We start from the raw sequence: 60,948 nt of genomic DNA on the forward strand, positions 1-60,948 counted from the left end.
GAAGCTTAACATCCAAATACTTTGGATCTGGGCCTTTGCTCCTACAGAAATCAGTGGGGTTCAAGCATCTAAATATTTTGCATGTTTGGGGCCAAAGTACCTGGGGATCCTAATTCCTGAAGTTATGTAGAAGCCTAAAGATGTAGTGAATATCCCTAGTTGGATTTTCAAAAGCTGTGAAGTGGGTTTAGCACCTGTAGCCAGATTTTCAGAAGTATTCAAGTACCTGTAATAATAGTAAAGCATCTGTTAGGATTTTCAGATGTGTCTAGGCATCTAACTGCCATGGTAATCAATGACTTAAGTACCTATATGTTTTAGAAATTCCCTCTCTGTACCTCTGAGTTTCTTGCAGAACTTTAATACCATTAAGAACAAAACAGAAAAGGTGGCTCTAAATCATATTTTGAAAGTGGGGATAAGTGACTTAAGTCACTTAGGCTCTTTTGAGTCCCTAGGGACACGTACAATCTTCCCTGAATGCAGAAAGATTGATCCAGACAATTCATTGCTTTAATTATTCAACTTAATTTAATTTCTACACTAAATGGAGAATTTACCCCCCTGCAACATGTTCTGGGTTTGACCCATAAATACTTTCTGTGAGAGAAAAAAACCCCTCTGATTCTCTGAGTTAGGGTTACTGGTTTTTGCTGGGCCATAGATCACTGTGTGACTACTAATCGGGAGAAACTGGTATTTGGCCATGGGACCATTTTAACTGTGAAACCCTGTGAGTATCATTATTTGGTCAAGAATATTACTTTGCCCATGAGGATCAGTAGCGAATCTTTATTAATTTTGAAAACCTGAGTTCAAAAGTGGAGTTTTAAGCTGGCATGCATCCATTTCTGCACTCATTCATAGGGAAATTTTCCTATTTCCATGTTGTACATTGGAAACTAAGAGGTGGGGGAGGGAGATTTTCCAATAAGATTTAATCCTCTCAAGATGCAGATAGGCACAAAGTGATATTTTTTCCAAAGTGCCTAAATGATTTATCTGTCTGGGAAGAAGTACTAGGAAGGAGAGAGTTTTTAAGGTGATCTGAGAGCTGGGATTTTTTGACAGGAAATGTAGCACTGTGTGAATACTGGAGATTATAAATTCATCTTTGGGGCTGGAACAAGGTTGTCAGTGGAACCCAGTAAGTACAGAGGCTCGTTGTGTGGAAAGTAACCTTAATGAGTGAGAGGGCTGGGAACTGGAAGGAAATGTAGAGGGGAAATGGCCAGAAATCCTATTGAATTTCAATGGGACATAAGGGGAAATGGTTAAAATATGTGAGGAGCCAAGGGGGAAAAATGAAATACAGGGGAAAAATGCTTCACCCTTAGAGACTTGAGTGCAGCTGGTTTCACTTAAGAACAGAGAAGCATAAGAAACGCCATTTACTAGGTTCGTTCTACACTTTAATAAGGTCCATCATGCCCGGTTTTCTAGACAGTGGCACAGAGCAGATGCTAAAAGGGGGGGACAGTGAATGGGGTACGACCAGGATTTTTCCCTATTGTTTCTCTCCCACTTGCAGTCACCAGCATTTCAGTTCTGATTCAGACGCTGTATCCTTAACTCCTGTGCTTAATAGCTACTGATACTGAGAGAGAGAGTAAATAATAAATCCCTATTGACTCGTCACCATTTAGTATTCTGTAAACCGTTACCGTTTCCCCTTCAAGCTTCTCTTTTCTAAATGGAATAGGTGTAGCTTTTTAGTCTCCATATGGAAGCCCCTCCATACCACTGATCATCCCTGTAGCCCTTCCCTGGTCTTTCTCTAGTTCTTCTTTATCCTTTTAGAGGTGAGGGGGCCAGAACCAGGTACAGTGTTCAAGGCGTGGATGCCCCACAGATTTCTAAAGGGGCATCGTGATGCTTTCAGTTTTTCTTGCCATTCCCTTCTTAAAAATCCCTAACATTTTGTTTGCCTTTTTGAGGGCTGCTGAGCCTTCAGCTAATGTTTTCAGTGAACTGTCCACACTGACTCCCAGATATTTTTCCTGTGGTGTAACAACTAATGTAGGTCCCATCATGGTGTAGGTATGGTTTCAGCTATTTTTGCTCATGCTAGTCAGAAAGGAGACTGAGTGATGACCAGATCAGAGAGTATAAGCATCTTTCATGGGCAAAAACATTAGGCTGTAAAGGGGTTTAGGTTGTAGCCGTGTTGGTCTAAGGACATAGGCAGACAAGGTTCCTTGGGTGAATTTAATATATTTTATTAGACCAACCCAAATATTTGGAGAATAGTTATTAGCTTGTCAAGGACTCTTAAATAGTTTGGGGAAAGTTGCACCAAAACTCTGTGGCTGAAAGCAAAAGCCTAGGGGAGTCAGATGCTCAGATGCTGTTGAAATTTGATAGGGTTTGGGTGCCTAAATCCCAGCTTCATTCTGTCATATGATTATTATTCCCACGTATGTCATCTAAAACTGGATAATATCTATGGATAATGTTAGTTTTTCCCATGTGTCATTGATGCATTTCATTGCAAACTCAAGTTTCAGCCAGGTTGATCATCTAGTTTGAGAAGATAGGGGCCATGGTGAATGTAAAGACGATGAGCAGACAGAGGGGTAGAGGGAAAGAAAAGCAGGATAGGCAATACCAGTGCTGCTAATCTTTTCAAGTATTTTCTAAGCTCCTTGGAAAACTGAACAGACATAGGTATGTATTAATTGGTAGCAGAGATCCCCGTTCAGTGTGAATTTGCATAACTTCCTTGAAGTTAAAGGGGTGACTCTGGTGTACAGTCATTGAAACTCCCTAGGTGTGAAGTAAAGTCTCTGGGTTGGATACTCTTCACTTCTGCTGGGTTTGGCTAACATCACACCAACAGCGCTAATCCTGACTCTTACCCTTATGGGAGGTGAATGAAGCCCTTTATTTTTCAGGGAGGCTGTCAAAGAGACAGAAGTTATATGTGATGGTCCTGATTGTGTTTTTGTTGGAATGAATAACACTGTGTGAACTCAAACAGCTACACTTTTGTTTTTGGGCATGGGACCAGGCTCCTTGTTGAACCAAGTAAGGTATCTAAGACTGTACTATTTGAATAGTGTGAAGGGGTAGCTGGATTTAATAGATTCATAGATTGTAAGGCTGGAAGGGACCTCAAAAGATCAACGGGTCCAGCCCCCTGCACCAAGCAGGAAAGATAACTGGGGGTCAGGTGATCTCAGCAAGGTGACTGTCTAGTCAAGTGAATCAGAGCAGCAATTTAAAAGTGTAATGATATAGGAGTTATGTTTGTTAATGTAGTGAAGATATTGCTTAGGTGTAAGTTGCTGTCCAATTGAGATGTGCATGCTCTATCTCAATCTATCCATCCATTCATCACCGTAGTGCCAATGCACGTTGTTAGAGGAGATGACTGATTGATAGGTACAATTATCTTAAATAATTATTTTAGATAGGAAGAATTATCTTAAACATCCACCTGAAGAGAGAAAGTCCAGAATCCCATAACTTTGCACATTCACATCACCTGTTTCCTACCGCAGCTGGCATTTCCCTCCACCATTTTGTAGGGCTGTGTGTCATTGTGTGAATACCACGGGTTACAGCAAACTCACATTTGGAACAGGCACCCAACTCCTCGTTTCTCCAGGTATACATAATTAATTACCCGGCATTGTTTTGCTTTAGTCTCTTTTTCAAGATCATTATTACAAACATAATTCTGTTGAAGGGCATAGGGGATTGTCTCATGTGGCGATCCACAGATCTCCAGGGTGCGATATTTAGTAAGTCATTTTGACGAGCTATATTTTCCCCTCCCCTTGCAAAATTCTGATGAAAAAATCTGTATGTATATGTTTTCATTGGCATTTTCATCAGAAATATTTAACTTTTTACTAATAAAACTCTGAAAATGTAAGGATTGAGAATATTTCCAACAATGGAAAGTCAAAATTTTCTGCTGAAAATGTTTAGCCAAAATTATTTGATTTTTTATTTTTATTTTTTGCATTCCATTGAAAAATCAAAGAATGCTCCTGGAGAAAGTTTCAACCAATCAGTTTTGACCAACTCTAATTATAAGATCATTTTTGTTTTATCTGTGCTGTACAGATTCGTGACTGATCATGGACTTGGGGCAGGAATTGTGGGAAAACTAATGTCTGTTCCTAGTTCCTCACCTATAAAATTTAATGATAATCCTTCTCTTTGCCTCGTGCATTTATATTATAAACTCTTCAGGGCAGGGGTTATTTTTTACTCTGTTTTGTACAGTGCACAACATACACCACGCCATAGAGAATGTAATTAAGAATGGCAGGGGACAAGGTTTCTGTTGCATCCTGGATCAATGTATGCATTATGAAGGAGATGCATTCATTTCTGGTAGTGGCCCTTGAGTGAAGGTGATATTCAGTAAGTAGGATGAGGAGGATGGAGTTAAAATATAAGAGTGCAAACACTGCAGTGGAGTGAGTGGTTTGCCAAAAGGACCAGAATTGAAATTGAGCAAAAAGACAATTAAAGATGACTTGCCAGACTCAGTGGTGAGGGACAGAAGAGATTCCCTCTATCCAAATACTATGGGGAAATGTTGGATATGTACCTAGACAGACAGGCAGATATTGTTAATGAATTGACAGATAATATAAAAGTGAAGGTAGATAATAGAAAAATATTACGTGGATGGAAGAACATTTAGTTAAACAGACTTATCTCACAGGGATGCATGAACTTGGTTGGAAGGAATAATTAAGAGATGGACTGAATGATAGTTAGATTTAACTATCCCAGATATCCAATGGCTAGGCATCCACATGAACACCCACACACACAATTTTGTATAGGCCTATGATACCACGCAAATGCTGGGAGTTCCTCCAAACTCGTATTTTGAGCTGGAAGTAAAATCCTGGTTTCCCCAGGTATGTTTCCAATCACCCAATAATTCTCTGAAAGCTCTGTTTGTCTCATGGGTGGATCCTACTTCCCCCTTGCTCTCCCCCTTCCACCCTTTTAAAACTTAGGAGTAGCACTGTGTGCAAGGATATACTTATTCTATTGGTGTGAACAGTTATACCGCTGCTATCTGAGGTGATGGAAATATGTGTCTACCTCAGTTGAAGGTCCAGGCTTTAATGCTTAGACTGGAATTGTTTTACAAGGTTGGGGAGTTGTCTTAGAAAATCAGGATCAACTGAAGTGCTAGTTCTGTTGCTTGACTTGGAAAATCCCAGGTATAATTTGTAACAGGGAAGACTCGTGGGAAAGTGGTGAAGAAAAATGCTGTGGGGGTACCCAGATTGTGTACTTGATGAGGAACATGAGGAGCATCATGTTGCATGTGACAGAGGTCCATGTATAGTCTACTCTTATGACACAGGGACTGGGCTGTAGCATGTATATATGTCCATCACTTTATAGCATATTAGGGCTATACTTTGGGGTGAGGGCACCTCAGTGCTAGTGTGAAAGAAATAGATACACCTATAGACTTGGGCCCAGCCACCATTGGGAGTCTTAGATAAGGATGTCAAGATGAGGGCAGGGCTTCAAAGTTTCTGTAGGGCCATGAATCGCTGTGTGCAGCAAGTAGGTGCTGGAGACAAAGTCCTCTTCGGAAGCGGCACCTTGCTGATGGTGGCACCCAGTAAGTAAGATGAGGAATACGGAATTATTTTAGGCAGGGTGAAAACCTTGGAGGAATGGGGGTGGTTCATTGATGCAACTGAGTAGATTAGGAACGAGGATGACTTGTCTGATTTGGCAAGGGAAATGCGGGGAATTTCTCAGCCTGAAACTTGGCAAGGGAATGGTGGGGAATTTCTCAGCCTGAAATTGCTTCCTTGAAGTTCTTTGATCATGTCGCCTCTCTTAAAGTGCACAAAAAACAGAGTGCAAGAGGTGGGCAAAGACATTTTCAGTGTCTGTAATTAGTGTAGTTCTGTGGAGTCCCCTGGAGCTGGTAGAGGTATACTGGTTCACCCTAGCTGAGAATCTGGTCTGTAGAGTTTAGACTGGAGTTTTTATAGGTGTGAAGGGAGTTGGCTTGAAAACTCAGTCAAGAGCCCCAGGCTCCGCTGGATGTTTTGGAAAATTTTAAGCTTAAGATATAATAACACAAACTCACGAGGAAGTAGCCAAGGGAATTGGTACAAGTACTGGCAGTGAATAACTGATGAGGAAAATGGGCAATGTCTTTCTACCCTATTTTGCCAGATCTCATGGGACATAGACTGTGCCTTAAAACAGGTGTGTCCACCACTTTATAACAAATAAGAACTCTGGTTGGAAGGGCCATATGGTGATATTGCAAAAAAACATGTATGCCTATAGTTACATTTCAGATTTGGCCTCATTCACCACAGGGGGGTTGGGTGAGGATATTTAAATGGGTGCAGGAGGTCAGGGTTTGTGTAGTACCATGAACCACTGTGTAAACTATGGAAGTGCAGGAGAGAAACTGAGCTTTGGAAGTGGCACCTGGTTGAAGGTTATACCCAGTAAGTGAGACAAGGAGTATGCAATTATGATATGCAAAGTGCAGATGCTGGAGGGGAATGGATGGTTTGGGAAGGGTGGGGTGCTAGATGTAAAAAATGAAGACTAGTCTGGCTTAGAATCATAGATTTGTTGAAAATGAAGGTTGGAAGGGACCTGAGGAGGTCCATCTAGTCCAACCCGCTGTTCAAAGCAGGACGATCCCCAACTAGGTCATCCCAGCCAACACATTGTCTACCTGGGTCTTATAAACCTCCAAGGATGAAAGTGCCATAACCTCTATGGGTAACCTTTTCCAGTGCTTTACTACCCTCCTAGTGAGAGTTTTTCCTAATATCCAACCCAAACCTTCCTTGTTGCAACTTGAGACCATTGCTCCTTGCTCTGTCATCTGCCACCACTGAGAAGTCCAGCTCCATCCTCTTTGCAACCCCCTTCAGGTAGCTGAAGCTTGTTATTAAATCCCCCCCTCAGTCATCTCTTCCCCAGACTTAATAAGCCCAGTTCCCTCAGCCTTTCCTTAGAAGACATGTGCCCCAGCCCCTAACCCTTTTCATTGCCCTCCATGGGACTCTCTTCAATTTGTCCACATACTTTCTGTGGTGAGGGGCTTGAAACTGGACATAGCACTCCAGATGTGGTCTCACCAGTGCTGAAAAAAAGGAGAAGAATTACATTTTTTGATCTGCTGGCAACGCTCCTACCAATGCATCCCGGTATGCAGTTTACTTTCTTGTCAAGAAGGGAACACTGTTGGCTCATATTCAGCTTATTGTCCACTGTAATCCCCAGGTCCCTTTCTGCAGAACTGCTGCCCAGCCAGTCAGCCCCCAGCCTGTACTGGTGCATGGGACTGTTCCCTCCTTAGTGCAGGACTTTGCATGTGCGCTTATTGAACCTCATGAGATTTCTTTTGGTCCAATCCTCCAATGTGCCGATGGCTTTCTGAATCCTAGCCCTGTCCTCCAGTGTATCTACTATTCCCCCCAGCTTGATGTCATGTGCAGACCTGCTTAGGGTGCACTCCAGCCCATCTTCCAAGTCATTGATGAAATATTGAAAAAACCAGCCCCAGAACCAACCCCTGGGGCACTCCACTTGATACTGGCTGACAACTAGACATCGAGCCACGTACCCTTTGGTACCCTTGACTAGTACCCTCTGAGCCTGCTGATCCAGTCAGTTTTCCACTTTACAGTTCATTCATCCAACCCATTCCTACCAAGTTTGCTTCTGAGAATGTTATGGGAGAAAGTATCAAAAGCCTTGCTAAAATCAAGGTATATCACATCCACTGGTCTCCCCCCATCCACAGAGCCAGTCATGTCATCAAAGAAAGCAATCAGGTTGGTCAGGCATGACTTGCACTTGGTGAATCCATGCTGACTGTTCCTAATCAGCTTCTTCTCCTCCAAGTGGGAATAGACTCCTAGGCATACAGGACCCATGTGGGAGGCCATAGATGTATCTAGGTATAACTGTTAGATAGCTATCTGGATAGATACTGCGCATGGAAGGATAAGGAACCAGACAGATGCTAGATGGATAAATAGATCCCTGGTGGATGAGAAGAGAGTCAGGTGGGTGGATACTGCAGATAGATGGATAAATGAACATGGATCGAAAGGATGACCAACTAAAAGACTGAATGATGGTTTGACTGAACCACACCAGATGATGAGGCCTCCAACTTATTCCCTCCATTGAATGAGTTCAACAGTGTATGTGCGGTCATAAAACTTGAAAGCCGGTAGGAATTGCTTTGTATGCAAATGTGTATAGATCATTTTGTACAGGTGTGTGTCATGGTGTGGATGATGCAGGTTACACCAAGCTCATATTTGGAGCTGGAACTAAACTCCTAGTTGCCCCAGGTTTGTTCCCCTGATGATTGCATTGTGACTTCTGATTCTTTTAAGGTCATATTTGTTGCTGGGTCAAAACTCCTTGTTCAGCCAAGTAAATCACAACTTATTTGAATGAAAGAGTCTGAAATTACTGAATGATGAGACCTGAGTCTTTGTTATGAACCTGGATTTACAAGTAGCTGGCAAAAGGGCATTAAATTAGCCAAATGCTTTTGGTCATCACTATCGTTGGCTAATTAAGGCTTAGAACAGAGAGCAATCCAGTAGAGACTCAGAAGAAAGCCATCAGGGAACCAGGATTAGGGTGGTGGTAGATAGATGCATGGATTCCTAGCCAAAGAATACACTAGTTGATCCAGTCGTGCCTTAGCACTCTTGTGCTTGTAGCTAGAACACCTTCCGACTATCATATACTTCTTAGATTTATAGGAATTGGAGGGTGAAAAAGCCATATTTCACGTTAAAGGCACCTAATCAGAGGCAAGTGCCCAAGTTTGATCTTATTGCACCTTCCTTGAGTTCCTAAAAAACTATTAATATGTCCACTTTTGTAATACACCACCCTCTTAGAACAAGGCTATGTGGCAAAAGGCAGTGAGGAGGGCCCTGTTTTGCATTAATGATTTTTCAGGGACTTAGGGTGGAATCACATCACACTTAGGTATATCAGTCCCTTTAGACATGGAATCAGATCTGGCTGATAAGACATAGACTTTGTATTGTTACATAGGCGCACCCAAAAATGCTGTAAACTGGCTTGCTGGGCCTCTGGCAGCAGTCTGTCCACACCGGGACAGGACTCTCATGATGGTGAGCCAGCAGTGGCAGTCACTTCCATTTTGTAGAGGCTTGTGTCACAGTGTGACAACTCAGGAGCACGGGCACTTGTATTTGGCACTGGGACTAAGCTCCTTGTTACTCCAGGTGAGTGTGACTGGTGTGCATGCCTTTAATAACAAAACCAGCCGCTCCTTTTGGCTATTGAGCAGCCGAGACTGTGTTTGAATGGGAACTCTTGCACTCAAGTTCTGTACGCAGCTTTGGATATGTCGGCCCAAGTAGCTTGCCTAAGAGCTTGAGAGGCTGTGGCAAAGCTGGAAATGTCATACAGATCTCTGATATCATCCCGTCTACAAAAATGGTTTTCCCACTTCATGGGCTGCTGCACATGTGGGCTGATGAGGTGTAGAAACCCTGGGGATGAGACATCTTCTCCATCTCCAATTCCCATGAGAATGAACTCAAGGTGGGTGCGGGGTGGGAGGTTGAAATAGTTGGGAAATAGCCTCAAAACTCTTTCTGAGAGGGCAAATTGTAACAGAGGCCAGTGCAGTCGAAAGAGGTTTTTTGCAAAAGCTTCCTGTATTGTGTGAGGTCTGGTGGTGGGGGATACAAGGTGACATTTGGCAGAGGGACATCACTTATGGTCAAGCCAGGTAGGTATAAAACAATAATGAAATGAAATGCACAGAGCTTGGGGCATGTGGGCAAGGGAGAGGGCAATGGTTTCTGTAGTGTGGAGATAATTCTGTCGATGGAGACATGAAAAGATGGACGGATGGAGTTTGGCATGAATGAGTATAGGTAATGTGAATAAAGGGTAAATAAAAAGAAAGGTAGGTAACTAATAATGAGTGCCTTTATAACTAAATAGATGCACGGAAGCAACTAGCTGTCTATCTGTATGGAGGGAAGGTGCTAAGATTCTGCCAACATGCTTGAGATAACAAATCAGGATTTTCTAACCTTCATATGTATTAAAGTTGGTTAAATTTTACCAAGGTGCCCAACTGGCGTAAGAGGCTAGGCCATGTTATTAAAACTACTTTAAGAATCTAAGGGCAAAATTGCCTTAAACCCTTGAGTTTAGACTTCTAAAACACTTTCAACAGTTCATTGCTCAGTGCCCACAATACTTTTGAGAACTGGACTCAAGCTCCTGAATCACTTGAACACTTTAGAAAACTATACTTGGATTGCTTTATTGCCATCCTATAATTCCTAGCCATTTTGTTTATTCCCGCCACCCTATGCCGACAGAGAATGATTTCCAAAATATTTCCCCAGGAATTGTTTTTTAGTCCTTTTTATTTAACAACACAAACAGTATGTTTCCTCAGTGCTTCTTTCAAGGAACTGTTATATTCCCTGTCTCCAGGAAATCAGAATGAGTGGAGAGACTCCTCTCCCTCCACCCACCATTTCATAGAGGTTGGTATCACAGTGTGATAGTTTAGGGTATGGGATTTTCACGTTTGGACCTGGAACTAAACTCCTTGTTACTCCAAGTAAGTGTGAACTCTGAGTTTCTTATGCTCTAAAACTATCTTCCCTAGTTTTATGGCTTCTGGGCAAGCCCAATTTATGCTTTGAAAATCACTTACATGACTTGTTAAGAGTGACTGTGAATTTGTAGTAGAGTAGGAGACTGGATGTAGGTTTCCTAAGATGCCTTAGGACCATCCTTGCCCTTTGCCATGTTGGCTATCTGTGGACAGACAAAATAATACCAGGAGCAGGAGAGAAGTCAGTGCTTCTTCCATGTGCAGTTTCCATGCAGCTGGGAAACAAAAGAGGAGACATCACAGATAGTTAAGAAATCTTGTTAGAAGCAGATATTGTATCCAAAATGGGAAACCCTCTTGGAGGGCAGAGTGGTGAGTCGGGTCAGCTCAGCCAGGAAGGTTCTTGCAAAGGCTTCCTGAGCTGTGTAATTATGGGAGTGGAGCTGATAAGATCACATTTGGAAAGGGTACCCGGTTGATAGTCAGGCCAGGTGAGTACAACTCAGCAATTTTGCAAGGAGACCTCTTAAAGACCCCCAAGGTAGAAGCCACATTTTGATAAGGCCATATTTCATGGCATATAAGGTTGCAGGGAGAAGGATGTGTGGGTAAATTTGTTGGTCCTGCTTTATAATGATAGCTGTAATGTTCAGGTTTAATAATAAAGAGATATAACCAACATATTACACTTTTAAATAGTATGGACTATGGTGGATTATAAGCATATCAAGAGGAGGTTTTAAGATAGTCCCCAGCCACGACTACAAGAGAGCTATTGACCAGCTGGGTTTTATGACAATTTACAATTGTTAATTAAACATTTTATTTAACTTTTTCAAACCATTCATAAAAAAAAATGTGTGAATGTCAACTACTAACCATACATAGAATAAATACCTTTCTGTACCATCCCCATCCCTGTGGTATTCAAGGTATCTGGTAAGTCAAAGTAGCTGAGATGCACCTGAACAAAATCACTACTTGCCAAGTGCTCTGCGGATTGTATATATGTAGACTTGGGAGATGACAAATGCCAATTCAAAGTCCTACAATGAAGAGACAGATGGGTGTAAAAGGGGGTGGGGGGCAGTTGGATGGGAGACCTGAAGCCATATAGTCAACATCAAGGTCTTATTCATATTTTTTTCCTCTTTCTGTCTTCATATAAACCTTAAGAAGTCAACAGAGAATAAATCTGGCTGGGCTAGAAAATCTGTGCCCTGTCCCTTCATTGTAACTAGGATTATTCCCAGCTCCCTCCCTCATTAGTGGGAAATCCCATTGCTTGAGCTATTGGACAAGCCTGTTGAACAAATCCTTGGGATATATACTCTCTTTTCCTCGTAGTATCCTACCCAATAGCTCAAACAATGGAAATTCCCACTTCTTGACTTGGAAGGGATAACTTGCTCACCTTTCTTTTCCTATCTAAAATGAGAAGGAGATGATAGTATCACCTCCCATTTTGTGTAAGGCTAGTGTCACAGTGTGGCTACTCAGGGCATAGGGAAGCTCCAGTTTGGAAGTGGGACCGACCTTCTAGTGACCCCTTGTGAGTTTGATTTCCCATCTCCAGTGTTTTAAAATCTTTTTTACCTGCATAATATTTATTTTAATCTGTTTCCCATTTGAGCCTTTTTAAGATTTAAGGTTATACAGGGATAAACTTTGGCCTTGCCATAGCACTTTCTGTTTAGCACTCAGAAAATAAATCTATTTTTTATTAGTCTTTTACATTGCTCCCTATTTTAAGAGGCCAAAACTCAACAAAAATCAAAATCTGTAACAAGGTTGTAAATATGGTACAACACGTGAAAAAGCAGGAGAAGCAATCTTCATTTGCAATTTCAAGGAAATAAAATCTCTGAAGTAGCGTTCAAAATCCCCGCTGAGATAGTTTCATGCACATTTCTATTTTAGAAAATGGCCAACATATTTTTTTTTCTATTGAAAATTGTCAGCCATCTTAACTTAGTAAATATTACTGAGAATTGCTAACATTTAAGTAAATATTACTGAGAAAATAAGGCGCAGACAGGTTTGGAGGGCCCTAAAGGATTCCTTTGGGGTATGAGAAATACAGGTAGAGACTACACATTTGTTTTTGAGCAAGGCATTGAGCTGATGGTTACCTAAGGTGAAAATGGCTCAGATGAAACGAAAGAGCTAAAAAACGTGAGATGTATGATTGCGCTCTGGTTCAAAGACTTGAGTTTCACAGGCTATTCATTGTTTTGAGAACATTTTCAAAAGGTGGAAGCTTTTTTAAAAAAGAAAATCGATTTGAAAATGGAATTTCAAAAACTCCTAGCAGGTTTCAAAAATGCCCAAAAAGCAAAAGAGGAAGGAAGCTTGAAGGAAAATATATAAAAAATGAAAAAAAAGATTTTATCTTGGTTAAAGTTTCAAGAAAAGAATCAGTGGGAGGAAGAGAGCCCCAGGTTTTCAAAATATTTTCAAAATATTAAAATACAGCCAAGTTGATGTGTGGATAGAAAGGAGGATGGAGAGCTGATGTACAAGTCAACAATGATTTTTTTTTTATTTTTAGGAAAATGAGCTTTTTTAAATTGAATGTCAATTTTAAACTGGATTCAGACAAAGCCTTGAGTCAAATACATGTGACCAGTCAACATTGGTTACTGAAATTAAAGACTTGGAATGAATTGAAAAAATACATTAAGAAAAAAGGGGAGAGGTTTTTGGAAAAAGGGCTAATGGTCAAAAAGGGCCAAATATAATAAAATAATTGAATTAACATAAGTCAGTGAGCTCTGCTGGGTGTTGGATGTAGGAAACCTTCTTAAAAACACTTAGCTGAGTGCAGAATCACAGGAACATGCAAGCTCTGGGTGGGAAGTTCCTGTAAAGTGTAAACGCCTCCACCACGGTGTGAATTATGGCAGTGGAAATTATAAACTCACATTTGGAAGTGGGACTAGGTTGAGCATTAACCCAGGTAAGTGTGAACCAGAGAAGGACAGGCTGTGAAGAGTGTGCAATAGAACCAGTGCTCAGTAGGTTCATGGTGATATCTCTATACACGTAGATATTGAAGGCAGAAACATAGCTAAACAGGTCATGTGGATGGGAGACCAGGGGACAGAGATGGAGGAAATGAGATTCAGGACCGTTGCCTTTAGAAGACATGTGTGAAGATACAACAGATGGATAGAACTGGACAAGGAAATAAGAAAACAACGCTGATAAGTACAGCGGATGCGAAAAGCCTAACCCTTGTCAGGCTCCTTATATGCAACATGATAAAGGATGGTGAAAATGAGTATGAGAATGAGATGCCAAGATACCCATGAAAGTTTAGGTAAAACTTAGATTGAGAGAACACTTGGAGAAGTTGGAAAATGCCCAGTTCACATGGAAATCACTGTTCTGCACTGCATAAAGCCAGGTTTTCCCAAATAGATTTGTGACTCATTCCTGGAGCAGGGTATTTGCAATGGTTCAAACTGGGGTGTGTAGATAGTGGGGCTAGAAAGCTGATCTTTGGGACCGGTACAGACCTCTCGGTGCTTCCAAGTGAGTTTCCTAATTAAACGACTCATTAATGCTGAGGTGTTGGAGCCTAGATAGACACTAGTTTTAATGTCAAAATATTCAGTGAAAACAGTTCTTTCCCTGAAAATTGCCATTTAAAACAAAACATTATCCACCTTAAAGAAAAAAAGGTGTTTTGATGGAAAAAAAGAAATAACACCAGTTCAATTCCATCCCCCTAAAGGGAGTATGTTATAGGGTTTGACGTGGATGTCTGGCTAGTGTCATCCCTTTAACTGCATGTACTCCAAGCTGTCTCTTGGATTTTACACTGAAGCAGGTAGCACTAGCCTGGAGCAGAAGAACATCTGGTCTGATGTGAAATGCCACCCTGGGGTTCAGGTCTGGACTTTGCTACTTAGGTCCTTCTAAAAATAAAACAACCCCCCACTACAGTAAAGGACCTAGACATTCCCATCCTGTTAGACAGTGATGGGACATGGTAGCTACCAAATTCTCCTTTTTAGCCTATATGATGCCAGTACCATGAGGTGAGGCCAGGAGTAGGCAAAGGAGAGAGACTTTTATTCTAAATAAAATTAAGAATAAACACCTGAATGAGAAAGATGAAGGGCACAGCAAAGAGATCTAAATTTCTGTGCCAGTGTTTACCTGGGTCCAAAATTTGCCCATTAGAGGTCTGGCAAAGACCCAAGGTGGTTTTTGTAACCCTGTTTCCCTGAGTGTGAATTTTGGAGGAAATGACCAACTTACTTTTGGGAAAGGGACCAGAGTTGTGATAAACCCCAGTAAGTGAAGCAACACCTTTATGTTCTCAGGTGCTAAGGTGCTTGATAGGGGTGTAGGTTGTAGCCGTGTTGGTCTAAGGACACAGGCAGACAAGGTTCCTTGGGTGAATCTGATATCTTGTATTAGACCAACCCAAATAGTTGGAGAACAGTTATTAAGCAAGCTTTCGGGTTCAAAAACCCTTTGTCAGGCTAAGGAAGTTTCAGCAGTGGGTGTGTGCTCTTCCTGGATGGTGGTTGATACTTTTTTGAGAAGATATGGATCCCCTGTGCTTCCCAGGTACCCATTCTAGTCTGGCTGGCAGCTTGTCCATGGTGGTCCAAGGTTGCGGTTGAACAGACATCCACTGCCTCAAAGTCACCATTGGCTTTCTCAGTAGCCTGCTCAAGGACTGAATGTTTCAGGTACTCTGAGAGACTAGGAAGGGGATATTTTTGTATCACTGGGCACAACATAGTGCATTCTGCAATTATTCTGCAGATAAAGGACCTTAAGCAGCAGTGCAGCAGCTTCAGCTACAAACCTGCTCATTTAGCTTGAGAATAACAGGAAACGTGGGCGATAGGTTATATGCTACTTGCTTTGGTAAACATGAGCATTAAGCAGAGTTTCGCAGCGAGGTGTGACCGCTGCGGTGATTACGGGAAATCAGCCTTTGGCGGGGAAACCAAACCATCTATTGCTCTGATTGGGCCTCAGAAGCAAAACACTTCTTTGGTGTCACTTCTAAGGCTGTCTGCAAAAAAACAGACTCTGTTTTTTATCTCCTTGAGGGGCTGTTTGCACAGTCAGAAAGGGAGTGAAAGTGCACAATTTGACTACTGCTAGTTGGGGAGCTTGAATATGTTGTCCACACATGTAGGGAAACCATGATTCACTGTCAGGCAGCTGAAGGTCCTTTAATAGGCATCTGCATTGTCTTTCCCTGAAGTATCTGCTCATTTATCCCTTTGCATTGTCAGAATGGCCATTTTCATCCCTTCCCCTTTCCTCCACATTATCCAATAAAGGAGTTCATGGCTGGCACCTACTATGATTGAAAAGTTTCAGTGTTTTGGCTGAAGCCATTACACCCAAAGGCCAACAGTTGTGGGTATACAACACAACACAACACAACACAACACAACACAACAGGTTTTACATTTCTGGGGGTTTTCTGTTTTGCAGTCCCAAAAAATGCATCAATGCAGTTTCATAGCAAAAGAGGCCAATGTGACCCTTGGGTGTATAGGCAGGGAACTCCCAAGCAGGAGCAAGAAGGGCAGGTTACATCCTGTGTTTTGGACACTGGTGCAGCTCCTGCTGTTCTGGTGCCCACAGTTTAAGGAGAGGTGGATCAAGTGGACTGGATTCAGGGAAGAGTCATAGGAATAAATAAAGTAGTGGGAAATGAGATTTAGAGTCTAGGAGCTCTGTCTGTTCAGATGAACTGCAAATAAAAGATGTTAAAGGGGTGATTTGATCTTAGTCTATGGGTATGCGTGCTCCAGAAGAAGAAGTCTGGAACAGTGAGGGTTATGCTGACTTTCCCATCTTGTTTTTTTCTTTCCTAGACCTCCCGGACTCTATTCCTTCTGTCTACAAGCTTGAGTCCTCCAAGGCGAGTATCTCTGCCTGCCTCATCACAGACTACTACCCTGACAATATCATCATCACGGACCGTGATGGATTGAACAAATCATTTCAAAGCTCCATTGTGGAGGTGAAAGACCCAGGGAGCAACACAAAGGAAGCCAGCTATGGAGCAGTGTATTGGTCCCAATATGACTTTCAAGACGATATTAAATACGGATTGAACTACAAAACCAGATGCCGGGAGAGTGCTGAAGGTAAGTGGAAGCTATGAGCAAGGTTTCCTCTCAAGACTTCAAGCTGGAGGGCCAGTGGGTGGTAACCAGTGAGATGACCAAGCAGTGGGACACAGCAGAAGAGCATGGGGGAGGAACAAATCAGTCTTGTGGCTCAGGCCCTTTTCCTAGGAAGTAGAGAAGCTGGAAAACATTTAGGGGCCACCGTGGAAAAACCACTCAAGTGAGCTCCCAATGTGCTGCTGTGGCCAAAAAAGGACAAAGAGGGATATAAGGCCTAAATGCAATCTCTGCATATACAACAAGTGTGCAGGGAGGATTTTCTGTCTGTCTCAGCAGTGGTGTGTGTGTGTGTGTGAGAGACACACACACACACAAATAGAGGGCTGAAGGTGGAGATCCCAGACATCAAGAGACTGAAACTAAACAGGAGGAGCCTTTAGCCAGCCTGAGAGATGTCTTGTTCATGATGCATTAAATACTTTGATAGGGAGACTCTAATTTGTAATCCAGGACCGATGAGTTCAATGAGAACCAGTGGCGGGGAGTTCAGGCTAGGGGAATTCAAAGTGGATGTTTGTTTTTTTTAAGAGTGAGGATGATTAACTGCTAGAACAAATTCCCAAAGTACTGGGTTCTTTAGTGTCATAAAAACACAAGAACTGCCATTTCCTGGGTCAGATCTCAGGTCCCTCTTGCTCAGTATCCTGTGTTACACAGTGGCAGACAGTGGATGCTGAAAGGAAGCATGAACTGGGTATGACCAGGGCTTTTTTCCCCACTGTTGTCTCACTTGCAACCTCCAGCATTTAAGGTCTAGGAAGGTGTAATTCAGAGGCTGTGCCCCTAACTCCCATGCTCAACAGATAGTAATGCCCCTTTCCTCCAAGGATTTGTCCAATCCCTTTTTGCATCTAGCTTCCACAACCTCTGGTGGCAATGAGTTCCACACGTTAATTCACACTGAGAGAAAAAAAAACAACACTTCCTTTTGTTAGTTTTAAAACTACTACTAGTAGTTTCATTTTGTGCCTGCTAGTTCTTGTACGGTGAGAGAGAACGAACAGCAAATCCCTTTTTACTTTCTCTTCACGATTTAGTATTTTGTAAACCCTTCCCATGTCCCCCCTTAAGCATCTCTTTTCTAAACTGACACCAAGGCTTGGTTTCTGTTCTGGAAGATGCAGTTCAGTTGAACTGGAGTTACTAGGACTCGTGCAAGGGGTGAAATTCTGCTCTGCATTATGCAAAGACAGGCTGATTGCTGCTTCTGGCCTGTGTTTGCCTCGCACCTCACACAGTGGAGGTCAGTCCTTAGTTGGTGCCAAGGCACAGCCATGAGAAACAGACCCTGATGTGCATTGAAAGAGTACAAAATAATAAAGAATGGTTATTTTTGTTTCCAGATGAGGAAGAGACATGTACAACCATGGAGATGTCTCATGACTTTGAGACAGGTAAGAACACAGCATCCTAGTCAGAGATAATAGCTGTTTCCCTTATCGGCACTACCCCATGGGACTCCCTGCTGTGTGACGTGGGTGAAGCCAAGGGCTTAGGCTTGAACATCTGGAACAGGGATGGGGAGAGGAGGGAAGAGAGCAAGGATATTTGATGCTGATTTTCTTGGGGGATTTGAGCACCCAACAACTTTAGATCTTCGGGAAAGAAAACACAAAAACCCAACCATCCTCTCTTAACAGTCATCTAGTCTGAGTTCAGAGTCATCCCCGTGCTTCCAGGTTACATTTCTCTCCTTGCTCAATTCTTGGCATTCGTCATATAAAGTTCTGAGCCTAAATCATTTTATGGAAAGCATATAAGTGCTTGACAGGTTCAGAAGTGCCTAGACATGCCATGCTAGCTACAAGTCAACACAAACACCTCCCCCACACTCTTGATAGTGTGAAAGAGTGAGCTGGTGCTCTCGCTCTGGTTCAATGAATATTTTAATTCATAAATGCAAAATGCAACATCATCAACTGGATAGCATGATACAGCCTCTCGGCCTCGTCTCCTCCCTCCTCCTCCCCACCCCTCTGCCATGTGTAGGAGTAGCTGTGTTCTCTGGGTGACTTTCGCATTCCCTCTCTTGCAGATGAGCATCTGAACTTGCTGTCCTTCACGGTGCTGGGTATGAAAGTTGTTTTCTTCAAGGGCGTCACGTGCAATCTGCTCGTGACCTTCCTCGCCTGGAAGAGTTAAGGTGAGTGGGCATGCCTCGAATGAAGGAGGGAGTAGGAAGAGGCACCTACTCAGTTCTTCAAAGCGTCTATCTGCTGAGCAGACTCCTCTCCAAAGTCCTTCACTCTCCATCCATCCTTCTTGTTGCAGGTGTGAAAGGAATGTGGACATGGGAATGATGGGAATTACTAACAGCCCTCCTGTCCTCCTCTCACCAGACCGTCCCATACAGCAAGTGATGAGCACCACAGCAATGGAAAATGATTGTCAACAATCACCTCTGTACACGCAGCCGGCCGTATAATACTCAGAAGTGCTTTAGCTTAGGATGTGTCATAAGGATCTTGCTTATTGTTCCATAACCCTTATTACTTCCCACACATGAACTAATGCATCTTCACAACCCTCTTGTGTGAGCCATCAGGTTGCTAACTTAAACTTGCTAAGCATGTTACAAAACAAAAAAACCCAAAAAACAACAAAACAAAACAAAGTTTTTTGTTTTTTTTTAATGGAAAGTCATGGGTATCTTCCCTTTATTAAATTATAACTTTTCAAAAAGTGTCTTTCATAGGAAAAAGTGTCTTTCATAGGAAGGGACTATTTTTTTGTTGAGAGCCCTACAAAGCCAAAGTAACCAGTTGGGTTAAAGGCAAACATTTCAGACAAACATGTTTTAGGTGGAAACATTCAACTTCCAATGATCACATAAAAACTGAGCAGCTGAGAAAAATATCCCCCAAAGTATATCCATGTGTGGGAGTTTTTATTAAACAAAAAACATCCCTGGGGATGGCAAACCACTATCAGACCAGAAATTTGGGGGATAGATGGAAACAGATTATGCAACATAAAGTCCCCTTCCTCTGCCTGGCACTTTCAAAGGGGAGTGAAGATAGCTGGGAGCTAACTTGCACTTGAAATTCAATAGATGGGATCTAGACAGGCAACTCCGCTGGGCTCCTTTGCAAAGTGCAAAATGCCAGCCTGCTGATTTCTAATAGCCCTGGACTTTTTAAAGCAGATGGTTGGAGGCTGAAACAAAAACTTGTGCACAACAAAGACGAGAGCAGTGAGCTGTTGGAACATCTTAGCCAGGGATGGGGTGGGTTCTGCACTCCTGGCAGGCTGGGTGTCTTTTCCAGAAGATGGTTGTTAGCTTAACCAGGAGTTAAGGGCTTGAGGTAGTTGTTGTGAGTGGCATTGGAAGCTTTTACATGGTTTGTGGAGGTTAGGACAGGGGCACAGTGTGGCACTTCTGGCTTTGATGACTTACAGAGCTCACACACACATGCTCTCCATAACCCACCTACCTGCCAACCATTTGCTCTCCAGAACTTGAGCCCAGACTCCTAGCTGCTGTAAGTCGGTAGGACTGATCTGAATGCAGTTCTGGAAGATGCAGTGTCCTCAAACACAAATGAGCAGGCTTGTTACGGGGGGTAGGTAATCTGCTGGCCTCTTCTAATTAATTCAGTGCTAGAGCTCAATGCTGTCTCAGGATTTGGCCGCTGCCCCCTGCCCCCACCCATCGCCATCCCTTTTTCCTCTTTTAAATCCTTTTTTATGGCATCTTTTATCTCTGTTCACTCTCTCCTATCCAAATATAATCACTTATCATTTATTAAGTCATGTAAACTACATAGTATCTACTCATGTTTATTCTCTGGGGGGGAAAAAAAGCATAGTTATTTGTATGAATTTTCCTTTCCTCCTAAGTTTCTTTGGATCATCCTGTAGCAATGTTTATGCTTGCAAATGCTGTGTGCTACTATTAAAGGTCTTTGTTGGTAGCGAGGTGTCTTGTTGTTTGCGACTCTAGATCCGTGCAGCTTATCTCTCAGCAGGGTGGTGCGGTAAAGGAAATGGGGATCACAAGGGACTTGGGCTGAGGTCACACTATTTTTTATTTTTTCTGAAAACACTCAGTTTTAGGAACCCAGGGTGGAAGGGTCCTTCTGGGCCGTCAAGTCCAGTCCCTTGCATCCAGAGACACTCTGTTACCCCCGTCGCCCCCCATTCTCACTTTGAACCTGAGTCACAGCTACCATGAGAAATACTCAACACATCAAGAACACCCCACAACAGGCCGATAAGGAAAAACTGGAGAGGGCACTGCTGCATCCACAACACTACCACGGCCATATTTTAAAGTATCTGTTAACTAGGAAGAGGATCGTGTCCCAACCCACAGAGGAAGGCAACCCCCATCTCTCTTCCCCTGTTTGCTCTAGGGGAAAAAAATCCTTCCCAACTCCCCCAATTTGGAGTTCAACATGACCCCGAGCAGGCAGAAAAGCAAGGCCCTGTAGCTTGAACCTCTCTGCGTTTCTAGTAAGAAGCATCAGTGCAGCCCAGCCATGAATCCCCCTCCTGATGACTGGTCAACATCCCAGTGCTTCAGAGGAAGGGTGTTGGGGTTGGGGGAGATGAAAACAACACATTACATGCACACAGAATCATTTGCAATTATTGGAAATAAGAATGGTGCATTGGGCTGCTCCCACTAACGGGATGCTGGGTCTGATCTGGTCTCAGACTGAGGGGACTGCCTGGCTGATGGTGCTGGGGAATAGCACCCTTGGGTGGGGGAGGCCCACTGACTCAAAGCTAGCCCTGGGGTAGGGAAAGAAGGGCTCTGGGCCTCATTTGTCTAAGCAGTACCAGGCCCTTCCCCTCACTACCCTCTTCCTCCATGGGCAATAGGCAGAGCATGTTCGCTTCATTCATGCAATGCCGCGTTAGTAACAACAATTGAGACCTATCTCATTTGGCCCCGAAGGGCTTTTTTTTGGTGCTTGAGGGGTGAGTGAGATCCTTTTTCCTCTCACCTCCCCTGTGGATCAGAGCAGCTGCGGTACAGCTGGGGATGGGGCACAGGTCAGGGATGTGCGGTAGTGCTGAGATCCTTCGGGCATCTCCCACCTAGTCCACATCCCTGCTATTTCTGGAGCCATCGCGGCCTCCTCATGGCATGCTCAAGTGTAGCTTCCTGCGGGCTGACATATCTCAACCTACAAAAAAGTCCTCAAGTTCAAGACCTGGGTGAAATATAAAAGCTGGTGGCTTGGAACGTCTGGCTCCCCCATGAGACAACGCCAGCATAGCTTTCCCCTCCTCATGCTTGCATGTCAACCCCTCCCAGCCCCCAACAAGTAACATCATACCCATTTCACAGATGAGGGGAACTAAGGAGCACTGAGATTAAGAGAGAGGACAAAGGTCACACTGGGGGGGGGGGCTGTGGCAGAGTTGGGAATCGAGTCCCCTATGAAACAAGGCACACTCAAGCTGTCTTTCTAATTACACAGAGCAGGTGAAGCCCCAATGTAGGGAGGTTTCCGGGAGCAGAGGGCTCTTGGATCTGGGGGTGAAAGGCAGAAGTGGAACGGGGCAGTGGGGAGTAACATGGAGCAGGTTTGAACAGGAGTTGCAAGGGGCATCTCCTTTTGACACTGAAGGCAACATACCAAGAGAGCGGCAGCTTCTCCACTGCTTGGCACCATGACAGCTGGGCTGTCAAAGACCCCTGTAAGGCGGCACCTCCAAATCCAAGCTAGCAGCTCTCCTGGGCACCTCTACAAAAATCCTGATCTGCCTCATGAGTGGATCTCCCTTTCTGAATGACAACCTTTTCCCAAACCATGAACATAGTATGCGTGTGTGTGTGTGAGCAAAATCCCCAGGCCTTTGAGATACCAGAGGCCAGACGGGATGACCAAAGCAATGCTTTTAGGTCTTAATGAGTCAATCAATGAACAACTCCCCTCCCCCCAAATTTACATGACTTTTAGGCTTTGAGATTTCCATTCTCCCCGCTCCAATCCCATGCTGCTCAGCTGGGCTGTTTATTTCCCCAACGAGAAAAACAGAAAACCCACCACAATGGGCCAAGGCAGGAAACAACAAGTAGGACAGGAAGCGGGGACACATCTGAGCACCCAGGTGGGGTGGCAGGGAGCTGGGCAGGTCGGGGGGGGGAGAAGTGGGAGGAAGGCATGTGGGGCCACATTGAGCGCTTCATGGTGACGTGGCCGCCCCAAGATCTGGGTCGCCTTTGAGGCTCTCCCGCAGAAACCACTTCCTCTGGAAAGAGAAGATAGATGAGATGTATGCAGGGCAGGGGGCACGTGGCAGGCAGAGAACACAGCACGTGGAGAGGGGGAAAGGTGGGTCAGGCGTTAGACTGCCAGCTGTGTGGGGGCGGTGAGGGGTGAAGGGAGACACTCAAGACCCCCTAACCACAACAGGCAGCTGCGGGTGGAAACGGCACGAGCTATGTATAGCATCCAGCAAGGGGGGCAGAGGGGGAAGCTGAGAGCAAAGGGGTAAGAGGGGAGGGGTGAGTCTTATGGCATCTGGAAAGGGCACATGCCTATGGCGGGTAGAGGCCGCTGCATTGACTGGGCAGCCCCTTGCCCCCCGTTCTAAGCAGGCAGCAAGGATCTGTCCCCGCCACAGCCCAGCCTGGGAGAAGCAGGGACCCTACATGTGTGTGTGGGTTTATCTCCCCAAGCCCCCTTCACACAGAGACTGGGGTCCCTGTAGGGCAGGGGCCCACCCCCACAAGCAGGCAGTAGTATCCCTTTAAATGCTGCACCCCCTTCTCCGGCTACCTCCCCAGCCTCATGCCTCCTTTCAGGCATGGAGGGGAGTTAGCCCCTCTGCATATGGAATTCACCGGGGGGTCACCACATCCCAGCTATATAGGGACCAGACCTCAATTTGCTGGAGCTATGCAAGACCTTGGGGTCACCGTCCTGGCCCCTGGGGGCCTTGGAAGCAGGGTGGTATTGGGGTGCAGGGGAAAGGTCAAATGTAAAGCTATATAATATAGGAACAGCAGTCAGAACTCTGGTGGTAGAGACAATGTCTTTTATTAGACCACGTACTCTTTCCTGCCATGGCAAGGGGTTGGACTTGATGATCTGTTCAGGTCCCTTCTGACCCTACAAACTATGAAACTATGAAACTAGATAGTTACACTTGTTTTCCTATATGTTCTGTATGGGAACAGAACATTTCCTGCCTCTGCGCAATTGGGATAAGCAGTCAGCAGAGGGCAGCAGCAGCTTCTGCAGAGATTAAAGGAGAAAGAAATCTACAGGCTAGAAAAGAAGGAAAAAGCTTCTGCTTGGGACTGCAAAGCTAAAAGGCTAAAAAGGGTTGAAGGCAGAGGGGGAAGGAGGAAAGGCTCCAGCTCTTTGCCAGCATCAAGGGATCACAATCTGCTATCACAGCCAGGAGCAAATGCAGGCCTGCCCCTCTGCTGTGCTGGGGATTGATGGAGGGGCTATCCACCAGGGGACGCCCGTGCTCCACCCACTGCAGTACTGGGGGCCTTCTAAGAGGGGAAAAACCTCTGTCCCATTCCTGTCCCCCACTTCCAGCCAGCCAGGTCCCTCCAGCTGTTGCCAGAGTGCAACCAGGGGTTTAGAGGTACTGAGGCACCAGATTAGCTGAGTTCAGTGCTTTTAAATCAGGTGCAAGAAGGATGAACAGGCCTTGAAAGGCATACATAACATCATCCTCCAATTCCTCATATCCCCCAACGAAGCCAAAAGTGCTCTAGGGTATGAAGCACATGAAAATCAGGGGATGAAAAGGTCCTGAGGGAGTGGCGATGGAGGGTGCCTGGGGTCCGGGGACTGCAGCAAGACATACCGGGGTAGATATCCCTATTACTCCGCTACTTCAGGACTGCATGGGGTTTCAGTGTCAGGAGTAGCATATCAGATAACAAAGGGAAAGTGAGAGCATGCTTGCATGCACACACATGCATGTATGTGAGCACATACATGACTGTGCAGGAGTTCGCAGACTGGATGTGCCAGCCGCTCCGATTTCCATAAGGGTCTATGTGTATGTGTGCATGCGCACGTGTGCTAGGGGGTGGATTTAGGGCTAGACGGCCCATTGGGCTCAGCAGAAATACTAGGCCGGTGACTATCAACCTTGTTAAGACTCCAAGCCCCACTCAGAAAACACCAGCTCTTCATTTCACCCATGTTTTTGATTGTGGGAAAATACTAAAGCAATGCTTCTGTTGCAAAGCCCACAGCAGATCAGAATGCTTTTGACAACACGGATCTCACTATTGGAGATCTCTTGATCGATCTTGGGAATCAGGTGGAGATCTTTCCATGCATAACAGTGCCCCTACTCTTTTCTTATGTCCTGTCCTAGTCTTTGGATTTAAAATGATTCTTCCCATTTGGACACCTGCTCCCTGCCTGCCCTTTTGTAGCCCTTGATGAAGCAAGCAGCTATTTCTGAAACTTATGCCTCTCTGGATTAGTCTGTAAAGGTGCAGCTTTGTCCTGCCTTCTACCAGCGCTAATATTGTGCTGAACCCTGGCTGAGAATTGCTGCCACAAGGTGGATGGTAACAGCCAAGTGTTGAGTGACTGAGCACAGAGTATTCACTAGCTTGATGTAGCTTAGGAAAGAGGCAGCACTCTCTCTGCTACACTAAGGAGCTGCAGCTGAACCCCAGTGTGTGCTCTTGCATCCCCCAGGACACGGGCAGGCTCTAGCACCATTTCCCTCTGTGGCTTTCAGGGCACCATCTTGGCAACCCCTGCACTGAAATGAGGCCCCATTAACTCCGGGATCAGCACTGCCTTTCCCTCCCAGTAGCTCCATCACACTCTTTTTTAACTAGCACCTGCCATCTGAAAGCAAACACACTTTCACAAATGCTCCTGCATACAGTCACCTTTCACAGTAACAGGCCCAGGGAGCGAATAGACCTGAGCAGAATAATACACACGAACACACATCTCCCTTCCTTGCCCTCTCTGCTTCCTCAGCTCTCTACATCATGCTCTCAACATCAGTTAGAACCCATAGACCTCAGGATACACCTTGCTGCAGACAGCAGTGCTTCCTAAGGATAAGGATAAGGATAAGGATAAGGATAAGGATAAGGATAAGGATAAGGTTCCCCCCCCCAATTTTTGCCAAAAGGCTAGCATAAACCTTGCTTCCTTTTTATATCCCCCAAATCCCTTTATCAGGTGACTTCCTAATAAAGGAGTCAGCAACTTCCTGTCTGGAAGCAATGACCAGGTAGATAGCAAGGGAGCATCACCCTGGAGGTGATGGGGGAAGTGCTGGGTGCTATGGGATGATTAGCAGCACCTGCTTTTCTCCAGCCTGAAGACTGCAGAGTTGGGGTAACCAAGCCTCTGACTTCTCAGACTAGTCTGCTAGACTGGGGACAACCTCCACATTTCAAGTGAGGGGACTATGTGTGGAAGCAACTGTTTGAGGCAAGCTTTGAGTGGTAACTTGGGGTCAATATACAACCAAGACCCAGGTGGGTTTTAGCCAACCAGTGCTGTCTTACCACCTCGTCTTTTATCCAATTACCCTGATAAGCATCACTTGGTTAAGTAACCCCACAGCCTTCTTTAGGATAGCAATTATCACCTCAACTTCCAAATTTCAGGAGGAAAAAAAAAAATCCTGTCACCTGGCAAAGCCTCAGTGAGAAGGGGGTGTTTCACAGTGGAATTACAGGGTTTGTGTTTATCTGCATAGGCCCAGGATTGAATAAAAGCTAAGCACCTCCCCACACCATGTCCTTATCTGCATGGAACAGGCACTGTTCACATTAAATCCACAGCACTGTCAGCGTGGGGGGCATTAGAACCACCAAGCTGACTAGTTCTCTCATTTTCAAAGCTCAGAGCAGTCCTGTGATGGCTGTATGCCCCTCACCATCTCTGATGCTGATCAGTATGCAGTTAAACAGAATACATTTGCATTACAAAGTAGATAACAGGGCCCAAAGACAGCCATTTGTGTTCTTACTGGTTCTTTGCATATCAGTTGTTTGTTATAATGCAAGCAATAGGCAAGAAATTTAGGACTGGCCTTGAGTGCTGAATTCATATGACTGCCTATGTAACACACATGCAAGCCTGGTGTGCTGTAGGAGGGGAGCAAGTTTGGGAACACAAGGAATTTGGAGGTCATAAGGCAAAAATTGAGGGGTCCTACTCCCCTGCTGTGCACTGTACCCCAATTCTAGTTACAGCTTCTACCTTGTTTCAAAGTGAAACCGGACCCTGGAGAAAGGGCTGCTGGTCTCCCACTCCTCCCTGTAGAGACATGGAGAACGTCCTGGCTGGCAAGTCCAGCCTTGGGTTTAATTCATTCCCACCTTGCTTTTTATTGCACTTCAGCTGAGGCCAGGGTCTCCCTCTAGGGAGTAGCAGGGCAGTTCACCTCACTGCAGAAACCAATCTGGCCACTGGAAGGTGAGGAGATGGACAGAGCAAACACAAAAAGCTGAGCCCATGTCCTGGGAGGAAGACAGCATGGTAGAGACTGGGTATATGACATTTTGGCTTTGCAGTCGGTGCTGACCCCGCTGCCTCAGCTTAGCTTTAGACACTGGACTATAACAAGCAAGCTCTGCTCCTTGAAACACAGCTGAACTCAATGCCCCAGTGCTGCAGGGATAGGGGCTTGGCAGGTCATTGCCGATCCAGTCACTGCAGCAAGCAGGATCCACAGACTGCAGCAAGCAGGGTATAGGGCCTCCATATGGGGTGCTTTCCTTTAAGTACATCGTGTATACAGAGGGCCTATAAGCTTAGTTCAGTATTTTGCAGGGCATCAGGAGCCCAGGGCGCAACAGTAACAATTCTGCAGCCTGTTCTGGATTGCACCAGGCCCCACACAGCTTTGGAGTGACTTCAAATGAAATCTGGTGATGAGGATGCAGTGGTCTACAGAACAAGAGGGTCACCAATGGTCCTTAGGCCCCAAATGAGGAGTACTATGGTTTTTCTGTCCATCCAGCCTGATCCACATAATTGCAGCTTTACTAGTTTCCAAAAACAGAGGAACTGAATCAAGCCAATCAAGGCTTCCTAACACCAAGCTAAAAAAGGGTGCCTGGCAATTGCCACTGGAGAAGCAGGATTTGTTTGGGAATATCCTTTCATGGACCAACCACATAGCAAAGTAGTAATCCCTGCCCAATTCTCTTTTGCAGTGACCCCTTCATTGATATAACAAGGTGACCAGGAGGAATTACTCTATCTGGTAATGAGCTTAGGCTGTATTAGCTTCTTTTCCAGACATAAGGAAGGGCATTTCATGACCAAAGGCCTGTCTAGCACCTCTCCACTGTGCAGTTGGTCCAATAGAAGGTGTTTCAGAACAGAACTTCTTCTCCCACATTGCATTGCTGTAGCCTGGACAATCCAGACTGCAATGCCATAGGAACAAGTGTACAGGGACCTGCATACTTGAAACCCTGAACCTAGCACAACCCTTCAGCACTGGGCAGCAACAGGGGCATCTTACCATCTAAGTCCATTTATGTCATCAGAATTAAGATAACAAGGATCAGCACTGATGACACAGACACAATTTAATACAAAGAACAGGACATCTAGAGGTTGCAAGAGGACTGAAAGGCACTGGGAACACCATCTAGAAAAGGCTTAAGGGGAAAGGCAGGGAGATACTGGTGGGTGTGTGGAGGGGTGGAAGTTTCACACAACCTGGAAAAAGATGTTCCCTCCCCAACCCCAAAATAAACTCAACAGTTTCCACTGCTTCGAAGCCGAGGGGGCAAGAGTGACAGTTTCCATGTGATAAGGGTCAGGAAGTGGGGAGGTGAGACTAGACATAAGGCTCTGAGTCTCCATGGTAACCCACTTCCTGATCCCCCTGAAAGTAGGGCAGAACAAAAGCTTGCTGGCTGGGTAGAGGAAGTGAGGCCTAGTGAGTTCTCCTGGAGAAACAGCTGGGAGTCCTTATGCTGAGCAGGGAAGAGTTCCCCAAAATGACTAATACACAAGTATTAAAATGAGGTTTATTGGGGAAGGGGGTTATAGTGAATGGGAGGAGGCAGCATCCCCTCCCCTATCACGGAACAGAATCTGAGTCCATAGGGAGCCAGCTCCTTGCTCTCTTTCAGCTGCACATTCAGAGCACAGGAGGAAACAGGATCCTGGAAAAAAGATAGAGGGGAAGTGAGTTAAATGGGTCACCAAAGATAAAGGCTGAACATCCCTGTCCCCCCCACCCTGTGCCAGGTCTTTTGTTTTTTTTTTAAGTCTTCATAGTTTCATAGCGCTTAGGGTCGGAAAGGACCTAAATAGATCATGAGGTCCGACCCCCTGCCCTGGGCAGAAATGAGTGCCGGGGTCATAACCTAGCCAAATATCTGTCCAACCTCCTCTAAAAGACCCCCAAGGCAGGAAAGAGCAACACCTCACTTGGTAGCCCATTCCAGAGCCTGGCAGCTCTAAATGTAAAGTAGGGTCTCCTGATGTCCACCCTGAACCTTCTCTCTAACAATTTGTGGCCATTATTCCTAGTAACCCCCAGTGGTGCCTGGGGGAACAGAGCCTCCCCCAATTCCTGCTGGTCTCCCCTGGTGAGTTTGTAAATGGCCACCAGATCTCCTCTCAGCCTTCTCTTGTGGAGGCTGAATAGATTCAGGCCCTTCAGCCTCTCTTGGTAGGACCTGACCCGCTGCCCCTTGACCATGCAAGTGGCCCTCCTCTGGACCCTCTCAAGGCTAATCGCATCCCTTTTGAAGTGAGGCAACTGCAGACTGATCAACAACGCTGCATTGAGGGGAAGGATCACCTCCCTGGACCTGCTTGTGATGCATCTGTAGATGAACGACAAGGTGCGGTTAGACTTACTGACCGCTTCCTCACATTGGTGGCTCATGTTCATCATCAACAATGACTCCAAGATCCCTTTCTGCCACTGTTTTGACAAGAGGGGTGTTTCCCAGCCTATAGGTGTATTGCTGGTTCCTTCTCCAAAATGCACTTGTTTGCATTGAATGCCTAATGCCTTCCTCAGAGGCATTAGGTACCGGCTGCAGCTCAGGATGGGGATTGTGCTTGGGCTACGCCAATGCTCCTAGAATTTAAGCCTGCAGATGCTTGGCTTGCAGGTTTTACTCCTCCACTCAGGGTGCAGGGTCAGCCCGATCAACATATTGGAGTCAGGAGGGAATTTTACCCCATGATCAGATTGGTATGGACCATGGGCTTTTTTTTGCCCTCCTCTGTAGCTGGGGATGTGGCTCTCTACCTGGGGGGGGTCTCTCAATCATATTTTAACAACACAGGCAACAGCATCACATTGGCCACCATGTTTTCCCTGGGCAGAATAGGGTGCCATGTCTTGTGTTGTGTCAGGGTTGACTGTGCAGTTTTCCAAGAGGCTCGACAACGGACTTGTATAGGAGGGTTTGGATACGGATGATCAGGCTGTGCAGTTTCGAAGAGGCTCGACAACGGACTTGTATAGGAGGGTTTGGATACGGATGATCAGGCTGTGCAGTTTCGAAGAGGCGCGACAACGGACTTGTATAGGAGGGTTTGGATACGGATGATCAGGCTGTGCAGTTTCGAAGAGGCTCGACAACGGACTTGTACAGGAGGGTTTGGATACGGATGATCAGACTGTACAGTTTTCCAAGAGGTTTGACAATGGAGTTGTACAGGAGGGTTTGGATACAGATGATCAGACTGTGCAGTTTCCAAGAGGTCTGACAACGGACTTGTACAGGAGGGTTTGGATACGGATGATCAGACTGTGCAGTTTCCAAGAGGTTTGACAACGGACTTGTACAGGAGGGTTTGGATACAGATGATCAGACTGTGCAGTTTCCAAGAGGTCTGACAATGGACTTGTATAGGACGGTTTGGATACAGATGATCAGACTGTGTAGTTTCCAAGAGGTTTGACAATAGACTTGTACAGGAGGGTTTGGATAGGAATGATCAGACTGTACAGTTTTCCAAGAGGTTTGACAATGGAGTTGTACAGGAGGGTTTGGATACGGATGATCAGACTGTGCAGTTTTCTAAGAGGCTCGACAATGGATTTGGATAGGGACGATCATGCCTCAGGCAGGAGGCATGACTAGATGACCTCGGGAGGTCCTTTCCAGCCTGACGTCTCCGATCCCAAACAGTAAAGAAACCATAACCCCAATCTAACAACCACATAAGACTAAAGGAGGATATAGGAGGACTTTCAATTTGTTCCCCCTTTCTGCATTTTTATTCATAACTGAAACCTACCCATTGCTAACGTAGAAGACTACCGTCCCAGAGCTTCAACCCGCAGCCACTCGGCCTCTGGACAAGCCTACAGGTCTGCACCCACCAACTCCACAAATAACTTGTGTTCCCCTCCCTTCATCTAGCAAAAATGTCCACGTGCTTCCATCAGATTAATTCATTCAAGCCCATTTCTCCTGCCTGGGTGAAGCCAGGGTCCCACCTACTGCTGCCTTGCTCTAACCCGACGGCTTTCACTGGAAATAAAAGGAAGTCTCTGCGGCTACCTTATGCTCTTCGGGTCAGCCCACAAAATTGATGACCACCAGGTGCAGGATGGTGTTGGCAAAGAGGAAGTCGGCGAACGCCCGTTCTGGCGAGATGCCCTGAAACTCCCCTTTGTTCTGCGGGTTGATCTGGATCCTCAGACAAACTGGGTGGGCGACAGAGAGACACAAAGAGACAGTGTCAGACACCCGCGTCTGGGAAGGAAGACCACAGCACGGGTCAGAGGTCACGCAAGCAGGGGTAGGGGTCCCTCACCGCCCAGGATGAAGCTGCCGACGGCGGAGATGAAGCCGCTGAGGAAGGAGTTGAAGGGGAAGGTGCCGACGCCGAGGCAGTAGCCGAACTGCAGCGCGCCCGTGAGCAGCACGTAGAGCAGGTAGGCATCCAGCACCTTGAGGCGGCTGGGCGTGCCGCTCGCGTACTCGGCCAGGAAGCGCCGCACCACCGAGCCCACCGAGCCGCCGCCCGCGCCCGGCCCTGCCGCCGCGCCCGGCCCCGACCCCGCGCCCGACATGGCGCCGCGCCCGCTCCGATGGGATGAGCTGGACGGAAAGCGGCGGATACGAGCCCTTCCGGGGCGCTGCGCCTGCGCGAGGAGACCACTTCCGGGTCAGAACGCTGGGCGCAGGCGCACTATAAGGAGTTGGGGGCGTGTGCTTGTAAACTGGAGGGAAGCCCATTTATGGCACCCAAGCCCCGCCCCTTTCCCCACACTGGCCCCGCCCCCTGCCCGGCATCAGCTGTGCCCGGCTGGCGCCCGGCCGCGGGGGGGGCAGGTCATGGAGGAGGATGCGGAGGAGCAGTGAGTCCTTGCGGGTTTCCTAGCGGGGTGGGTGGCGGGGGTCTCTGCGCCGGAAGGTGGGCAGGGAGGGGTGTTAATGGCGCTGCTTGTGTCCGTAGGAGGAGGAGGGGGTGCTTGTGGCGGTGCGGAAGGGGTTAATGGAGGCAGCACCGGGCAGGGGTTTGCTGCCAGCTGATTGGCTGGCTGGCTGGGGGGGGGTGCAGACAGCAGCAGAGCACCCCCTCTTGTCTGTGGGGAGGGGGAGGGGAAGGGAAGACCCCCCCCCACCCCCAGTTGGGGGCACAGAGGCAGCTGGTGCTGGGGGATGACTCAGCACCTGGCAGCAGTGAGTTGGCATCTTTTCCTGGTTTGCAATCAGCGCTGCCCTTTACCTTGCTTTGTCATGGCAAGCACCCCCCCTCTCCCCTCTCCTCCCCTCTCCAGGTCTGGCCATGCTTCCTCTCCTCCTAGCCCTCCCCTCCAGCAGATCCTGCCAGCTTTGGGGGGCTCGGAGAGGGCAGCTCTTGTTAAACAAAGCCGTTAATGGATTTCTCTCCCACTTCCCTTGTGCAAGTCTTAAATTAGCACAGAGCAGCATGAGACATCAACAAGTGCGGGCTGGTGGGAAAGTTGCTGAGAACTTGTCTATCTTTGAAAAGTTTGCCTGGAAACTTTCCCATGAAGCAAACGCACTTCAACACGATTCCCAATGACATAGACATTCAAGTACCGCAAGGGCAGTGGGGGCGGCGTCAGGGCCTTTATCCCCCTTCCTGGAGGCTTATTGACCCTGCTGTCCCCTTCTCAGCATATTTATTTTGTGCAAAGCTTTAAGTGGCGGGGGACAGGCGGATGGATGCTCCTTTGTGTGTTGAAATGGTTGGAGTAGGTCGAGATTGTGACGTTTCCTGGGCGGTGGGAAAGCTGAATCCCTGCCCAGCAATGCATGGGGCTAGTGGGAGTGGTTCGACCTCAGGGGAGAAACTCCCATGTCTGGAAAGTCCCTGGTCTCTGACCTGACTAACAGCCCCAATCTCCTGGGGTGCAGAGGAGGGGTCTCCCACCTTGGGGTGACTTGGGGCGAGGAGGGAAGATAATAAATCACAAGGAGCTTTAATGGTTTGACGCTGGGAGGGGTGTTAATGAGGTTCAAGAAAGCAGGGTGTGGGGTAGGGACATGCTCTGGATTTTGGGAACCCCAGGATGTGTTTTGATGGCAATGGGACCCCCCCTCTTCCCCCCAAACCTGAGCCCTGGGGAAGGGGAGCTGGCATTGTGTCTCCCCACTTGGTGATGGTGGGGGATCTGTGGGTGACACCCCAAGCCAGGGGGTGTCGCTGATGCATGGAGGGAGGCTATGATCCCCCAATGCCTCTGCTTATGTTTGCCCATCCATCCTTGGCCCTGCAGGCCCCAAGGCTGGCTCAGTGGCTGGCTCCCCGCCTGGCGCCCCACGTCCATGTCCCACCTCAAGAATGTGGAGGCCCGGATCATGCAATGTGAGTGTCCCTCTTCCCCCCCCCCCCCCCCCCCCCCCCCCCCCAGATAGGGATGGGGGCAGAGGAGGGAAAGTGAAGATGCCATCCCCATCTCTCTCTTGGGGGCTCTTTTTAGAGTTCCCCTTAGGGCAACCAGCAGTGGGGCAGCTGTGAGAGTTATGGGTGCATCAGGTTAGGGCTGAAGAGTAGGGAGGGATGGGGGGAGCATGTGGGCCTTGGGGATGGGGAGGGGATGTCCTGTGGGAGGACTGGGAGTAGGGCTTGGGCTAGGCTGGGCAGGGGTCTGTGGGACCAGGGGTTGGTGGTGGGGCCTGAGGTGTGCCCTCTCTGGAGAGGTGTTGGCACTTGAGGGGATAGGATTGCCTGGAGGGGTCTGTCTTCCAACAGGGAGGAGGGTGGGGGACCTGGGATACTCTGGGCTTTGGCTTTAGGGGACCCTTCCTTCATGGGGGCAGTAGACAGCCTGGGGGGGCTGAGGAGAGAGTCCAGTGTTGGGTAGAGGGCCCTGGGGGCAGGTACCTCTATGGTGTTGGGCACTGAGCAGCAGGATTGCCTATAGGGGGTGCCAAGGGTGGGCAGAACTGGAGCGATTTGGGACAAAGGGCTGGGCTGGGGAAAACATATTTGGTGGAGCAGCAGCAATGGGCCTGGAGGAAGAGACCTCACAAAGGGCTAGAGTGGAGAAAGGCCTCTGTAGGGGGCTGGGATGCGGGGGCCTAGGCCTGGCTGATGCTCCCCTCTGCCCTCCTGCTGCACCCCACAGGCCTGCGGAGCCCGTTCATGGGACGCTACGTGACTCTGCCAAACCGAGCGCGAATTTGGACTGTGTCTCTGCGCCCGGAGCGGGATGAGAGCCGGACCCCGCTGGTGCTGCTGCATGGATTCGGGGGTGGCGTGGGGCTCTGGGTGCTGAACCTGGACGCCCTGGGTGCCCGGCGGTCCCTGCACGCCTTCGACCTGCTGGGCTTTGGGCGCAGCTCCCGGCCACCCTTCCCCCATGATGCCCAGGAGGCTGAGGATGCCTTTGTGGGCTCCATTGAGGCCTGGCGCCAAGAGATGGGCCTCAGCAGCATGATCCTGCTGGGGCACAGCCTGGGCGGCTTCCTGGCTGCCTCTTACAGCCTGCAGTACCCTGAGAGGTGAGACACACCCCTGAATCCCCCTGGCTATGGGCCACCACACCCAGACCAGGAGCCCCCTTGTCCAGCATCATGTGCTCCCATGCCTGCCATGGTCTGTGCTTGCTGGAGAGAGGAATCCAGGCCCTCTGCCTCCCCATTGCCATTACAGGGGGATGTATAGGGAATGGGGGCACCTGGCCCCCTACCCCAGAGTCCTGGCACTTCAAGGGGCGTCCAGCCCCCTGGTCCTGTGTTTGGGGTCACAACTCTGTGGGGTATGTCAGGAGTGGCATGGGCACTGTTACCGCCCTGGGTTGGGGTCGCTGCCTGGGGAAGAGTGTGGTGAGGCGGTTGGGGTCACTCCACATCTCCTCCTCTTTGCTGGGGTAATGAGGGAGGGGACAATAGAAGCTGGTGGGGGAACGTCATGATGATGGAGAGGGGACGCCTCTGATCCTCTGTGTGCTTCCTCCTTGGCTTAGGGTGAAGCACCTCATCCTGGTGGACCCGTGGGGCTTCCCAGTGCGGCCCGCTGACCCCAGCCAGACCCGCGCTCCCCCTACCTGGGTGAAGGCCGTTGCTGCTGTCCTGGGGCGTTCCAACCCCCTGGCTGTGCTGAGGGTCGCCGGCCCCTGGGGTGAGATGCTGGGGCCAGGGGCACTGGGGACGGGGTGGGAGCTGTATCTTGGGGTCAGGCTTGCCCCCAATCCTCTTGCTCTGCCTGTCTGTCCATCCAGGCCCCAGCCTCGTCCAGCGCTTCCGGCCTGACTTCAAGCAGAAGTTTGCAGAGTTCTTTGAAGATGACACCATCTCTGAGTACATCTACCACTGCAATGCCCAGACACCCAGGTGAGAGGCTGAGGGTCAGGGGTGGGACTTGAACCCTTGTGGTGGCTGTTGTGCTACCAGCTTCCAGGAGGGGCATGGGATGGGAGCCAAAAGTCCAGGCCAGTGCACCAAGGACCTGTCCCAGAGCCTGGCAGGGGTGGAAACCCAGGTGTCTGAGAGGGACAAGAGACCCCGGATATAGTAGGGGCTGGGGTAGGGACAAAGTGATGAAATAGGGGACCTAGGTGTCTTGAGGAGCAGGTAGATTCACTTGCTAACAGGACTAGGAACCCAGGTGTGAGTGGGAGAAGGGACTTCTGCCCCAGTAAGATGGACTGGGGGTAAGGCCCCGGGCACCTGGGCGGCAGGTGTGATGCTGCTTCAGGGAGGGGCAGGAGCAAGGCACAGACAGGCCTGGAGACCCTGGTTTCTGGGTGTTCCTCCCTGTGACCCCATGGCTTCCCCCCATGTGGCAGCGGCGAGGCAGGCTTCAAGGCCATGACGCAGGCACTGGGCTGGGCCCGTCGCCCCATGCTGGAACGGATCCACCTGCTGCCAACGGCCCTGCCCATCACACTCATCTATGGCGCCGAGTCCTGGATCGACACCAGCACTGGACGTCGGGTCATGGAGCTGCGGCCTGGCAGCTACGTGCGGCACCTGGTACGGCATGGGGGGCCGGGGCTGGGGGATTTGGGAGTTGGGATAGGAATGAGGAGCATGGGAGGGCCAGGAGGGGCTGTGTGATGGGGTACATCTACCACCCCTCTACCCAGTGAGGGGTGTGGAGCTGCCCAGTGGGTGGGAAGGCTGTAGTGACTGCTGTCTCCTGACGCTCCTCTTTTCCTCCCTTCCCCTTGGCAGGCCATTGCTGGCGCCTCCCACCACGTGTACGCCGACCAGCCAGCCGCCTTCAACGCAGCCGTGCGGGAGATCTGTGATGCTGTTGACTGACAGGGGGCAGGCCCCAGATTGGAGGGGGGGACATGGAGCTGAGCCTGGCCTCACACAGGCCCCCCCCATGCATTGTGAAGTGGACATGGGTTCAGCATCCTCTGCTGTACGGGGCTTCATGCCCATTTCTTAGCCTTATTCCTTCTCTGTTGTTTATCTCCTTGCATACTAATTTGACCCCACCGGGGTGGGGGGTAGGATGGGCAATGGTTCCTCCCTCTGCTTGTAGAGGGGCAAGGCCTCAGTGTGGGGCATTGCGGGACATGGCTTTGGAATTTATCCTCATAAGAGGAGGGGTATAAGCCCCAGTCCCAGGCTGGCAGGTGGCCTAGGACCGTCAGGATAGGGGGGTTTGTTCTATCCAGGGGGATCCACCTCAGAGGCCAGGGGGGTTCATGGGTGCGATATGGGGGCAGCTTTGCACTTTATGGAGGTCCAGCACTGATTTGGCGTCCCGTTTTTTGTGGGGAGCACTGCTATAGGGTTGCTTGGCCTGGTGATGGGGGCTCAGCACATGGGCTACAGCAGCTTCACCCTTTAGTGGGCACTGGCCCCATCCTGGCACAGGTGGGCAGGCTCATGGGGGTCAGATAATGAAGCATGGTGGGGTTCCATTCAACGGGGGGTGAGGAGGGGGGTGCCAGCCATGATCCAGCCCTGTACTGGGACTGATCAGTTGGGGGTGTCAGTGAATGGTATACAAAGCACAGATCCCCCCCCCGATGGCAGCAATCCGGCCCCCTGGCAGAATGACATGCTGCTTTGGAAGTGGGCGGTAGGTTCCCTACCTCCCTACCCTGACTCCCCTGCATGCCTCATGCCTTGCTCACAGGATTAGCACCTTTTCCCTCATGTGCCTTATGACTGGGGCCTCAGAAGCACAGATCTGAACTCACATCCTTGCAGTTGGGGGTGGGGGGCTGCTTATTCCCCCCCTCACCACCCTCAATGGTGTTCCCTAACACCCCCTCTGCCCCCCTCCCCAATATCTTTTCCCCATGCTGGGCTGGGCAGTGCTCCCAGCTCCTCCATGCCCTGCTCTCTGCCTGCTCCTAGTTCCTGTGGGGCTCAGGGGTCCCTTGGCTGGGCCAAGAAGGTGCCACGGCAGGGACAGGGGTGACACTGCAGAGAAGCACAAAGGCTATTCCTCTCCTCCCAGGGATGGGTGCAGTCACGAGGGCAGCACATGCGTGTTTGCAGCTGTGCCTTTGGTGCCATATGAAAACTCCATTCATGGGGATCAGGACTTGCCTGCTCCCATTCAGACCCCCCTACCCTGCTCCTGCTCTACCCTGCCCTGCGGTGCTTTGTATAGGGACTGATGTGGTTTTACTAACTTTTATATGTTAATAAAGAAACCTGGAAAAGCCCAGATGTGTTTTGGGGGGGCAGGGGGTGTTTATGCACTGGAGGGGTGGGAGGTGGCGCGAGGAGCTCCATGCTGGAAGAAGCTGAGACTCTCTATGGGGCGCCTTGCCCCTGTGGGAGTGGGAGGGCACTGACACCCCAGTGTGTTACAAAAAGGGGCCAGTGTTGTAGAGCCACATTGGGGGAGGAGGGGTAGAGCAGAGGGGCTGGATATTTAATCCTTGTAGTCACGTCTGCCCTCCAGTGCCCCAGTGGAGAACAAGGGGGCACTATGCTGGAGATGCCATTGGGATGGGGATGGGGTTGCTGGTTGCAATGCCTCACTATGGTGGGGGTGTGTGCCCTTCTGCAAGAAGTGGGGTGGGGGGCCCTGCTGGTGGGCACTGGGCAGCTGGGACAGGGTGAAGATAGACTGTTCTTGCTGCGGTGATTGCGAGGGGGACACAGTGCTAGTGTGCCAGAGGAGGCACCATGGAAAGTAGCCCTGAATAGATGGCTCCCGTGTTTCACCCCAGAGGTAGCTGCACTGGCATAGGGTGATGTTTTTGGAAGGGAGAGGGCAGCAAAGGTGAGGATTCAGTAGGGTCTTGTCTCCTCTCCCTGGCTAACCAGGAGCCCCTTTGTGCAGTTAGGCTTCCCATCACAATAGAACCGTGTGTGTGTCAGTGTGTGCATGCAGGGGCACCTTCCACAATCAGTCTTGTCATGTCCAGACCAGACCAGACCCTGAGATAGAAGCACACCCAGTTTACCTGTCTGGGAGGACTGGCTGCCATGGGTAACCTGAGCTTAGTTGGGAAGGCCCAGAAGCATGCAAAGATGATGGTAGAGATCCCCTGGACCCTGGAGGTGGGAGGCAAGGGTGCAGCTCCTTCCTGGTACTTTCCGCAGGAACTGATGTGTCATGAATGACCTCCCCAGGGGGGCACTGCACCCCAAAGATGCCCTCTGCCCATGCCAGGCTCTGCTCGCTGAATGGCTTGGGGTAGTGAGGCTGCTCCATAAGGGAAGAGGGCTGCAGTCCTGGGGATGCCTTGGTGTGGCCCTGATGGGTGGGGGAGACTGGGGGACCAGGCCACATGCCTGGCTTGGCAGTGATTCGTTCGCAATGTTTGTGGATGAGGGTCAAATCAAAGCAGAAGCTTTTCACGAAATGGAGGAGGAGGGGTTGTTCTGTCCCTCCCTGCCCCAAATATCCTGCATTTCATCTTGGGACTTCCTAATCCCTTTCAGAGCTATTTTTTAAATGTAGGGCTTGGTTTTTGAATAACACCGGCAGCAAAATGTTATTTATTTATTTTTTACCTGCAGAAAAGTTAAATTTAATACCTGCATTTCCAAAATGAGGTGCTTTGGTCTTCCGGAGAGAAGGGATGGTTTTGGGGGCATTGGTATGAAAGTTTGTAAGGTTCTCAAGACTCTGCCAGTGACTTTTGGTCACAAAGTGGGATGATGAGGTGGGGAAAGGAGGAGACTCCTCATATCCAAGCTGGTTCTTGAGATGTATCCTGGTCCCTCTGCAACCGGGTTGTTTTTTGGTCAAATTAGAATGACGGAATCATAGAAAGTTTGGGTTGGAAGGGACCTCAGGAGGTCACATCTAGTGCAAGTCCCTGCTCAAAGCAGGATCAGCCCCAACTAGATTATCCCAGCCAAAGCTTTGTCCAGCTGGATCTTAAAAACCTCCAGTAGTTTTGGACATTCATTGAGGGGAATGTGGATCTCATCTGGCCTTTAACACTGGCTGAGTCCTATTGGGTTAGGATCTCCTCATGCCGGGGCATTGGAGGTGGTTAAAGTAGCATCTGGGGCTGTTGGAGACTTGTTTCTGGGAACAGGGGCTGGTTGTCCCTTTTCAGCAGCCAAGCCAGAAATCTGGACTAGGTCTCACTAATCTAACCAGAGGCATCAGGCACTTTCCTCCCTCCCCTGGGATGTGTGTGGATGATGGCCCTGACCTCTTTGCCTGATCCCAGTAACAGCTTCCTTTCTTCCAGGTGCAGCCTGCTGCCCTGCCTTTCCCAGTCGTGAAGCTGGGCAGCTCCTGACTAATCTGCTCCTGGGACCGGCTTCATCCAAAGGCACCAGATGCAAGAGAGTGCCCGCCAGGGACCTTGAGGGATCTCCCAGCTCCCAGGAGGAGCCAGCATGGGCTGGCATGGAGCCCCTCACACCCTGGGACCTTGCCGCCTGGCAGCACATGTGGCCGGAGGCCAAGCAGAGAGGGGACAGGCATGGCTAAGGGATGAGAGGCAGTCCCCCTGTCCTGGTACCAGGGTGGCAGGAGAGATGCTAATATGAAAGAAGCAGAGCTGTCCCCTTGGGAATCCCAGGACCTGGCTGCAGGGGGGCGAGCCCTGGAACAGACTCTTTCTGGGGAGATCTTGGGCCTTTGCAGAAGGCAGCGTGGTCCCTCCAGGCTCCACTGCAGGGTACGGGCACAGGCAATGCTGAGCCAGAGGTGCTCGTGCCTGCTGTGCTGGATAGGGAGGGACCCTGTGTGGTGCAGGAGGAAGGGAAGGGGATTGTGGGGTAGCAGGTGGCACTGGTCCCCCACCCCACCCCACAGTACTCAGTCTTCATCCCTCATTTCTTAACCACTGCTGCCCTCATGGCTGTAAAGTATCTTCTTGCCTGTGCCCTCACCCAGTGCTGATTAGAAAGGAAGCTTCGCTCCCCTCGATTGACAAGTGACTCTCCTGTTAATACAACCCAGGGTGCTGCTGGCTGTTTTGCAACAAGGCTCCTATTCAGTTGATGGTCTCCTGTAACCCCCAGGTATTTCTCCACAGTACTGCAGCCTGGCAGGTCATGTATTTGCACCTGCAATGATTCTCCCCCAAGCACAGGACTGTGCCTTTGTCCTTGTTGAATCTTATCTGCTTGATGACTTTGCCAGTCTATCCTGGTGATTCTGGATCCTAGCCCTGACCTCCACAGTCTCTGCAACTGCACCTGGCTTGGTGCTGTCCACAGATGCACTAGTTTGGCCATATCACTTTTGGAGTAGCTGTGCTGTGACGGTTTGAGAGGGGAATCACGCTGGATGATGCTGAACCCTCTAGTGCCCGGTCTCTAGGGCACTCTTCTGGCATTCAGCTCCTAAAAGCCTGCATTATGGCACTGCCTGAATGTGGCTGTGAGGCTCCTGCTGCTTGGGGAGGTATCTGAAAACACCCTGAAGGTACCCAGAGAAATAGATAAAAATGCTCTAAAAAAATGAGGAAAAATAGAAAAAATACCCAGCAAAATAAAGAAAAACACCCAGGTAACACTGCTTGTAAGCTCAGGGGCAGCACTGCACTGGGTGGGCCCTGCTACCTCCCTCTTTTGGGGCTGCATTTCAGGTTTTGCCCTCTGGGGCTGGGTTGCTTTACTGCCAGAAAAGTGTGGAGTGGGGATACAGTGGGGAGGGAGTGTGACTGGGAGCTCTGGGGTGGGCACTACAGAGGTGAACCTGTGGGGTAAGGCTGGGAGAGGCAGGTGATTGGGGGGGAGACCCTGGATGATAGACCCTGGGGGAGGGAGGGGGTGGTAAGGGTCCTACAGAGGTCTCACAGGACCTGACTGACTGTCCAAAGCCTGGGTGGGATCATAGTGCTGACCTGGGTGACTTTGTGTTGGATCTGGCTGGATTTTGGATGAGGCTTTGTCAGGGCTGGCTGGTGGAGCTTTTGCTGGGCCTGGCGTGTCATCACTGACCCCTTATGATGTCATGGCTGGGACCTAGTGATGTCATAATTTTAGTCCTCCTCTTGCTCCACCCAGCTCTCCACCCTGCCAGGGGTGGTGCCTGCAGCCGCCCGTGTCCCCCAGGCCCAGAGCAAGCACCCCTGGGCCCAGGGGGATGGGGAGCAGTGCCTCACAGGTACCCCCTCCAGTCCCCATTGGGTCCTGCAACCTCGAGGAGGAGGAGGAGGTAGCAGCAGGAAGGCAGGGGCTGTTTGGGTGCTGTGGCCCCAGCTGTGGCACGGTGAGTGTTAGCCAGGGGTCAGGGGGCACGGGACGGATGGACACACATACACAGTTCATGATCTCTTGCTTTGCACACCCCATCTGTACCCCCCCCCAACCTCAGGGCCAGCTTGCCAAAGGGGTTTAGGCTCCTGAATCCATCTGTAAAGGGCCTTTTCATTCTTGATGCAGCTGGGGGAATGACTCCCATGCTCCACTGGGAGCATGTGGGGGCCTGCAGTGGATTGGGGAGCGGGGGGGCATGGGATAGTAGCACCATAAACTATCAGGAGGTGGGGACGCCCAAAAAATCAGCATGTTGCTTCCTGTGAGAACAGACCTGAGAGGATGCTACAGTTTTCCAGCTGGCATGCACATGGGCATGTGTGTATGTGTGCATGTATTTGGGGAGAAGAGGGGTTTGAGCCTGGCCTATAGCATCATAGGAAAGGAGGACTGGAAGGGACCTCTCAAGGTCATTTTGTCCGGCCTCCAAAGGAGCAGAACTGCAATCCGGGAAGAGAGGCACCAATACGAGTTTGGAAGGGGTTATTTTTCTGGCTGACCATTGGAAGGAAGTCAAATACAGGGTGTGCATTGCCTGGGAAACAAAGGGTGGGTCTGGCTTGGTGCTGGAGGGGTTGCATGTGTGTGGGTGTGGGCACAGAGTCACTGCTTTTGCACCCAAATGGTGAAGTTTCAGCCCATGCCTGTGTTGCCCAGTGCTGATCTCAAGTTGCAGCAAGGGAAGTTGAGGTTAGATATTAGGAAGAACTTTCTCATGAGGAGGGTAGTAAAACACTGGACCAGGTTACCCGGAGTGGTTGTGGAATCTCCATTCTTGGAGGCGTTTAAGACCTGGCTAGACAAAACCTTGGCTGGGATGATCTAGTTGGGGATGGTCCTGCTTTGAGCAGGGGGTTGGACTGGATGTGATCCCCTGCAGTCCCTTCCAAGCCTCATGGTCTATGATATGTGCTCCTCCCCACCGTATCCCTTCTCATCAGTGGCCCCTTCTCCTTGCTCCCTTCCAGAACCCACTGCCCACCGGTGCTGCTGACCCATGTCTCTCGCGCCCCGGCATTGGCCGGCCCTCACCCTTGCCCTTGGCCTGGGCTGGGCGGAGCTGGAAGGAGAATTTCCACTACCGGGACCGACGCCTGTCCCATGCACTGCTGCAGCAGGTGGAGGCTTCGCTGGCCGAGCTGGGCCTGGCCGTCTCATGGCTGTGCAGGGAGCCGGGCCAGGGGACCCTCAAGCCATGGTGGAGAGGCATGAGGAAGGACTGAAAGGCTAGGAGGAGCATCGGTCAATAAAGAGCTGGTGGTTATGATGATACCCGTCAGCTGTGCAGATGTTGTAAGGGGGAGGGGGGAGAGGGGCAGAGCTTGGGGCTGGTGGGGAGGGGCCTGGGGTGGGTGTAGGAAGGAACAGAGGGGCATCCTGGAGTGGGTGGGGGCAGGGTACACCCCCCTTTTCTGAGCAGGCTTGGCTCGGGGTGACAGCTTGCAGCCAGCCCTGAGGTCACAATTGCCCCAGAAGCTGCACAGCTCCCTAGGATGAGGGGAGCAAGGAGGAGGCATGCCCTGACATGGGGAACGTGGTGTCTCAGGAGATGGGCACCTGGAGGCTGGGGCGGCTGAGCAGCTGGTGGAGGGGCCGGCAGGGGGTGAGTGTAAGGTGGGGAGATGGGGGTACGTGGCACCTTGGCTTTGGGTGGGTGGTGGAGCAGGAAGGTGGTAGCCACGGGTCATGGCTGGAAGGGTCAGGGGATGCATGCAACCATCTCTCCCTCACTGTCTTCCCTGCTCCCAGGCTGGTACCTCTGTGCACATGGCCTGTGCACATCTCCATACACACAGCACCCTTTCCCCCTCCATGCCCTTCACACCCTTCTTCATACACTAGCTCTTCCCTTGCTCCACACAGGCCTGCCCCCTCATTGCAGCCTGTACAGGGTAGGAGGGGAACCATGACTTCCATCCCAGATCTGGGGAGTGGCTTATCCTGTGCCTCCTGCCCCATAACACACCTTTCCAACCCTCTCTTGTCTTTTAGCCCTGCACTGTGCCACTCATGCCACTCGAGATGCCTTCTCAGGACCTGGAGACCCTGCCCTGGGGCTTGGCCCCCACCAGGAGATGCCGGTGGGCCTGGCCAAGACCTTCAGCCCCTCCCTTCTCCTCCTCCTGCTCGCTGTGGGTGGCTGGCGATGGGGGTGAGCAGGAGGAGAATTACCACTACCACTGCCTCAAGGGCTATTGGGTCTCATCTATGGGAACTGAAGAAGTGGCTGCTCTTCTGCTGCCCACCTCCCCCTGGGCTCCACAGGACAGGGCCTTGGGTGCCCCAACCCCACTCCAGTACTTGGCCAAGCCCCAAATGGTGGTGGAGGGGCACCCAACACTGTATCTGCACTAGCCCTGTTACCTCTAGGGCCAGGAATAAACGGGGTGGAGGCCACCTCTTGGGGCCTCTCCTGGTACTGCTCTGTGGCATTTCCATAGCTGATTGCTCTGCTGTCATGGGGGAAAGGGGTGATATTGTGATGCTGTATGGATTATGTACCCATGCCACTCTCGCTGTCCTCCCCACCCCTTCTTCTTGGCTTCTCCTTCCCCAGCAGTATGTTCCCTCATAGGTTTAGACCAAAAGGCTCAGGACTGGTCCTCTGAACCACCTTTATTGCTACAGGAGGTAGAAGCAGATGGCAGAGCCAGGTTCAAAATAAGACTGGATAAATTCCTGGATGATAGATCTATTAATGGTTACTGAACAGAACGGTTGGAGATGTTTTCTCTGACATCTCTAACCCAATAATGGTAGATGCCAGTGAAGGCATTGAGTAGAGGATAGATCACGCACGTTCAATCCTTTCCCTCTATAGCATCCACTTCTACCACCGTTGGAGACAGTATGTTGGGCTAGATGGACCATTGGTCTGACCCAATCTAGCACTTTTTATGTTCTTGTGTTCCTTTGTGGACCTCTTTGAAACCCCTCCACTGTATGTCTTCTGTAGAGCTGAGCTATGCCCCAGCCCCAAACTAGGGAGCAACGCCCATCACTCAGTCCAGAAAGTGACTTCAAAAACTTCTTTATGTCAGAAAAACTTCAAAAATTAGGTGGAGAACCTCGAAAAACACCCCTGGCTCCCAGCTGCAAGAAGCCACAAGTCTCCTAAAGGTTCTTTGGGGTTTATTTCCCCCTCCCTTGTTGTTTTTCTTTTTGCTGGTGGGGTGCAAAAGACTGGTGAGGGCAGCAGATACTTTCCTGGGAGATTTTCAATCCAACTGATACCTCTACTTTTCCATAGCACAGAACAGTTTGGCTGGAGACTGTTTTAGCTGGACACCTTTCCCTTTGCCAAGGGAACAGGTGCTGGGGGGGCTGTGCCTGCTACTGAGTCTCTGGGAACTGTTCCTCTCTGAGATTTTCCTCCAGGAACAGAGCTGAGCTGGGTATTTGATGGAGCGGGTGGTCCATTGCTTCCACATCTAATTCTAAAGCCACACTGGTAAACATGAATGGCAGAGGAGGGGAGGGGAGGGATACACTCCAGATTCTCCTTTTCTCTGTGATGATAAATGCCTGAAAGACCCTGCAGTCATGGGGATCACAGATTTCTCTTAGAGGATGAGTCTGTTCCCGCTGGGAACACCGGTCACTAACTAGATCCTCCTAGGTCCTTCCTGTGTCTCAGATCCAAGGCAGCTGCCTTGCCTGATCTCCTGCATAACACAATTTAGAGAACGTCCCTTCAGCGCCTGTGTTTGTGGCTCCAGCTCTTCCTCCTACCCTCCCTGGAGCGTATCCCAAGTGGGTCTGTCCCCAGGGCTGGCTGCCTTGATAAGTAGCATGGCATTAAGGGGAAGTTCTCTGGTGGATCTTTGTCACCGTGAATTAGCAGCACCTTGAGGCAGAGGGCTAGAGGCATGGCCCCTTCAATGTCCCAGCAACAGTCTGAGGTGCTTCTGCTCCATCTCCCACCATGGACCTTGTGAAGAACTCCTTCTGCTTTGCTCTGAGGTGTAGTCAGGAGACAGCTGGACCCAGCAGCTCTTGTGGGGAGTCACAGCTTGCCTGTGAGCTGAGGAGCGGTGCTTAGATCCAGCCTGGAGCCACTAAGTCATGTCCTGCACTGACCAGGAATCAGAGGCGTGCTCATGCGGACTCGACTTAGTGGCATAGATGTGAGTCACGCCAGTGGGAGAGGGAGGCATTGGTGCTGGTGTGGGGAAATCTCACAGCTATTCTGGGGCAGCCAGGACCAATGCACGCTTGTAGACACTGCACACATTCACAGCTACACACAGGTGAAACACAGGCATATGTGAATGAGGAGAACAGCAAAACAGGTTTTAGTTTGGGGCAGTAAGCAAGCCCAGCAGACTCTATGTTTGTATCTCTGCATGCCTCCTAGATATTGAACTGATGGACTATCCCCAATAACCAACTGAGTTTCTTTAGTTAGGGATTATCCTCTAATTATAATTGGTATCACTACAACATACACTTGGTGTCACCCTCTGTGCTAAGCCCCCCAGAGTGACCTGCACCTGCTCACACTCATTGCCTAGGTTCCTGGGCTCAGGCAAACATTAGCTTAGCCACTGCTCCAACCAGCCACGTTCCCAGCGACATTCACTATCCTTGTACATGTTCATGAACACATCTGGTCAAACTCATGTGTGGGGCAAGAAAGTAGCTCAGGTAGGTCAAGTTTTCTATTTGTTCTTGTTTTCCAACAACACTTTATTCTGTATAGTGTGCTTATTTTTGATCTAAATGGTGTCTTGCTAGAAAGCATTAGGCAACAACAACACAGACAGACTGGAACAGAGCAAGGTGCGGGAGAGAGATATAAGAAACAATTGGTTTCAGACATGTCAAGCTGTGCAGAGGACAGATAGGAAATGTAGAGCGTTTTTTTTTTTCCTCCAGACACAATCTGTGGGGAACTGGGAAACAAATTTCAGCTGACCATATATTTTTTTTTCCACCAAACTTTTAAATTCATGCTGCCTGAAGCAGCTTGCAAATCTACCTAGGTTTCTATGAATTAAAGCTTATAAAACTTATAAAATTAAAAACTTGCACCTTTTTAAAGTTAAATGTTCCATTTTTTCAGTTGTGTTGATTCTGCTTTACTGCACTTAAAGCATATTGTGCAACTCAAAATTGAAAACATTTCATCCCATTTAAGAATTCACATTACAAACATTTTGACTCAAAACATTTTTTTTACTTTGATTCATTGATTTTTTTTCCCCACATCAGTTTAAAAAAAAAAAAGAAAAACAGAAAAATTGGCTTTAGCATGGCTCTAAGTCTTTTTGCCTCATGTATTTGATCAAATTAGTTCAAACTGATTAATTAAATCAAAGTAACACCCTCATGAGGACATTCTTGTTTAGGACTGAGAGATATGTTGTTTTTTTTTAATGTAGATAGATTTTATGTCAGCAATACAACCCAGGCTAAACTTGTATCAGTTTAAGAGACAGCAAAAAAACAGATGCAACATTTTAACTAGATTCATTTTTTTTCCTTTAAGATATGAGCATTAGCCACTTTTCCTGTAGGTGACTGGAGAGAGTCCAGCGGAGGGCAATGAAAATTATGAGGGGGCTGGGGCACATGACTTATGAGGAGAGGTTGCGGGAGCTGGGCTTATTCAGTTTGGAGAAGAAAAGACTGAGGTGAGATTTAATAGCAGCCTTCAACTCCCTGAAGGGTGGTTGCAAAGAGGATGGAGCTGGACTGTTCTCAGTGGTGGCAGATGATAGAACAAGGAGCAATAGTCTCCAGTTGCAGTAAGGGAAAGTTGTGGTTAGATATTAGGAAAAACTTTTGCACAAGGAGGTTAGAAAAGCACTGGAATGGGTTACCCAGAGAGGTTGTAAAATCTCCGTCCTTGGAGGTTTTTAAGATCAAAGCTTTGGCTGAGAAAGTTGAGTTGGAGCTGGTCTGTTTTGAACAGGGGGTTGAACTAGATGACCTCCTGACTTCCCTTCCAACCCTAATTTTCTATGATCTAGGTTTCAGTGATTTCTGCACTGCTTTGTCCTTCCTTTTTTTGCAGCATCTGTCCTGCCTTTGCCCCTCATTCCCTTTGCAGCATGCATCATTATCTGCCTGTCCTTTGGTAGTACTCATCTCTCATTAGGAAGCCCAGTCCCTGTCAGGCTTGGTTTTCAGTGCCTCCTTATACAAGGCAGGGAATTTATAAGAAGAAGGGGAACTCCAAAGCAGGGTCTTTAAAGTCAAAGCCAAATGTGAGCGATAGGCATGGGACTGACTGTGCTCGTTGGATGAAAAACAACTCAAGTCTAATCAGCAAAGAGCCAACTAGGGAAAAGAAAATGGTTTGAAGGTTGGAAAATAAATGTTACTTTATGGTGAGATACCTTAAGAAAAGAAAATATGGTTGGACTTATGACATAAAGGTGAAAGGTTTGGTTCATTATAGTAGATAAGGACCTTCATGGCAAGAGAGTAGCAGCTTCTAAAGGGGTCTCTGCTTTCATGGAGAAAGATGCAGAAAGAACCAATGGCTAGATGCTGAAACCAAATGACTTCAAATGAGAAGAAAGGCAGGTTTTTCCCTTCTCTTTTACCAGTGAGGCTGCTGAACTACTGAAACAAGCTGTTTAGGGAGGTGGTAGATTCCCTTGATACCTTTGTGCCTAAACTGCATGCCTTTCTAGAAGATTATAGCTTAGCCATAATGCAAGTTTCTCAGGCTCAGTATAGGGGATAACTGGGCTAGATTTTTGGCCTGTGATGATTTTAATGTTTGAGAGGCAAGGATTTTTTTGTGATACCTTTTGTCGGACCACCTGCATATACAGGACCTGAGGAAGGGCACTTGATGCCTGAAGGCTTGTCCAATAGCTTTCCCAATTATACAGTTGGTCCAATAAAATATATCACCAAAAAATCCTTGCCTCAGACATTATCTGGGCCATCACAGCTACAGCAATAGTCCAGCCCTGCTACACAACATGATTTTAATGGTCCTTTCTAGGCTCACACCAGGTAGATCCATGAAACCTTTTTGCCTGGTATGTCAATGGGTAAATCTGAGGTTGCTTGGGACCTTAACTGTCTCCAGGGTGAAGCATGCTTAGACTGCTTTAGCAATTGAACACGGTCTGATGTTGCCTAGTATCAGGGTGAAGGAGGGGGCAGTTTTAATATGGTTTGGGTACCCTGATGTTTCCAGATCCATCAACTGGTGCTTTGTTGTATTGAGGTCTTCATTCATTGCAGAAGGTAAATCCTCCTTGGCTTTGGCCGAGGTGATGCAACCAGAGTCTTTGAGGCAAATCCTCTTCTGCTGGCAGAGCTCTCTTTGCAGCTCTCCTGAACCTCATACTCACTCCTTCACCCTTCCCTGCAAGCAATGAAACATCTCTCTCCTCTTTGCAGAGTTCAGCCCATGATTAACGCCACAGCCTCTGTCCAGGAGTTCATCCTGCTGGGCTTCCCCACCGCCCCACCCCTCCACCTCGTCCTCTTCTGCCTGGTTCTGACCAACTATCTGCTGACGCTTTCTGGGAACGGGGTCATCATTGGCATCACCCTCTCTGATCACCGGCTCCGCAGCCCCATGTACTTCTTCCTGCGTAACTTTTCCTTTGTGGAGATATGGTTCACCTCTGTCACAGTGCCCAAGCTCTTGGCCAGCTTCCTCCAGGGCCCTCAGACGATTTCCTTTGCTGGCTGCATGATCCAGTGCTACTTCTACTTCCTTCTGGGGGCCGCTGAGTTCCTGCTTTTGGGTGTCATGTCTTTTGACCGCTACCAAGCCATCTGCAACCCGCTCCGCTACCCAGCGCTCATGACTGGGCGCTTCTGCTTGCAGCTGGTATGTGGCTCCTGGGCCGCGGCTTTTGCAACCATCCTGGGGCCGCTCATTCTGGTGACTGGGCTGCCCTACTGTGGCCCCAACATCATCAACCACTTCTTCTGTGACCGGACACCACTGGTGGGGCTGTCTTGCTCGGGGACCCATGAGGTTGAAGCTGTCAACTTGGTGCTGGCCGCGGTGCTGATATTGGGCTCACTGGTGTTGACAGGCATCTCCTATGGCTACATTGTCCTGGCAGTGCTCCGCATTCCCTCCCTGCATGGGCGCCGCAAGGCCTTCTCTACTTGTGCTTCACACATGGTAGTGGTGACCATTGTCTACGGCAGCCACATCTTCATGCATGTCCGCACCAGCCACACCTACCCAGAGCAGGTGGACAAGGTGGTGGCCCTGATGACCAGTGTGGTGGCCCCATCGCTCAACCCTTTCATCTATACCTTGCGTAATGAGAAGGTCAAGGCAGCCCTGTGGGATGTGGCACGGAGGACCAGGATCTTAGCCACCATGGGGAAAGCCGTAGAAGAAATGGAGGAGAGAGCTTAGATAAAGTGCAGTGGGGGAGGCCTTGGACTTGTGCAGGAAGGTGGAGGGAAAACTGGAAACAGTCTGGACACCTGGTTTCCATCCTTGGCTTTAGGGGTGGGAATGAGGATTTTTGGGTTTAAAAAATAGGGACTCACAGCCTGGACTCCTGGGATCTATCTTCAACTTTGGGAGGGAAGTAGCATCCCAAGCTAAGAGCAGGAGAAACTGGGAGCCCAGATTCCTGGGTCCTGTCTCAGCTCTGTGAAGACATTTGGCCATGAGTTGGACGGCAAGAAGACTGGATTGTTGGGTCCTTGCCCAAGTTTAGGAGAGCAAAGGGATCTAGAACTGTAGAGCCCAAACTCCAAAGTTTCTAGTCACCACCCTGGGAGAGGAGCTGCATCTACCCGGACAGGCTCCAAAACTCCTGGGTTCAATCCCTGGTTCTGGGAGAGGAGGGTAGGTTCGAGGGTTAAACCCAGGACTCCGTGACTGGTTCTCTAGCTTTTGGGGTTAAGTGGGGAGTAGTGGTTAGAGCAGAAGGATGGGAGCCTGGACTCCAGGATTTTCTCTCCAACACTGTGTATGAGTCAGAGTAAAACTGAATGCCTGCTTTGGAAGCTGTGAGCTAGATCTTTAGCTCATTCTGGGATGTGAAAGGCCCCTTACAAATGTAAGTTGTATTGCTGCTTAGACTGTGAGACTGATTTTACACTGAATCATGTGGCAGAATCCAAGGTGCCCATTTGGCAGGTTGGAAAATCTCTGCCCTTGATGGACTTTGCAATCTCTCAGCGTTTTGCAAAACACTCCTGCCTTCCATTACAGACCAAATAAGAACATTGGTGTTTCATTTATATCTCTGCATGTATTTAAATGTGTCCATTTTGTGGGGAGGGAGGAGAGAAAAATCGGTATCTTCTACAATCTCCTTTTAAAATGAAAACTAGTTTTTCATTTGGAAAAATATCCTTTTGATTTTTCCTGTTGCCACCAATTCCTGATTTGTGCTGTTAAGTTTTTTCAATAATTTCCACTCCTTTCACACGTTAAAGAATGGAGTTTTGTTTTTATGCTTTGCGTTTAGGATTGGCTTGGGTTTTTCAAAGCAGGTAAAAATATGAAGGCGGCCAATTTAATTTAAAAGTATTTGATTTTTGAACTAAAAGAAAAGTAGAGTGAAAATTACTGGATTCTTGTGAGTGAAATCTCATATGAAGCATTATTACAATGTTTTACTCTGCTTTTTTTTTTTTTAAAAGAAACGATTATATATTTTATTTTCAGAATAAGCAAATATCATGCCTAACTTCCATTGCAAGTCTGAGAATAAGGGACCCAAGGCTCTTTTGTAATTCTATCCAGGAGGCTATCTCCATCTTGAGGCTCTCAAATGTCTTTAGGAATCTGGCCCTTAGCCCTCCTTTTCTCTATGTGTTTGGGACAAAACGGATGAAACCTGTCCATATTTAAACTGCTGAGTTTTAAAAAGTTACTATACACTACTACTGGTACTCTTTTTAGTTATCCTGAGATGCCTCCTAGTGGCTAAATTGTAAAATAATTTTTAACCATTTTTTTTTAATGTATTTTAAAGTCTTACTTCTATTTCAATAAACATTGTTTCTGTGTCTCATCCCGTTTTTGGATTCTGATTCACATCAGTTTAGATCAGAGACATTGAAAGATAATTTTGGAACTGACAGTATCCGGAAAAAAAAAATCTATCTGGAATAATTTGAGGAGGAGGGGGAAATTAATTAAAATGAGGGCCTTGAAGAGTTCAGTGTTTAGTTTATGAACGAGAGGAAAGAAAGAGATTGATTGTGACGTGTAGGTATTTATATGGGGAGAAAATATGAGGGAAACAAGGGGCAGCCTAATCTAATACAGAAAGGAATTACTACTACTAATGCCAGGAATATTATTTCCAAATGAGTAAAAGTAATTAATAATTGGAGCAAAGTCCCTGGGAAATGGGAGCACTGTTTATCTGACATTTCATAGATTTCATAGACATTAGGGCTGGAAGGGACCTTGAAAGATCATCGAGTCCAGCCCCCTGCCCAAAGGGCAGGAAGTCAGCTGGGGTCATAGGATCCCAGCAAGATAAGCATCCAGTTTGCTCTTGAAATGTGTGTTCAAAGGAAGGCTGAGTGACTTCTTGGAAAATAAACTTCAGTCAAAATACAAGTCAAATGGACTTAATATAAGAGGAATTCTATGACCTGTGTTATACAAACCTAATGATTCATTCAACCTATAACAATCTCTCAGCGTGTCCAGGCAGGAGCTCACTGTATAAACCCGGACCAATCCCAGGCTTCCCTCTTCCATTGAAGAAGACAATACCTACTGGTTGTATCAACTAAGGGGACTGCTTTTTTACATTAAGGGAACCTTTCTACTGGAGCTGCTCTGAACATTTCTTTTTCTGCAGAAAATTTAAATGAAAACTAAACAGAAAAATGTATTTTTGATTATCATTTCAGCAAAAAGTCTTGTTTTTTTATAATAAAGGTTTTTCCCTCTTTGAATCACAATAGTACATAGGCTCACTGCCCTTCAATGCAAATGTGACAGGTGGGTGGGACGGCAAGTCCCACCCCCTTTCCCCATGTATGGTGTGTGGTGTCACCAGCCTTCCCCTGAACCCAATCCCATGGTGTGTGACATCACTAACTCCACCCCCACCCCCAGTCCCGCGGTGTGTGACATCAGCAACTCTGCCCCCGCCCCCAGTCCCATGGTGTGTGACACCACCACCACATGGTCCATGGCATCAGAAGGACAGCCCATGCAGACCCCCAAAGCCCAACCCCTCATGCTGCAAGAACTGCCCTACATCACATGGTGCAGTTATGACCTATCGCCCTGGTCCCCAAAGCAGACGTTGAGCATTTGGAAGATGGTGTCTTTGTGCCATGGTTTAAATTTGTCCTCAAGCACCTGAATGCACCACATGGGTGTTAGCGTGGGGTAGGTGACACCATGTGACTGGGGGTGGAGTTGCTGATGTCATACACCCTGTGACCGGGGGTGGGGGCAGAGTTGCTGATGTCATGCACCACGTGACTGGGCTCAGGGGGCGGGGCTGGTGATGTCACACACCATACATGGGGAAAGGGGGCAGGGGTAAAGGGGCGGGACTTCTGGTCCCGCCCACCTGTCACTTTTGCATTGAAAGGTGGTGAGCCTATATACTACTTCTGACCAATGCCTGGCTCATATAGCTGCCTGATTGGGGTTTGGGGTAGGATATTCAATGACACTGGTTCATGGTTCCTCTGCATTTTTGTGAGTTTTGGGTATAACCTCCTACCCAGGATCATTTGAAAACACTGGTCTCAAAGTATCACAACCTCTTTAGATCTGCCCTCTGATTCCACATGGCACACGGGTATCTGAGTGCTGGACAGACCTGGAGCTGGGGGTGTTTTTGTTTCCAGATCTATGGGGCCAGATATTTCACTGATGTAAATCTATGTTCCTCTCTCCCCTATCCCACTCTTCCTCTCCCAAAATCCTTGATTATACCAGGTGGAAATCTGATCCAAACATTCAATGGCTTTCTAAGAAAGGAACGTGCCTAACCGGTCAGAGCTGGTGGGAGCTCAGAACGTCTAATTCACGACAAGTTGTGAAATATGAAAATGTGATTATGCAGTAGAACTTGGGGGTTTTTTTTGGAGAGTTTGGTTTTCTGCGCTTCTGTCAAGATGAGGTTTGTAAAGATTATCAAGGTGTATGGAACTGGTGCAAACAGTTGCATGTGACCACGGAGGTGCTATCACCCAGTTAATAAGCTTTTGAGTTCTTTTGAATTGAATCAACATGGCTACAATATCACTAACAAAATTATTAAATGATTTTTTTTTAAAATGTACAGGTTGCTTCTAGAAAAATCAAGCCATTGAGATAGCAACTTGTCATGTACATGAATTCTGCCAGAGAAAAGTAATTATTGCCAGAAGAGATCTAAACATCCTATTTCAGGAAGGCTCCTTTGCATATTGACATTACCAAAATATTTAATTCCCAACTTTCTTCCCCCCAAAGTGAAATGGAATTGAGACAGCAACAACATGACATTATCTGATGGAAACAATGTTCTAAAGGAAAACAGAACGCGTATTTCTGTTGTGCATCTTTTGCAAAATCTTTATATTTTTCTTCCTTGCTATCTTTTATCTCCATGAGATCTTGATGGTAAATGGCATCTCAACAAAACCAATGGGAATTTAGCTCTCTCTCCTCTTCCGAAATATTGTTTCAGCTGTTGTTCAGCTGAAAGATGGGGTTGAAAAGACACAGCAGAAGGTTTTTGTTTGTACATCAGGATTTTAGTGGCACTTCTCTTGAGGTTGCAGTTAATTCTTGCAGGGTTGTATTTCTTTTTTTGGCATGTAGCATCCTCATCCCCAGACCCTTGGATAATGAGTGCAGATTGATGCACTTCCAAATTAGTTCCCTGGAGGCAGAAGAATTTATTAGGTCCTGTAGATGTTAGCTGTGTTAGTGGAAGTCAGGTTACTGTGTTATCCCCATCCAGAGCAGACACTATGGAGAAAAAAACAGCTTTCTTACTTAGCCTTAAACAGCTGCATCCTGAAGCTGGTGCTTATGGTGAGGAGCAAAGAATTATCTAGCTAGAGAGGAGAGTGGAAAGCACAGATAGTTCAGTGGAGCAGGTAGAGACTGCATGTATTTCCATGAATAGATGGATCCTGCAGAGAGAAGGATGCAGGCAAGAGGATGTGGAAGAAGGGTGGCATGACTGCATAACAGTGTTTATAAGGAATAGGCAGAGAGCCCTTTAGCTGGTGCTGTGGACCATGCTGTATCCTGACAGACACCAATACCTTGCTGGCCTGAGTCACAGTCCTGACTTATGCAGAGAAGGCATGGCAAAGGCCAGGCATGCTTGCCTGTGTCCTCCGGAAACGTGAGTATGAGAGTCCCGGAGCTCTGCTCATCATTTTGTAATTCTGGGATGTGGTCTCACCCTCCACTATCTCCTTGCTTTTAATCATGGAAAAGTCCCCCTTTGGCTTGGAGTGAGAACATGATCAAGTATTTTCAGAGAGATAAGGTCTAAGGCTGGGTTCTACCTTCAAGGAAGGACAGAAGTTTGAAGAAATCAGGGGTGGTCTTCTGCACAGAAGACATGGTAACATTGCACTTGATAGAATAGCTTTCTCATTCCCATGGTCATGAAAAGGGGAAGGATGGATGACCCGGTAGTCAGGACACTTTCATCTCTCCTACCTCACAGGATGGGTATGGACCCATCTGGGATTGATAGAATGTGTTATATTATGTGTTATGTGAAATGTGTTTTTATATATATATATATATATATATATATATATATATATACATACACATACACACACACACACACACACTGGTGGGAGAGAGAGAAAACATGAAAGAGACTATATACACTAGAAGATGCTACGTGTGGGAGATAGATAAATGGACATGTTGAAAGGAAAGAGAGAGAGAGAGTGTAAGTAGAGAAGTGTGAATGGAGAACGAAATGTTGGGATATCAGATCCTCTCATTGGGTGATATAATAGAATAATAGAAACATAGAACTATAAGGGATCTGTAAGATCATCAAGTCTGGTCCCCTGCTCTGGGCAGGAATTTATTGGGCTCAGATGAGCTCAACAAGGTGCCTGTCCAGCCTTGTCTTGAACACCTCCAAGGAGGGTGACTGCACCACTTCTGCTAGGAGTGTGTTCCAGATTCTGGTGACCCTTACAAAGAAGATGTTTTTCCTTATGTTCAAGGAATTTACCCTCTCTTAGTTTATCCCATTGGTCCTCGTCCTCCATAGAGGTGCCTTTCTGAATATTTGCTCTCCTTGTTCTTGATGCTCCCCCCATTGTACTTGTAGAAAGCTATCGAGTCACCTCTTAGCCTTCTCTTACTCAGACTGAACAGGCCCAGTTCCCAGAGTCTCTCCTCATGAGGCCTACCCTCCATGCCTTTAACCATGTGGGTGGCCCTTCTTTGTACTCTCTTGAGTTTATCCACATCCTTCTTGAAGTGTGGTGAACAGAACTGGCCATAGGACTGCAGCTGAAGCTTCACCAACACCAAGCAGAGAGGAAGGAGTACCTCCCTGGATATATTGGCCACACATTGGCTGATGCACACCAGAGTTTTATTTGCCCTTCTGCCAGCCTCGTTGCACTATTGGCTCATATTCATCTTCCAGTAGATCATGACCCCCAGATCTCATTCAGATGCTGTGCCAGCCAGTGGACCATCACCCACTGTATAGTTGTGGTGACGTCCCACAAAGATGAAAGACCTTTCATGTCTCCCTGGTAAACCTCACTTGATTTAATGTCATCCATAAATCCAGTCTGTCAAGGTCATCCTGGATCTTTGCACTATCCTCTGCTGTGCACACATTTCCCCACAGCTAGGTATCATCCACAAACTTAATCACTGAGCTTCCTACCCCCACAACCAAGTTGTTAATGAATATATTATTTAAGCATGGGTCCAAGCACTCAGCTGTGGGGGACACCACTGGAGATGGCCCTCCAGGATGAAGCCATCCCATTGATCACCACTCTCTGGGAGTGACCTCTAAGCCAGTTGTCCACCCATCTCACTGAAGTTTATGTACAATAATATAAGCGTGTGAGTGAGTGGGAAAGAGGGCTGAGGTGGGAAATAAGGACTAGAAGAAATGGATATAGTTGTATATATGGGCGTAGGGAGAGAAAGTAAGATATGCACATGTGTGTTGGGGGAGTATGTTCCACCTCAGATTTTGAGAAGGAAAGTTGATTCCATAGCACTTTACATGACGTAAAGCAGCATCTCATGTCCATCTCCATCATCTCATTCTCACAGGGCTACTGTCTCCTCCTGTCTCTCCGGTGATCCCAAAGCCAGGTGAGCTGGAGATGAAGAATGACACCACTAGGGTGACACAGTTTGTTCTCCTGGGCTTCCCAATTGGACACAAGGAGGAGATCTTGCTCTCTGCCATGCTGCTGGCCATGTACATCCTGACCTTGACTGGGAATTTGGTCATCTTGGGCATTGTCCCCACCACCAGACAGCTCCACACCCCAATGTACTACTTCCTTTGCAACCTTTCTGTGCTGGACATCTTCTTCACCTCTGTCATCATTCCACAGTTCATCAGCAACCTCCTCTTGGGGGATAAAACTATCTCCTTTGCTGGCTGTATGACTCAATTATACTTCTACTTCTTCCTGGGCACAGTAGAGTACTTTCTCTTGACCTCCATGTCCTATGACCGATACGTTGCCATATGCACCCCCCTGCGCTATCACACAGTCATGAATGGCTGGGTCTGCACCCAGATGGTGCTGGGCTGTTGGATGGGGGGCTTCCTGTCTGTCCTCTTTCCAATCATTTTAATCTCCAGGTTGCCCTATTGCCAGTCCAATGTCATCGACCATTTCTTTTGTGATTCTGGACCCCTGCTGGAGCTGTCCTGCTCTGACACTCGCATGATTGAACTGATGGATTTCCTGCTGTCATCTGTTGTCATCCTCTGCTCATTAGTCCTAACAATCATCTCCTATGCCTACATCATCTCCACCATCCTGCGCATCCCTACTTCCATGGGGCGAAGAAAGGCCTTCAACACTTGTTCCTCTCACCTGACCATCATTTCAATATCCTGTGGCATTACCATCTTTATCTATGTCACCCCTTCCCAGAAAGGGACCCTGGGCTTACAGAAGATCCCTGCTGTGCTGACAACCATTGTCTGCCCATTTCTTAATCCTTTCATCTTTACTTTAAGGAATGACACAGTCAAAGGGGCCTTGAAGCAGTGTTTTGTCCAACTGAAGGATGTGGTTTTTCACAGGGTGTTGCAATGCCAGCGAGGAAGTGCTGCATTCAGGAAGGCTTTTCGTGGGAAGCTCTAGGACTCGTGTCCCAACCCAGCTGGACAGCGGGACCTAATTGTATTGGAAAGATTTTCAAGGGCAACAAAGTCTTTTAGATGAGTCAGGTAAAAACATCATATCCTGCAATGTCTATTCCCACTAAATGACAATTTTCATGAATTAAAAAAAATCTTAGTGTTGCTAAGAACTTAATCAAAGATTTTGGGCTGTACGAAGGAGAACTTGTTTCAGGTTAATTGAAAGCAAAATATGTTTTGGCCTTAGTTTATAACAGTTTCAGTATTTGCTTTCTGAAAGAAAAATTACACAATTGTTAAAAATAAAATGTAAATGTCAGGTTTCTTTTTATGTTTTCTTTTTTAAAAATGTCCTTGATCAAAGCCTTAATTCTTGAGCAGCCCCATAATGCTTCTTCCAAGCTACATAACTCTGAAGTATACTAGTTACCTTAAAAAAATGTAACACCATCAACAACTGCCATCTCTCTTATCCCTTTCCCATTCCTTTGTTTAGTTTCTTTTTAAGACAGATATAACTTCTAAGTTAAGAGAGCAAATGTTCCACCCACCAGGAATTCTTCCTTGGTGCTTAGTTTGATCATTTCCCAAAATTCCATATTTCAGGTGAAAATAGTTTTGACAAAATGTATCAACATTAAGTCAAAGAAACTGTGAGGGGGAAAAACGAAATCAGGTTCCAACATGCTTTCTCTTTAAGCATTCTGAATGGACAAAATATAATTATAAATATGGTAAATGTTTTCAAACATCAGGGAAATTAATGCTTATAACAAGGCTGTCGTGGAATGTGTTGGATTTTCATTATTCCAACCATTTATCATATAATTTGGTCAGATGGAGAATATGTCTGATTCAGATGGGTAATTCCTATGCTCATGTGTAAAATATGTTTTTGTTCAATGGCTCACTTTGGCTCAATTTTAATTTGATTTTGCTTAATTCTTTTTCATAGACTTTCATTTATGGACAATGAGGGGCAAGCAGATAATATCCTCTCACTTTCTATATAACACAGAGCATTATTTTACCTAAAATATTTCTTTGTTTTCATGTGACAAGACAGTGAGGCAATAAACTCCAGATTAGCCTTACTCAAATCACAACATATTTTGCATTTCCTCATTTGCTCTGCATTTCCTCAGGTTTATCACACAATTCTTAGAGTGTCTTTCAGACCGAGAACTGGGCTGTGCCCATCGTAATCTCTCTCAGACTGGATTGCCTATTGCTGTCATAAATCAGCAGCACTCTACTGGAGTCTTTGGCTCAGATCTTTAGCTATTGGTAAACTGTTATCAACCCAGTGGCACCTTTGGGCCAGTTCACCAGCTGGTGCAGTTCCTAGAACCGGGGAATTATTCCAGGCGGAGGGCTGCTTACCAAGTTTTGGCAATTGGTCAAGGGCCACAAAGGTATCCCTGCCCCTTGACAGGTGCCCCACCCCCTGGTTGCCATCTTGGGGCTGGAAGTCCCACCCCTAGCCCCTGACCTTTGTCACCAGAAGTCCCTCCTTGTGCCCCCCGAGAGGTATTGCTTTCAGCAAGGGTTTGCCATCTTGCAGCCAGAAAAATACCAAATTATATTCTAAAAATCAAACATTTACTGCAGCAGTCATTAATTTGATTTCAAAAAATATTTTTGGCCTGATTTACATGCATTTGTGTAGTCTACATAATGTGATTGCACAATAGCTTAAATTTAAGTCTTACTCTTGTATATTGTAGTGGGGGTGTGGGTGGGTGGGTATAGGTTTGTGGGTGTGTGGGGTGTGGGGGAAGGTGTGGATTTGTGAGGGGTTTGTGGGGAGTGTGGGTATGTGTGTATGTGGGGTGGGGGAGCATGTGGGTGTGTGTGCAGATATATAGCATGGGGGTGGGGTTTGTGGGGGGCTGTGAGTGTGTCAGGGAGGGTGGCTGGGGAGGGTTGTGGCATGTGTAGAGGGGGTGGATTCTTCCACAGCCATCCCCATGGCAGGCAGAGCCCTCCTCAGCCCTTCTCCAAGCCTGGGCTCCATGCTGCTCCTGGCCCCAGGGCACTGGGTGGCCCTGTGTTCCCACATGTAGACACTTCCCCCACATCTGCCACCACTGCCCTTCTGTCACTTCCCTGTTTCCTCCCCCCAGCTCGCTGCTCCGGCATCACATCCCAGCTGCACAGCAGAGACTGCAGGGTGCAGCAGGTGTGGAATAGGCCTGTCCAGCACTGCACAGGGTCAGCTGAGAATCACAGGGGCCAGGCCAGCTCCTGCTGCATCCTGCGGTTCGGCACTGCAGCCAGGAACCATGTGGTGCCAGAGTGACTGGCAGGGCATGGAGGGGAGTGGTGGCAGTGGCAGGGAAAATGGTCGTAGCAGGTGGTGAGAAGGGGCAGCAAGCAAGCATGCAGAGTGCAGCAACAGCTGGGGAGGAGCACAGGGCCACTGCGATGCACCAGGGCCAGAGCCAGTAGGGTCCAGAGTGGGGCAGTGGGAACCCGGGCATGGGCTGGTAGGGCCCTATGGAGCCAGGCCAGGTTGCATCAGCAGGGAGAGTGGAAGACAGCCTGGCTCCAGAGTCCTGCCAGCCCAGCCCCACGCTCCTGCCCTCCTGCCGCCCCATTCTGGGCCCTTGCTGGCCCTGGCTCCAGTGCTCCACATGGACTCTATGCTCCTGCTGAGCTCTGTGTGCCCACTTGCTGCCCCTTCTCCTTACCTGCTGCCACTTTCAGTGCTTCCCATTCCTCTCCACACCCCTGGCCCCTATTGGCTGCTCTGGTATCATGTGGCTGCCAGCTGCAGCACTGGGACCACAGCAGCTGGATCAGCCCAACCATGAGGACTGGGACAATTGCTTGCAATCCTCCCCTGCCTCC

The 60,948-nt window shown here is 48.1% G+C and overlaps 5 protein-coding genes across 6 annotated transcripts; 4 read left to right on the forward strand and 1 right to left on the reverse strand.

The window, feature by feature from the left end:
* The first annotated feature begins 16,012 nt into the window (after positions 1 to 16,012).
* On the forward strand, positions 16,013 to 20,705 carry LOC109284131 (uncharacterized). The gene is made up of 4 exons (XM_019491418.2): positions 16,013 to 16,749; positions 18,135 to 18,185; positions 18,827 to 18,934; positions 19,063 to 20,705. The coding sequence occupies exons 1-3, from the start codon at positions 16,392 to 16,394 to the stop codon at positions 18,931 to 18,933; spliced, it is 516 nt and encodes a 171-aa protein (XP_019346963.2). The 5' UTR covers positions 16,013 to 16,391; the 3' UTR covers position 18,934; positions 19,063 to 20,705.
* Positions 20,706 to 28,736: 8,031 nt separating this feature from the next.
* DAD1 (defender against cell death 1) lies at positions 28,737 to 31,787 on the reverse strand. The gene is made up of 3 exons (XM_006260974.4): positions 31,512 to 31,787; positions 31,256 to 31,401; positions 28,737 to 28,888 (listed from the first exon to the last, which is right to left on the reverse strand). The coding sequence occupies exons 1-2, from the start codon at positions 31,768 to 31,770 to the stop codon at positions 31,271 to 31,273; spliced, it is 390 nt and encodes a 129-aa protein (XP_006261036.2). The 5' UTR covers positions 31,771 to 31,787; the 3' UTR covers positions 28,737 to 28,888; positions 31,256 to 31,270.
* A 161-nt stretch (positions 31,788 to 31,948) lies between these two features.
* ABHD4 (abhydrolase domain containing 4, N-acyl phospholipase B) lies at positions 31,949 to 37,808 on the forward strand. 2 transcript variants are annotated; one of them, XM_006260975.4, is made up of 7 exons: positions 31,949 to 32,058; positions 33,448 to 33,536; positions 34,300 to 34,675; positions 35,140 to 35,294; positions 35,395 to 35,506; positions 35,962 to 36,148; positions 36,350 to 37,808. In XM_006260975.4, exons 1-7 carry the CDS (start codon positions 32,036 to 32,038, stop codon positions 36,437 to 36,439), a joined length of 1,032 nt encoding a protein of 343 aa, XP_006261037.2. In that variant the 5' UTR covers positions 31,949 to 32,035; the 3' UTR covers positions 36,440 to 37,808. The 2 variants fall into 2 exon arrangements, with proteins under 2 accessions (XP_006261037.2, XP_019346965.1); XM_019491420.2 differs by lacking the exon at positions 31,949 to 32,058 and adding an exon at positions 32,280 to 32,383.
* An 11,397-nt stretch (positions 37,809 to 49,205) lies between these two features.
* Positions 49,206 to 50,858, forward strand: LOC102564486 (olfactory receptor 6M1). The gene has a single exon (XM_006260976.3). It carries the CDS (start codon positions 49,206 to 49,208, stop codon positions 50,178 to 50,180), a length of 975 nt encoding a protein of 324 aa, XP_006261038.2. The 3' UTR covers positions 50,181 to 50,858.
* A 6,236-nt stretch (positions 50,859 to 57,094) lies between these two features.
* On the forward strand, positions 57,095 to 58,096 carry LOC102565897 (olfactory receptor 6J1). The gene has a single exon (XM_006264677.2). The coding sequence runs from the start codon at positions 57,095 to 57,097 to the stop codon at positions 58,094 to 58,096; it is 1,002 nt and encodes a 333-aa protein (XP_006264739.1).
* The last annotated feature ends 2,852 nt before the right edge of the window (positions 58,097 to 60,948 follow it).

The sequence above is a fragment of the Alligator mississippiensis genome, chromosome 7 (assembly GCF_030867095.1).
Source record: "Alligator mississippiensis isolate rAllMis1 chromosome 7, rAllMis1, whole genome shotgun sequence".
Classification (NCBI taxonomy): domain Eukaryota; kingdom Metazoa; phylum Chordata; order Crocodylia; family Alligatoridae; genus Alligator; species Alligator mississippiensis.

Bases quoted from the DNA above. Each gene is read 5' to 3' on its own strand.
- LOC109284131 (XM_019491418.2), top strand. From the start codon at position 16,392: ATGGGTATGCGTGCTCCAGAAGAAGAAGTCTGGAACAGTGAGGGTTAT. The intron at 16,750-18,134 runs GTAAGTGGAAGC...TTTTGTTTCCAG, and splicing joins ATGCCGGGAGAGTGCTGAAG to ATGAGGAAGAGACATGTACA. The intron at 18,186-18,826 runs GTAAGAACACAG...CCTCTCTTGCAG, and splicing joins GTCTCATGACTTTGAGACAG to ATGAGCATCTGAACTTGCTG.
- DAD1 (XM_006260974.4), bottom strand. From the start codon at position 31,770: ATGTCGGGCGCGGGGTCGGGGCCGGGCGCGGCGGCAGGGCCGGGCGCG. The intron at 31,402-31,511 runs GTGAGGGACCCC...TCGCCCACCCAG, and splicing joins CGGCAGCTTCATCCTGGGCG to TTTGTCTGAGGATCCAGATC.
- ABHD4 (XM_006260975.4), top strand. From the start codon at position 32,036: ATGGAGGAGGATGCGGAGGAGCA. The intron at 34,676-35,139 runs GTGAGACACACC...TCCTTGGCTTAG, and splicing joins AGCCTGCAGTACCCTGAGAG to GGTGAAGCACCTCATCCTGG. The intron at 35,507-35,961 runs GTGAGAGGCTGA...CCCATGTGGCAG, and splicing joins TGCAATGCCCAGACACCCAG to CGGCGAGGCAGGCTTCAAGG.
- LOC102564486 (XM_006260976.3), top strand. From the start codon at position 49,206: ATGATTAACGCCACAGCCTCTGTCCAGGAGTTCATCCTGCTGGGCTTC.
- LOC102565897 (XM_006264677.2), top strand. From the start codon at position 57,095: ATGAAGAATGACACCACTAGGGTGACACAGTTTGTTCTCCTGGGCTTC.